Below are 58747 nucleotides of genomic sequence, written 5' to 3'. Positions count from 1 at the left end.
CAAACATAAAACGATCGGAATTCGCCTGTAAATCATAATGTAATATAAAGGCAATATAAATAAAATATTACTGTTTCATCCTGTTCTTTGGAAGCCATTAACATGTTGGGAGTAATATCAGTGTCACACATGCCGTGGATGCATTAATCAAACCAATGATAAGAACTTGAAGCGTGCAAATACGACTGCTGTAAATCACTCTTTGTTGTTATTATTTAAATCAAACGTCAAGAGTTTTAAATACCAAAGTACACACATCTCACCATAATAGACATTTGCTAAGGTCATAAAAGTTTCTCGAATCCAGTCATCTGTAACTAAAAAACATTTCACATTTAGCGGCAAATTAAATTGCAATCGTAAATTACAATACTTACTCATTTATTCTAAACACAAACATTCGGTAGGTACCTACTTAAATTGTTATTATGAATCTAAATTCACGCTGGTCTTGTGTAAAAAGTATCAAGCGATTGCATCGTCATCGTCAAATTATATTAAGTTGCATCATTAATACTGTCGTCTGTCGCTGTTGTCTGTTGTGTGTGTGTGTGTGTATGTCTGCAAATGGAATTTCATAGTCTCTGCTTACCCTGGTGGGAAATAGGCGTGAGTTTATGTATGTATTAATACTGTCGTAGAAATTCGTTTCACGTAAATATTTTATCATAAAACACACCTATTATTTATTCATATTCCAATTTATAGAAATGGGATCGCATTACGATTCGGGCGCTTAAGCGATGCCAATAATCATTAGACTACATTTGGGACACGTTTAAAGCATAGAACACCAACATGCTGTTTGTCAATTTTAATACGAGCTCTGACTTGGAGAGCATTTGTCCCGGTTGGAGACGTATTTGAAACATGAGGACGGGTAGCAGGGTATTAGATGGTTCAACATAAAATAGTAATGTGTGTAAGCAGGGGTGAAGAACCTGCGGGCGGGTCAGCTGATAACGCTGGCATGTTTACTGGGCGGTCATTATAAATCACAGACGTATACTGCAGCCTTTGACCCTCGTTACTGTTTGATGCGTTTACTTTGGTACTGCTGTCAATTAGTACGAATGAAAACAGATATAAACGTTACGTCTGTTTGATCTATCAATAATTATAATATGCGAGCGCACCTTGCTTAGAAACTAGACACTAATAGGTGTTCAGTTGCCAAGAGTGACCGAATTAGAATTACTCAGGGATTTATTTAGACATTGCACAATTATCTTACTATTTAGGTTAGTAGTACGTCGTCACGGATCTTTCAGTCCAACAGTCAAGGACCGTGAACCTAATCAATTAAGGAAGATTGTTTTCGGACTTTTAAATTAGACACTAATTAACAGATTTATCGTAAAATCGGTACTAAAAACCAGATTCAAGTCAAAATGCAATTATGTATTATCATATAATGGTCAGGGGTTGTATTTTGAAAACCAGAGACTAGCAAAGCTACACATTTTTTTGTCTCGTTGAATCGTCACGAATTCGAACATCGCCTGTTGTGAAATAGGTAATGATATATTATAAGTATTTGTACGTGGAGGTGGCCTAGTGGCACGGTGGCGGCTGCCGGCTGGTGGCTGTTGGTTGGCTGCGTTGACCACTGTTTCCTGTGATACCGGCCGCGCGCCCGCGCCGATAAACGCGTCGCTTCCGCCCCCTCCCCCACCTCACTTCTCTGATCCACTACCCCTCACGCTGTTTAGTTTACATGAGTAAGAAACCGATAAACCAGCTAATAGGTGCATAAAAATTCTAGAGGCTGATACATTCGAATTTAAAATACGTAAGTACAATATATTCGAATGTATCATCCCCATTGTCATGCTTTGTTTACAAAAATTAGAACCGTGCCTTATCTTGATAAAACAGCAAAATGAAATGATAAAACGCCGGAGAATTTCTTTGTATTCTAGTAGGTTTTTAAAACAAAACAAAACAAAATCTTTACTACCTAAGCAGAGGTATATTAAAAAAGATACGTGCAACTAAAAATAATATAACATAAACTATAGGTAAGTACATGTATTTCTATGCCAGTCAGGTGACCGATAAGACATGTGCCTATATTAAACTTAGAAAGAGTGGCCGATAAATCACGGATTATGGGATCGAAGATAAACCAAGGTGAACTGATTTTCACAGTAGAATAATAAAAAATGCTTATCAATCATTCACACTTAAAGCATGAGACAAAATATATTTATGTAAGTAATACAATTAATTAACACCACCAATTACGTTGGTCTACCACACGGCACAGAAGGAAAAGGTAGGAAGGGCCTAGTGAAGTGTGAAACGCGCGCAATACAAGTATGAGCAAATAGTTCATACTTCAACTTTGCACTCCACTCGTCCGCAAACTTTACGTCTAATGGACCTCGTCTAACGGAGTCTTGTGCATTATTTACCTGCAGGCCAAAAATCAAATATCGAATATCATCAAGTATATTATCTATCTATCTATCATTCAAGGAGATCCCTCCTTATCACAGGAATGTTTAAAACCTTTAATATCATTGGCTATTTATCAAAAATAATAATTTTGCAGTTTCTTATGATTACATATCACATAAAATATACATTGCCGGTAAAGTGGCTTTGGAATTTGGGAAGCAGCAAAGTTATTGGCGTGAAAATGGCGGGATCACAGTTTAACGTGTATACCTATTGAATGAGAAAACTACTAGATTTATTAGTTTAGGTACCAAATACTACTGGATGGATACTATATCTTACAATAATTATGTCATTTCAACATTAAGCAATTGGTCCTGCCATTTTGACGTTAATGTAGAAGCTATCGGAGTTATCTGTTTTGCAGGAGTAGTAGTAAACGGGAAGCAACTCCTTCTTCTATTCCGTGGTCTAACAACAACTCTACGAGTCGTTGCATGTTTGTTTTTATTTTTGTTCTTTTAAGATTAATATTTATACATCGAAATTTCACGAATTTTAGTAAAATCTATCTTATTCTATCGTGTGGGTTGTGAGGTAGATTACCAACCTCATCAACCCTGGTGTCAGGGTTACTATTGAGCCGCCAAAGGCCCCTGACATGACTCATGTAACGACTATGTACTTACATCAATAAGTAGTAACCGGGACCGACGGCTTAACGTGCCTTTCGAAGCACGGATCGTCTTACTTTCAACTAAAATCTATAACTTTTTGGACGTAGGTACTTATTATCTAAAAAGTAAATCTTTAAATAACGAGCTTACGTTTCGAACGGCATTGGCAAATCTATAAGCAATTGGTTCAATAATGTGAAGTGGCGATAATTCGATGTCATCCGATATTAAGGTCAATTGTCGGCGCTAGCACATACCTACTTATCGCTCTTCAAACATCACTATGGCTAAATAAACTTCCATGTTAAGTTATCATCACTAAACTTACGTACTATCTCTACCAGTGACCCCATTACCGCTTGATACCGATTTGAAAATCACTATTTATTCAAGAAAATGTATTCTAATGTGCTCGTTTAAAAATTGTACTGGATGTCATACAATCAACTATTATCGTGTTACATGTTATATTTTCCTCGTATTTATGTATTTATCCCTAGTATCTGACTAAGCGACGGACAGAGCTCTGAAACATTAAAAACTCGTTTATGTTTATTTTTGTGTAAATACTTTAATGACTAATGGCAGACTACCTACCTTCTTCTATTTCCTATCGTGTGGGTGGTGAGGTGGAGTACCATAACCTCATCAACCCTGGTGTCGGGGTTACTATTGAGCCGCCAAAGGTCCCTGATATGGCTCATATAACGACTACTTACTTACATCGATAAGTAGTAACCGGGACCAACGGCTTAACGTGCCTTCCGAATCACGGATCTTCTTACTTTAGGACAATCTGGTGATCAGCCAGTAATGTCCAAACCAAACTAAGCAAAACACCACAAAGTATTTTTTGTGATATGTCCCCACCGGGAATCGAACCCGGGACCTCCGGATCGTGAGACCAGCACTCAACCACTGGACCACGGAGGTCGTTAACCTAACTATGATTAATATGAACAGTACCCTAGCAATGCGCACGCCATAGCCTATGCAATTTTAAATACGAAGCACAGCTGAGACAAATACAGTTGATTTCAAGATTTTTGATTCATTCACTTATCATTCCCATTTATCATCATCTTAATAATCTAAATGCAGAGAGTGTAAGATATTATCTATGCATATTGAGTTACGCTCTCCCATTTTATACTCATCTACATGGAGTATAAGTACCAACATTATTGCACAAAAAGCCTCAATCGTCAATGATTAATCGCCTTCCGTCATCTTTAATTTATAGACACCCATCACATCACAAGTGTTTGACATTTATTATACATTTCCTTGAACAGTGAATGTAAGTTTATTTCAATTTCAACTTATAATGATGTGTAAGAACCTCTGTTATTGTAATCATCGCAAGTCCGTGACCGAGGCTGCTCTGTGACTTTATACTTCATTTTTTATTTGTATGAGGCTTCCTGCTTCTAAACCAAAGTCATTTGATATAATACAGACAAAAACTGGTCTGTACCGCATCTCAACGAGCAAGGGTATCGATGTCTATAAATTAAGGTTTATTGGTGTAACTCACGATATTATACAACAGTATTATCTAAGTTTATTATTACATTTTAATGACCAGTAGGAAATATTTGGAGTTGATTGAATGGCTGTTATTTATACAAATATCACAAAGTAATAAAATAACAAAATTAGCACGTCATAAAGCTATATTTATACAGATAGGAATGTACATGCAGTCAAAACTTGAAAAACAGAACACAAAACAAATGAAAGTCCGACAAATGTTGTCTTGTAAAAAGAGAGTTCGAAATATGTTCATAGCGGAAGTGACACCCTCTGACTCAGTATTTGGTCGATGGTGTGCTAAACCTAAATTGTCGTCATCCAACACAAGTACTTACGTATTCAAAATTAAGTTTTTGTAGTTTATTATAATTTGCTAAATCAAGGGGAGGCTTTTGCCTAGCAGCAGCAGTGAGTGAGATCCAAGAGGCTAAATAAGATTTATTTATTATTTATTTATTTATTTAAAGATTATGTATATTATATGCTAGGTATACCGATGTGTAGTAAGTGGGTACTCATAGGTACTTCTATATTAATTAATCCTACATGCTTACCTCAAGTTTAAACTTGGTACTTCACAAACTATCAACTTTACGGGTAAACTGTGCAGTTTGAAGGAAGGAAACATGTCGGCTAGAGCGAGGATCCATTTAAAAATGTAAGTTTGCCTTCTACGCCGACGCGTGCAGGGGATAATAATTTGGAATCAGTTTGTGTTTCTATTATAGACAAACAAATTTTATAATAATAGAAAAAATAATAGTAGTCAATACATAAATAAATGAAACGCGTTGAAGTCTTTTCTAAGTGTAAATACAAACTAAATGACACTTGAAAATATTACTTGAATTCTGATACTTATCACTAAATCTAGGGACACAGCATATCCAAGTTTAGTAGAACCAAGGTGATTTGGCGTGTTTTTAATTCGTCTGAAATAATTCAAATTCAAAAAATAATCTAACTTGCCAAATATTTGTGATTGCCTTGGCATCGATATTGCCACGCTCCCACCCAGATGTCTATGGGAATTTCTTATTGCTAAATAAAAAAGTGCTTACTTTTACTCATTACAAAACTATGCGAGCACTTATTCTATCCTGTTTTGCACTTTCCGTATTTCCATTCCATTATTAGCATCAGTATCTCGAATGATTGTTAATAACGATTATCTGTAAACTACAACACATTTAAACTAGTTATAAGTAGTTACCACAATATTATAAATCTGTAAGTAAATAGGTACTAATAAACTGACGTAAGTTGTATTTATATTTTATACTATAACCGCTCATATAATTTCTAATACCGATTGTGTCGAGAATGTTGATGGATTGAAATTTCCTGACTTATATTGTCAATCATTCTCCAGGAATGAGGTAGTGAAGTAAACAATAACAGTTTGATAACCTCAGAAAACCCATAAGCGTAGTGACGTCACACGTCAGTACACAACACTCGTGCACAAGTGTCCGGTCACTCGAGTGTTCGCCACGGAAGCGTCGCGTAATGAACTGAAATGGAAAACGGTGATCCATCACGAATGTCGAGGGCTGGCGCCAGCGGTGTCCACAGACAACGCAATGTCAGATTCCACTGCACCTCGCGCGCCTGGGGAAAGATAGATTACACCGGACGGCGTATTGTTAATTCAGTGTGGTCAGAGAGAAATGAAGTAACCGGTTATAAAGAAGGCTACACGAATTGTAACGAAACCGGAAATTTAATATTTGTGCCGATTCTCACATCAGACACAAACTTAATTTAATTTTAATCTGACAGCTCTAAAAATAGTACCGGTCTTCATCTACGACAAATGAAAGAAAGGGATAGAACTAGTTGTCAAACAAAATAAAATTAAGTTGGTGACAGCCAGAATCGACACCACTGTCGTCTTACTATTAACATTTTGGAAACATCGAAAGTGTCAAAAGGTTACGAGTTACTGAATTTTAATGTTTATGTGTTTAAATGATTACGGATTTTCAATATAGGCATTTTCAATTATGGATTTTAATATAGACCCACTTTAGCGCCCCCCTAGCTAATTACATTGACTTGGTAATTTGTAACACAATGGAAAGTTCGATTGCAATCGTTACATTCGTCTGCTGAAATAAAACGATTATCGATAAACTGTTCCATTTTTATTCTTATCTATCACATAATTGAGCTGTCCAGAAAAGAGCTTGCGTCTCTTTCAGCTCCATGGCCTGGCAGCTGATGACTGATGTCACGGTCACGCGCAGTTGCGTCACAACACAAGTCGTCCGTCGTGTCGGTCGGTGCGCCCGCGCCACTGACTGTGTGTGAGGCTTTACCGCTCGCTCCACAAGCGCGCCTGATCTGCCGAAATCTGGGTTACTAGGACTCTCTCTCTCTCTTTACAGCAAAGTCTTACACCTGATAATGTTCGAGCAATTCATTAAGTAAGTTAATAACCCAACATATGTCTGTAAATCTACATTTTAAAACTAATTATTCTACTCGCACCACCTAGTTCTCTCACCAACAATTAATTGCACGTTTTCCAACTACGGAACCGACAATGTAGTTTGTTCGTGAGTAATAACTTTTATCACGTACAAAATGTTATCACGAGGTATCGAGAACGTCGACGATATCAAAAGTTATGTAATTATGTTTCACCTTGCGGGATATTTTGTTTTATTTATCTCCACGCGAATGACCGTACTACAGCAGCAGTTTTCATATTGCGCACTTCCTTATATCTGTGAGGAGATATTTACACGATAAACTTTTCTCACAGACAGCAAAAATTGCGCTCGAGAGTCCTAAAGAAACTTCTCCGAGAATAAATTAAAGGGGCCATAAGCAAACACGCCAAATATGGAGATACCGAGTTACACGATCGATATACCCCGCAGAACACGATTCATATTCTACGCAATCATAAAACCTAAGTTTATGAATTATTTATATAATTTGTCTTATAATTTATACATAGGTGTAAATGTAGTGAGCAAGTGTTTTGTACACAAAACAGAATTGTTGTTCTTCTAATTAGCGTACGTACTTGTATAATAAAGGATCTACGTGACAAAGTAAACACTGTATTGAGTCACAGCAGCACAAAGGAAAACAGCAGACCAATACCCGGGAAAAGCAGACAATATCGGACCAAAGGAAAACAATGCTTCTAGGCATACGAAAATGTACTAAGGAAAACCAGACAGTTTAATACCACACTTCTTTGTCTTCAACATAAACTTTGATGCGTAGTTTCAAATAGTAATAATGATACTTAGTGACTTGTTTATTCACCTACCCGCACTGAAGGTAGTTTATGCGCCATGTTATAATGAATGATATGTTATATATATAAGGTTAATCTACGTTTTACAAGCTTTTATTTAACTTGTAATTAATTAGGTAAGTACGGATATTCCTAGATTGATATACCTACCCACGAATGTATAGGCCTCATTCGTAATTATATAAATAAATTAATTTAAATAGGGAATGGCAGCAAACTCAATGGAATTAACAGAGTCTGCAGCAAACCCATCAAATGCAATGTGACGGTGTAGCGCACACTAGTTAATCGTATTCAGGACACAGATTTTCCGATAATTGGGTGTGAAACTATACAACGAAGGGGGGTTACAAGGGAGTCCGATGGGCGATTGAACCCCCTGAAATGCCAGCCAGCATCCAATACTAAAATTAATTCTCTCAGCGATTGAATGTGGCGACGGCGACTGTATCATACACATATGTATTATGTTATGTAACATTCAGTTTTACGGGACAGTGGAAATTCTATGTACATGTGTGTGTCGTGAAATTGGTTATAGGATCAGTCTGGAATGTCGAACTATTACAACTTGCACGTAATAAAATACAGTTGGAACTTAGAGAAAAACAAATTTTGTTGTATTATGCTGCTTATTATCTTGGACTTGTCGTAAATGACTCGTGTTGTCGTTGTCTGATGTCTGAAAATGCTCCACCTTTGAAAGGCCGTATGTTAGGTACATTCTGACTACGTAACTGCAGCAACCTACCTAAAGTATTTTAGTTAAGTACATTAGTGTTATTGGATTTTTCATTGTTACAACTAGTACAAATTGTTCACAATTTGCATGAAAATAAAAACGCGCCGACTATTTCCGTATATCTCTAATCCCGGAGATTTCATTCGCTGCGATAACATCACGTAGCGCGAACTACAATGGGATTCGCTCCGCTTTACATCAACACGCGTAAACAGAGATCCGGTGCCACTCGGGCACTCTCCCTATTATTTAAATCCCTTTGGACGCGAGTTCCATTATCCCTCTGGAAGGACGAGCCCTCGAGTGGACAGGACGACACGCGGTAAATACGATTGCTATACAACAAAGAAATAGCCCTCTCAACCTCGCTGGAAGCCCTCACATCCCATAATACGATGTCTGCTCCGCACAGCTTTGAGAAAACTGAACGGTTTACATCGCATTAACATGATGTTGTGGGTGTGAACAAGAGCTTTACCACAGAATAGATTAGGTAATAGAGGCTTTACGGTATCTTCCATGTTACGCTATACTGTAATGAGTGTCTCATAAAAATTGCTACTCCTAACGTCACTTTTACGTTGCTAGACCACTCATAAAAGCAAATGCTACAAAAAGAGGTATAAAGTAACTACTACAGCGGTAAGAGGTAACAAATATACATTAAGACGCCTTTCCACCAAATTCCAATCATCAATTGATCGTTTTCACTTTCATTAACAAATTGCTCCATGACACAGACTTTTTAAATTGTCTTTCCAACCCCAAGTTCTTGCGAAATCATTATTGTAAGTACCTGCGTATATTATAATGCGTCAAGGTAATTGATGGTACACGTATAATTTGGAATAGATTTTGTATTTTATCGACGTTACGAAGAAATGTTTAGCACAACGAGAATAATTAATCAGTTCGCGGAGACAAGTACGACGTTGATGTAGACAAAGTCTATTTACAACTTCCTTCCAGGAATATGAATAGGACAGATAACAAAATGCTCTACAATACAAAGTAAGTACAAATGTTCACAACGTCGTATTCAATACTGCTCCAAATGGGTAAACCACCTAAGGTAGTCAGCAATAAGTAGGTGGATTAAGTCAATTATTGATAAATTATGTTTAATTGTAGGTATTCCGAGTAATAAAGACCGCAGACAGGCTAAACAAACTATTCAGATTGAAATGAAATGATTTCACATTGCACATAATTCTGTGAAATGAGTAATGTAGTTCGCCACCCACCCACCACACGACAGCGGGAAGGAAACGCAGCCCTATTGTGTTAATAATATAGCTCAATTAACAATTATAATGTTCACATTAAAGTTTATATTAATATGATAAACAGAAGAGAGTTGAATCATAAATACATTATCAACTTCACAGGTTGGCACTTCAACGAATTAATTGAGATTTTCTCATAATAAGAAGGTAAGTAAAGTTATAAATAAGTAAAAGTGAGCTCACTGTAAATGTGCCCAACACTTTCCCTTGAGAGATGCAAAGATATTGATGATGGGTAAAAATAAAAGATTAACGGTAGAAGCGTTGGGTCTGTAAACCACCTGCGGGTTGCGGGTAGGCGTTAAATATATCAGGTCCCGAGCATCAATCACCCTCGGGCGCGTGACCGATGAACAGGCGACCGTAGATACGCCACCACAAGCATATGAGTCAGTAAGACGATTGTCCTATAAAAAAATAAAACATAAAGAATGCACGTCACACGTGTCATTTATTCCGGACAAGTCAAGGTCTAGTACCTTCGGTAATAAGTTATATGTACGAACTAGCTTTTGCCCGCGACTTCGTCCGCGTGGCGTGTTATATAAGAGAGAGATCTTTGTGTGTGTGGGAGTGCATATCAAATTTCAAGCATCTAACTTATGCAGTTTAGATTTTTTCATACAATTTTTTTCCCAATAACTCCCATTTTTCAAAATACAGCCAAAAATAAACTTTATATTTACTAAGGTATGCATGCATGCTAGATTGAATCAATTGATTGAATTGATTTTTTTTTTAATTGATTGTTCATTGAGTTTTAATTTTAATACACACTTCCTCTCTTCCCTTCAACGTTGCTGTGCCCTACAGGGTCCATGTTTTAGTTCCTATGCCTATGTAACACCCCATTGTACTACATGGAATGCAATAAATAATTTAATTGAATTGAATTGAAAACATCTATCTTACGCGGTTTCGATTTTTTCATACAAATGTTTTTTTCCCGCTAACTCCCGTTTCCGTGGGAATTTTGCAATATCCTGTTGCAACTAAGCTTTAAGTTAACTAAGGTACCTGCATGCCAAATTTCAAGCGTCTAACTTAAGCGGTTTAGATTTTTCATACAAAAGGATTTTCCCGCTAATTTCCGTTCCCGTGGGAATTCCGGGAATTCCTTTCTTAGTGCACCTCTACGGTACCTAAGCTATGTCCCTTCCAAATTTCAAATGCCTACGTTTAGCCGTTCAGGCTATGCGTTGATATGTCAGTCACTGAGTCAATCAGTTTCTCCTTTTATTTAGATTTGATTTTTTCATACAAATGTTTTTTCCCGCTAACTACCGTTCCAGTGGGAATTTTGTAATATCCTGTTGCAACTAAGCTTTAAGTTTACTAAAGTACCTGCATGCCAAATTTCAAACGTCTAACTTGAGTGGTTTAGATTTTTCATACAAAAGGATTTTCCCGCTAATTCCCGTTCCCGTGGGAATTCCGGGAATTCCTTTCTTAGTACACCTCTACGGTATCTAAGGTACCTGCATGCCAAATTTCAAACATCTAACTTGAATGGTTTAGATTTTTCATACAAAAGGATTTTCCCGTTAATTTCCGTTCCCGTGGGAATTCCGGGAATTCCTTTCTTAGTGCACCTCTACGGTACCTAAGCTATGTCTCTTCCAAATTTCAAAGGCCTACGTTTAGCCGTTCAGGCTATGCGTTGATATATCAGTCACTGAGTCGGTCAGTTTCTCCTTTTATTTAGATTTGATTTTTTCATACAAATGTTTTTTCCCGCTAACTACCGTTCCAGTGGGAATTTTGTAATATCCTGTTGCAACTAAGCTTTAAGTTTACTAAAGTACCTGCATGCCAAATTTCAAACGTCTAACTTGAGTGGTTTAGATTTTTCATACAAAAGGATTTTCCCGCTAATTCCCGTTCCCGTGGGAATTCCGGGAATTCCTTTCTTAGTACACCTCTACGGTATCTAAGGTACCTGCGTGCCAAATTTCAAACATCTAACTTGAATGGTTTAGATTTTTCATACAAAATTATTTTCCCGTTAATTCCCGTTCCCGTGGGAATTTCGGGAATTCCTTTCTTAGTGCACCTCCACGGTACCTAAGGTACCTGCATGACAAATTTCAAACGTCTAACTTGAGTAGTTTAGATTTTTCATACAAAATTATTTTCCCGTTAATTCCCGTTCCCGTGAGAATTTCGGGAATTCCTTTCTTAGTGCACCTCTACGGTATCTAAGGTACCTGCATGCCAAATTTCAAACGTCTAACTTGAGTGGTTTAGATTTTTCATACAAAAGGATTTTCCCGCTAATTTCCGTTCCCGTGGGAATTTCGGAAATTCCTTTCTTAGTACACCTCTACGGTATCTAAGGTACCTGCGTAACAAATTTCAAACGTCTAACTTGAGTGGTTTAGATTTTTCATACAAAATTATTTTCCCGTTAATTCCCGTTCCCGTGAGAATTTCGGGAATTCCTTTCTTAGTGCACCTCTACGGTATCTAAGGTACCTGCATGCCAAATTTCAAACGTCTAACTTGAGTGGTTTAAATTTTTCATACAAAAGGATTTTCCCGCTAATTTCCGTTCCCGTGGGAATTTCGGGAATTCCTTTCTTAGTGCACCTCTACGGTATCTAAGGTACCTGCATGCCAAATTTCAAACGTCTAACTTGAGTGGTTTAAATTTTTCATACAAAAGGATTTCCCTTCACTACTCTGCTCCTATTGATTGTAGCGTGATGAAAAGTATACTATAACCTGTCCAGGAGTGTGAAGAATAATTTTACCAAGTTTCATTAAAATCCGTCCAGTAGTTTTTGTTTCTATAAGGAACATACAGACAGACAGACAGACAGACAGACAGACAGACAGACAGACAGACAGACAGACAAAAATTTTACTGATTGCATTTTTGGCATCAGTATCGATCACTTATCACCCCCTGATAGTTATTTTGAAAAAATATTTAATGTACAGAATTGACCTCTCTACAGATTTATTATAAGTATAGATTATAAAGGTAGAGCCAGTAGAGTCTCTGTTATTTCAAATATATCTACCAATGCTCTTTTTAGCTTCAACTCGTGCTGTACCAATGAAATACTTCCTATCGAATACAGTCTAACGAATCACTGCCAAAGCCAGAAATCAGATTATAGCTGTAAACATCCATTGTTTCTACACGTTTGCATTTGTAAGTGCCGTAACACTCATTGTATCGTTGTTCCCCAGCGTATACTGTGACAAGTTGTCTACTAGAGCATCGTAAAGTGGCCCTCGGAGCGTCTTACGGCCACTCCAGTGTCGCGAACACTGCCCAGGGATCGATCCTCTAAATATTTTATACACACGTAGAACCTTGCACCATACAGGCCAAGCCAGTCACGTAATAGGTATATAGTTGACCTTTAGTGTAGGTATGTGGGCGAAATAAAAATGCGAGTGTACCTATTTAGCAGTTGCGCGGAGACGCTCATTAGGAAGTTTAGCGCATGAGAGCGAGGGTTTGGTGGAAGTGTAGGGCGTAGGTAGGGCTTGGTGGAGCGAGGGTAATTATTGTGGCGTGTCGACGACTCCCGCGCGAGCGTTCACCCGGGCGCGGGGGTCGCGGGGGTCGCCGTCACACTCGCAGTACGCAACTGTCGGGACCGCAGCCGTCATAAATCTGGGACGACTGCACTCGCTCTACACCGAGCGGACGTATTATCTTCATAATTGACCTCAATAGCTGTGTCATTCGGCTGCAATGACTTCTCATACAGACATTTCTAAGCAAAATTAAGCTATGTTGTGTTTGTTATTTGTAATATAATGATGACTTTGCTACCTACTATTCTTTCAACATACAGGAACGCAATATTCCAGATTTGAAAGAACAGAAGAGGTTTTTCCAAGTACTTATCTAATTATTAGCATATTTTATCACATTAATATCGCTTAAGTAAATGTTATGGTAACAGTAATAGGTAATTATTTAGGTATAGTGTCGCAATGAGGCGGGCGAGGCCTGGCTAATCGTGCAAGCTGACTGCTCACGGCCGTCCGCCACCCACTCGCCGCTTAAACCCATATAAAGTATTCGGCGCTCCACTGCACACCAATATTCATATTTTTATACAAGCCAGTGAAGCAATATGCTAATTGGGAAACAATCGAACATTAATCCAGAAACAATCTCGATTTAACCTTGCATTCCAGGCCAAAAACGAACTAGATTAGATACAAAGTTCTCGATAAGACAAATGATACATTTCCTAGACAACATTCTCCAGTAAACTATCCCCCATTAAATCTGAAACTAAAGTTCGCTGGTTAGAACAAAGACGATATCTTAGATCGACTAGTCTATCAACACTTGGCATCGAATGACGGCTTCACGGCTTGTTTTTGGATCGCGCGGTCGTAGGTACCTACTACTTACACGTTATCACCATATAAACTCAGCGCCGATGATCAATAGCGGCAGGAGAGATAGGAGCCTCATTATTGAAGGCGGATTGTGTTCAAACAATGCGTCATTACGCTCCCCGGGCCGGGCTGTTCCCGCGATCTCCACACGGTAATTACCACGCGACACTCGACTCACTCGAGCTAGTGAAAGCTTCCTAGTAGTCACGAAATCGAGACTATTATTTCCCGTTCATCACCTTCTCACCAAATCGCTGCATTAAGTACGTGACCAAACACTGCGACAATCACTATCTAATAAGATGCCGACACGCATTTATCTAGCGGGCCTAACGATGAACAGTCGCTATCATAATAATAATTTACAATTGTTATGCGCCTTGCAACGCAATTCATCCACATTTATTTGAGTCAATAACGCAGAATCATCATCATCGCCTACCTGATGTTATAAACAGCTCTTTGTTTCGTGGGTCGACAACCTTGTTATCTACAGGTGGCCTATTTGTTTGCTTATATGATGCGACGTATTTTGGAGTCTTTACAATTCAACTCGTTATCTTATTATAAGATTACGCCTATTCTTCTCCGAGGTAATGAATGTTGTTTATAGAACTAGGATGCACGGCTAGATGTTATAGACAAGGCGGTCTTCAAACGCAGGAGATGAAAGCGAACATAAAACCAATTAGACACCCACAGTAATCAAAATTAGCGTCCGTACATATTAATAGCGGTAGAGGAGTAAAGTAAGTATGCCTACAGATGTACTTAGTTATAAACGCGTCTATGTATATGTCTGGTAGTATGTTTGTTTGGGCGGCCGCTACCTTCGGGCGCACAGCGGGTGCGGCCCAGCGCGCACGCTTGTCTAATAACACACACGGCTTCATAAATTAGTTAATTAATCATGGGTACCTAAATATCGCAGAACTTTAATATCAGTGATTTTATATATCACTCAGCGTTATAAAACTTCTAAATTAATAAATATTATTCAGGAGCAGTTTTATTTTCTAGGCATCTCATTATATTTCGGTTATGATTGTTTGGGCCTGGATTGTCTAAATATAGCTGATAACGTCAAACATGAGTTCGGCTAATCGCCTTTATCCTGGTCCAAATATGATCGTATTTGTTACCAAAATGAGTCGGCCGCGGGTAGTTTCCGAGGAGCGGAAGGCGCGGGGAGTCAGGGGCGCGGAGTGTAACGCAAATAGCGACGTGACCCGGCCATTGACTCGGTTTATCCTAATCCGTCCCACTACTCCAGTTCAGTCCTCAAGGCGGCGAGAAACTGAACCGACTGAAGTGAACCCGCCACCCGCGGCAAACAACCACTTTAGGTATCGATGCCTGCTACACACATTTGAACTTTCACATGACCTAAAACTGCAGCTGGCACCTAACCACCATCTGCCAACTTTAATAAACGCCAACACTCTACGACTTTATAAACTGTTGTTGGCACTATAATTTGCAAATACAATCCAACAGTCACAAAACAATATTACCTACACACGGTACGGAAACAACGAAACGAAACGTAGAAATAAACACAAATTGAAATGAAACATCTGGGTTATAATATTTTCCCTACCGTTTGAAACAGATGCGGGCACTACAACTGGTGAATCAAAATAAATATCTCTTCATGGTCTTTGCAAACAAACACTCATTCAACCTACTTTTATTTTTAGAAATGAAAGTACTTCCATCATCGTCTATTATAGATCACTACTTGTGATTGATCTGAAGATTAAATGTATTAATCGTATTCTTTCGTTGAGCTCAGAAAGTCAGAACACTGATGAAGAATGTATGCTTTTGAACTAACAATAGGCGAGCTCTACATATATAATCCATATACGCGCATCTCATTGTATGTTCATTCATTCTGCGCTCATTACGACGAGCAAGGAAGGAACTAGCGTAATGAACCATACCTCATTCGTACAATCCTTTTCAGTGCGGGCTCCCTCCCATAAAGCCGGCTTATGCTAATATTCCCGTGGCCCTGGCTGTGACCGCAAGCCCGATGGGACTACTGCTACAGCATAATAATAAAGGATTATACTACTTAAACTGACCCCAAATCTTTACATATTTCATGATTTAAAAAGCCATTTGATGTAGCTTTAGAATTTTACAATTTTATTTCCGGGAATGCAACAACCCATATATTTTTGGAATCTTTTATGGGGAACCAGGTCAAATGTTGCTGAGTAGGTTTACCTATTAGTAGGGATGACGATGTCGACAATAATTCAAAATAGACTCATGTTACCCGCAGAAATAAAACACCCACGTATTTTGAATCAGGTAGTGTAATGTTGATATAGGTAATTAATTTCCATAATGTAGTCAATGGTACGGGTCTGGCCGCCCACGTCACCGCTGGCATACCAGCCCCAACACTAGCAGGCTCCAGCGACGACAGGCCGGAGCCGCTCGGACCATAGAGATAGACAACGCCCTCATAACTCATTTGTCACAATTCCAGCAGGGCAAGTGTCTGGCCATTATGTAGAGCACCGCTGTGTAACACGCCGATCAATAGCACCACGGCTGACATGTTGTTTGTTGTGAAACGTGACTGTTCCAAGATTAACAATCATTAATCACACAGCAAAACAATCCAAGCAGATAGACTGGCATTTAAATTGACCCGCTGATATGATATGAAGCCATGCAAGCAGTCAGCGAGCAATAAGGAAACAGAAATACCTAGCACATAGCTGACGATGCTGTAAGCAAACACTTAAAGATTTTTGTATAATTGTCTTATCTCAGTCTATTTTGTAAGTTCCGATTGCAAATTGTCGACCTACAACTGTTTAGTTTGAACATTGAGGCTCTACCTACTCAGTATTACGGACGTGAGTTTAATGTTTGTTCGTCTTATTATTCGTACAAGGAAACGAAATGAATAGCTGAACGATAAGAGCCACGCTGTAGTACAGCGCAAAGTTCACGTGTGCGAGACGTGTCAATAAATCGTGTTATTCTGTCAGCTGTCGTGACGTTCACCATTTCGAAGTTGTCGTATTGCGCGGCCCTATTAACTCTAAGTTGAGTTGTTACCGCCGAGCTCAGATAATCCTATGTTGCTGTCAGAGGCAAACTTTCAACTCGGGGTTCACACGCTTTGTTCAAACACAATGACTCTCTACGTTCTTTTTGTTTTCATTCAGACGACCTTTGTTGATAATAAACAATATCGCGACTTTAATGTAAGAAATCATGTAGCGTGAGATTTTTATAAGTAACCTTTATTTTGCAATCGACGCATATATAATTCGTAAATTGTGCTTAATAATAAGTAAATTCCTGTTCAGAACCTCCAGTCACATCCAACTGCAACTTGTAATTTGAACCAAATCTAAATTAATCACAATTGCACGTTGTTAAAGGCACGTTCAAAGCGTCATAAAACTATATTGTATTCACTGCCATCGTTGATTTCGCGGAGCTTCCCACGTCCGTCGAATTGGTTTACGTCAGTGCGGCCATTACGACCGAAATACCCGCCACGCGAGCTCTACTGGCTTAAAAAGCGTGTCAATCAATTTACATTAAGCCTGTGATGATGGCGTTAGAAATATTCCAAGCAGCACGAGCTCCTCCGTATCTATTTATATAAAATATTGCACCTACAGTGAATACCTGACTAAAACATTTTAAACGAAGGGCTTGATTTGTGAGTACTGCCGCTAACAAAATATGAGTCTTGATCAAGGGCAGTTATATTCCTACGCATGTTCCATCGCTATACGGAAGATCTTGTTAAACTCATAACAGATAAACCGCTCGTTAGGGTCTTTGTGTGGTCGTTCTTAATGCGTCAGAGACTTTCTTCCGCTGTCCTAAAATATTCTTCCCTGTGCACGTTATGTGCTAGTGAATTTATTGCTTCATTGTTGTGCTTCATTATGTAACGTATTACTGTGTGGGACAATCGAGTGACATTTACGGCCGGGGAGCGAATCGCGCGCAGCCTCCGACTTCGCCCCAAATTGACTTCTGGCCTTCGCTCCGCTGAAGTGGGCCACCCGGTCCACGCATGCGCCGCGCATGATGTTTATAACGTTTTGCGTTTCAGTAGCAAACACAGATAATGTTACTATACATTTGCGATACGCGCTAAACTATAACGGATAGGTAAAAACTAAGATGAAGCGTGGGTGCTCAGTTCATCTTGCGATGGAGTATGTACCTACCTCTGACTTCCCCAATTGGGCATATCGTCGTGAGCTTATGTTATATGAATACAATCATAGAAATATGTATAGGTACCAATATACATCACCTTAGAATTCTTGTCGAAGATTTGAGCACGATGAGAGCTCGCTACCAGCATGTTATGAAAACGACGTCGACCGGTTTCGAAAATATATCAATTGAAAGCACTGGCCGCGCATGTTTAATGTTATTGTGCAGCCCGATGTCTCTTGCAACACCGACGCAGCCGACAGATAGCTGTCTGCGCCGCCCCGACGCCACCCGCCGAGACAGACCGCTCCACACATCAACAGGACACCAGATTATACGGGTACCAACATAGGACGTCTACCTCGAAAAAGGAGAAAGTGCGTGTACATTTACGACTTCGCAAATGCCTTTTCCATACAAGTTAACGAGTCACACGAGTTTTTAAATGTATTAGGTAATTTACATAACATCTTGTGTTACTGGAATTGAATACTATTACATAACTACGCGGAAAAATCAAGAAATCTGATGGGATTTTGTAATGTAATTAATGCAATTTGAATACCCGAATCGTTTGACCTACAAAGTTCATTGACAACACTGTGTTAATTCAGTGGATCTTGTCAATGAACTTACGTGCCGAAAACATGACTTACTTTCCGTGCCAATTCGTTGTTGATGTTTGAAAAGACAGAAGTAAACATAGAGTTCATAGTCAAATGTCGTGGTAGTCGTCGAGCTTTTTTAAAAACTAAACTTAACCTATACGTCTGATCGACGGAGCTCTACAATAGAATCTGAACTTATTACTAACTTAATTAAAAAGGTAGCCTCGTATTGCGTAGGCGCACTATGGAATATGGTAGAACAAACGCGTATCAAAATTCATTTTTTCACTAATTGAAATAGGTCCTTCTATCAATGTAATATAATAGTTCGAAAGTCGAAGATTCATATTCTGTAGCGCAATTCATATTATATTTGGTGAAAGTAGTTGTTTTCATGTGGTAAAGTTAAGGTTCATGAAATTGGGAAATATCAAGTTCCTCATTGACGATTTTCAAAGTCAGATAGTTTTAAAACTTAAAATGAAAGGTATATGGTATTATATATTTTTGAAAAGCTTATCTATCGGAAAATTTAAACAAATTAAATTGATTGTTTTTAATACGAATATATACGTAAAAAAAATTAAAGAAGAAATGGAGGAAAAAAAAGGTTTTCTTCAACTTCGTCGAAGCTTTTAACATTTACCGGCGTTTACCGGTGCTTTGAATTTAATGTTAATTGATAGTTTAGTTACTTATCAACAACATATATAAAAATTAGCTGCGATTTTTTGCGAACTTTGGAGATATGAGATAAAATCGAATCCTAGTCAGGGAACGGAAATTGCTATCAATTGCGGTTTCGTGGTTGACTTGATTTAACAATACTTTGTGGTATAGTTTATCAATTGATTATTTTATATTGTTAAGTTTTTATCATTTTGGTGTCATTTTCCGTGAGAAAATAGATATCTGAATTAATTCACACATTCTGAAACAATATATAAAGGGAGGTAACAAAATATGTTTCCATTACAATTTCAGTGGTATTTTCGTATAGTACGGCTATTTTACTCTTCAAATGTCTACTTTTAACTGTAGTAAACGTGAATTAATAGAATCTTATATAGAAGGCGGTAAAACGACTGCGGCACTTTCGACATATTTGGAGGAAAAACAAGTATCAGAAGACAATATATGTTTTATAATTGGTAAAATCCAACAGACTATCATCCCTGCGTTTAATAGACGCTGAAAAGAAGCAGCACGCAATAAGAATATATTTTTAAAAAATAACACAAATTGGCTGGATTCTGAATATTCCGTGACTATACCTACATCAGAAAACGTGTCAACAGACTCAACACCGTCTACTTCTTCTGGTAAACGAGGAAGACCGTGTGTGACATATGGAGATTCTTCAGAATCAAGCAAAAAAAGAAGAAATATTTTGATGAACGAATATGGTTTGGAGCACATTCTGGGCGGATATCTTCAAGGATTGCGTTCTATGGGAGAAGGAACGGAAGCAAAACTAGTTGAAGAATTAAGGTTGGCTGATGCTGAAAAAAAGCTTTTCGTTTTGAATCACTTTGATAACGCAAAAATAATCAAAACGCTTACAGATGAAGAAGCAATGAACCTAACAAGAAACCCTATTACATAGCTAGTTAAATTAATAATATTAAGAAAATTTTGATTCATTTCTATGTTTAGCATAATGTATAGCTATAGGTACTGTACCATTTTTTATTTTATTTTATCATTAATATGATAAGTTATGTTAATTGAGTAATTAAATATAAATTTTTTTTAGTATTAAATATAAATTTCAATAAATATATAGCATTTTAAACGATTGTGAGTTTTCTTTATTTAATAAAAAAAATTACGCGTAATTTCAATTCACCAAACATTACTTATATGAATTTTTATATATTCCTTTATATTAGTGCAAAATTACATCGCTCTATCTTTAAAATTGACGGAGTTACAGATTTTTGATCCGAAACACGCCCAAATATTCCACAGTGAGGCGGTTCGTTCCCAGAACATCAACCGTTACTGAGTTGCACATCCTGTTTTTGTTATTGTTACAAATTCTTTAGGTATGACAAAGTGCTGACAACAGTCTACGCATTAAGAGGAGACAACAATGTTAGGTCCTCTACCTTGTATGGGGCACATAACTCCTCCCCCGTTAAGATCGAAGCCATCGGAGGGTTGATTACCCGACTGAGGGCTGCGATACCGTAAGTATATAATTTTATAGAGTATATAAATGAAAAGGATTATAACTATGGTTATATAAATGATTACAGTTCCTACACTTATACTATGTGTGTTTATACCACTTTCACTAATGTTCCCAGTTTCATCATATTTACTGGCAAAATGTTCCAACTTTGATAACTCTGTTTCGTCCAAGTTATAAGTTTTTCTTTCAGGTAAAGGGGCAGGAACTGGTATCTCTGGAAATTCGACGATTGGCAGCTTGCTGAAATGCACTGGATCGCCTAAGGTTTCAAATGGCTGCAGGACTATGTTGTTAATCTTAGCTCTGCATTCATCATCCAGGATAAGTATATATGTACCAACATAATCTTTCTATTGTTTCTTCTGAATTACACATTTTTGTTAACAAGATTGTAGTTTTACTGTAGAGAATCCATTGATTATCCTCAATTGGTTCTATTTTTGGTTTTCCCGTTTTTGCTACAACAGGAATACAGGAGCTGATGTTGGTGGAGAGCTTCATCAAGGCGTCGATGCAAGAGTCCTTGATTGTGGACTGCAGTACATCCTTGTTGCACAGGAACATTTCTTTGTCGATCTCCTTGCAGGGTGTAGAGAGCGACACAGTTTTCAACCCTTTCGCTAATAGGTAGGGATTTTTAGGAATTATAAAAACAGTTTGATTAAAGGAATTGGTAACAGGTAAGGGAATTACTTTGTAGTACGTATACATATCTCGGTCGACAAGTGGCACTTCCAATACGAATGTTATCTGATTTTGCTTTGAATAAGCCTTAATTTCTATACATTGTTCTAATTTAGATAAATTTTCTAAGTTAACTTCATACATTAATTTATTTGATTTCGAAACTTTAATTAGTATTTCCAACAATTCCTCAGTCTCTATCAATGATTGATGTAGAGTTCTTAATTTACTGAATGCAATAGCATTTTCAACCTCATCTATTGTGATATAGAGCATCTGAAAATTGTGTAGAAACAAGTTATAAGCATTAATTAATTTCGTATCGGTGAAAGCCTTTTTTGTGTCATTAAATTGTTTACGGATTTCCCAGAGGATCTTATCTATTTGAATTACAGCATTATTTGCAGAAATTGAAACGTTTACAAGTGATTTTACTGTTTCGGCAATTAGGGTGACCCTTTTGTTTAACACACCCTGGTTATTTTGGATATCACTAATCCATTTATCATATTTTACGGCGTCATCATTATCCAGATTACCTGTTAGCATTTTAACTAATGATCCTAGAGGGTTTATGATTCCTCGTTTAATACGTTTAATTGGAACGATTTGTTTAAATTTTTCAATGGTGCAATTCATTATGTGATCGGTTTGAGTTTTTATATTAGATACTTCATGACTTAAGTTTTGATTAGAGAAGTGTAGAGCAACATGTCGATTCAAATTGGCATAACGATTTATATTAAATTCCAAATCTTGATGTATTAAATTTAGATTTAAAACCTTTAAGATGGTCCATTTGTTGTGGCTGATGGCCGCTTGTCCTTGCTTGATAGGGAGTATACCAGGATTCTTTTTAATCTTCTGGAGTTGCAGGCCCTGGATCACGATGGCTTGGGCCAGCAGTAGGGCTACGAACCTGTGGAGGACGTCTAATATCTTTAACTGGAACTGTAGTATCACGACCTTGGGTACTAATGGATACTACATTTCTACTAATTTCACCTGTAATTTTTGCTTTTTGGTATCTATTTTTATCTTTACTTCTTCTGGTATTGGTTCCTTTTATGAAGATTTCATCTCCTTCTTCTAAGGGGAACTCTTTTTCGCCTCCATGTTTAATTTGAATTTTCTTTTTGCCATGAATGATTTTATCGGTTAAGAATTTATAAAGGTATTTAGTTCTTTTGACATGATCTCTAACTAATTTTTGTGTGTATTCTTTACAGAAATCTACATTGAATGTACTGGATGCGGAAGTATGTCCGAATACTACCTCAAATGGTGTTAGACCAGTAGTTGAATGTATACTTTGATTATATGACATCACGGCGTATGTCATAACAGATGCGGCGTCCGTTATCTTATGTTCATACTTAGCGATTCGATATATCTCTAAGATTGTAGAGTGGAATCGCTCTATAAGACCCATAGAGTTAGGATTGTGTGGGGTTCCTATATGAAGTTCAATTTTGTAAAACTGTAACGTTTCCTTGAGAAGGATATTATTAAATTCTGTACCTGGATCTGAACTGATTTTATTTGGAACACCATAAACGGAGAAATATTTAATTAGGGCTCGTGCTACTTCTGGAGTGGATTTACTTGAGATTTCAAGAGCTTGTCCTAATTTACTAAATGCATCGATAATTGTTAAAAAGGTTTTTCCTTCAATTGTGAAAATGTCAATGAACAATTCCTCGAAAGGTTTGTTTTGAGTCTGCGTTAATTGGAGTTCAGGTTTAAAAGGTTTTCTGTCATACTTTGTTTTTTTACAGATTTCGCAGGCGTTGATTATACTAGAGACAGTTACTTCCATGTTTGGCCAATAGTAATTACGTTTTAATTTCATTATGGTTTCTCTAATTCCTCTATGACAGGTTTTTCCATTATGATATCTTATCACAATTTCGCGTTGTTCATTTTCATTCTCTACGTAAACCACTCTTTTTGTACATTCATAGAATTTTACTGTTCCTTTCCGAAATAGTTGTATAACTGCTTTAATGAATTGTGCTCGAAGGGCGTTATTTTCAAAATAGATGTAATATTTCTTTTTCGGGTTAATATATTCTAATAAGAATTTTTTAATTAAGCCAAAATTGTCCGTGGGCAAATGTACTTCCAAAACGTTTTGTTTGTCACGGGAAAGATCTTTGACACAAGTTTGTTGTCTGTTCCAGGTATATATTAATAATTGATTTGGTTTCGTATCTATAGCTTCTTGTAAAATGGGTATACCTTCAGTATCAATATCTCGGGCGGAATGAGCTGTTTCTAAGCTAGAGTTAGCTGTTGCAGTGCTTTCAGATGGAGATATTATTGGAAACTCCGATTCAAGCTCATATCTTCCGATTGAAGGAATACTTGCGGTTTCCTCTGAGTCAGATATCACTATAGGCGTGTCTTCATTATTTCGCTGTCTTTGTTCCCTTTTGTCCAGGTTCACTTTCATAGAGATATCATCATCTAGAGCATTTAATTTTATACGCGATAGAGCATCTGCGTTACTGTTTTGTTTTCCCTTTTTATATATTATGTCAAAATTATATGCCGCTAAACATAATTTCCAACGTGTTAGTTTACTGTTAGGTTCCTTTATTGAGTTTAACCAGGCTAAAGGACGATGGTCGGTATAAATGGTAAACTTTTTACCATATAAGTATGGACGAAAGTGTTTAACTGCCCATACTATTCCCAAAAGCTCTTTTTCTATTGTACTGTAGCGTGTTTCGGCTGCGTTAAGTGTACGGCTGGCATACGCTACTGGCTTTTCGTTTCCAATTGGACCTTGTGATAGGACGGCTCCGAGTGCAACATTCGAGGCGTCCGTTGTTAATATAAACGGTTTTGAAAAGTCGGGAAATTGTAAAAGAGGTGCGTTAATTAGTAATTCTTTACATTTTTCGAAAGCGGTTATATATTCATTGTTTAAGACAATCTTTTTCCCTTTTTTTAAACATTTTGTCATTGGTTGAGTTATTTTGGAGAAGTCTTTAATAAATTTTCTGTAGTAACCTACAAGTCCAAGAAAGCTTTTGATTTCGGTTGCTGTTTTAGGGATAGGAAAATTCATTACGGCTTGAATTTTGTCATCATTTGGTTTTAATCCATTTTTCGTAATTTGATGTCCTAAATATAGCACTTCTTTCTTTAAAAATTCGCATTTGTCTAAGGTTGCTTTTAAATTTGTTTCTCTCAGTCTGTCGAAAACTTTTCGTAAACTATTGATATGTTCTTGCAAACTACTTGAGTATACTATGATGTCATCTAAATACACTAGACAATGGATTCCTTGAAGTCCTTGTAATACATTGTCCATGGTTCTTTGAAAGGTTGCAGGGGCTGTTTTCAGGCCAAAGGGCATTCGTTGAAATTCATAATGTCCAGACGATGTGGTAAAGGCTGTTTTTTGTTGATCCGATTTATCAACTTCAATCTGATGATAACCACTTGCTAAATCTATGGTGCTAAAATATGTGGCTCTTCCTAATTTGTCGAAAAGGTCGGTGATATTTGGTAATGGATACTTGTCATCGGTGGTAATCTCATTGAGTCTTCTATAATCGATTACCATGCGGAATTTTTGTTCTCCCGAAGCATCCATTTTTTTAGGTACCAGATGTACGGGTGCACTCCAAGGCGAGTGTGATTTTCGAATTATATCATCTTTTATCAATTTGGTTACTTGGTTTTCTATTTCATGATTTTCTGTTTGTGAGTGACGATATGGTTTTATATAAATTGGATTTTCATTTTGGGTTCTAATTTTATGTTTTACTTGATTTGTGAATGATAAAGGTAAGTGCTCGGAATAAAAGATGTCACGGTATTGGTAACATAGTTTAGAGATAGCGTCACGTTCCTCTTTATTTGTGTGATCTAATCGAAGTTTGTTAAGATTGTCAATTAACACTTGGTCAATTGTTTGGTGACTGATGTCCGACAATTTGTTGATGTTACATTCATTAATTGGAATTGATTCGGTTTGTAATGGTAATGTAAATGTTATCGCTACTTTGTCAGTAGAAGCGTTTTGGATTACTGTGTAGGCGAAGTGATTATTACACTTAACCATAGCGCTGGGCATTCTCACACCTGAGCCAAAGTCTATAAAGTTTACAATCGCTTCACCGTTTCTAGTATCAGTAGGTATCTTCACTCTTGTTTCCGATCTTGGTTCTAATATAATATCAAACGGTGGAATGTAGATTATAGGAATTTTAGTGGTATCTGTAATTAGGAATTGGTTTTCCATGTCAATTTTTGCATTTAATAGTTTTAATAAATCTACTCCGATAAGTCCGTCATATCGTTTGTCCACTTCATAAACATAAAATTTGTGATTATATTTGTTTTTAAAAGTTTTTAAGGATGGGATACAAATTACTGCATCGTGTTTGCTACGACCGTGTGTGCTGACTACTTCAAAAGGTTCGTAATACACATAATTTGAAAAATATTTATTTACTATTTTGGGACTAATAAAAGATCTTGTACTTCCTGTATCTATTAGGAATCGCGAATTTATCTCTGGGACAGTTATATGAGGTAACTTATGAGCGTTATCACAGTTCAACTCTATTAACTCTTCGTTTTCTGGATCGAGGCAGGTTGACAAAAATTTTCTTCCGAATCAAAATTGTTATCACATGAAAATTCTTCATTATATTCGTAGTCCAAAGGGATGGTTTCATCTACGTAATTTGTGTAGTTTTCTTGCTCTTCATTTTCACAGTAGAGCTCTTCGCTATCTTGCGGGACGTTAAGCATGTTTTGCCTAAGAGGTGGCGCTGTGCGCATCGATACATCAGTGGATTGATTTGCGATTGGTTTCATTTGTTGGTTTGGTACGCCAAATCGAAACTGGTTTTGGTTGGGCATCATTGGTTGATGACGGTATCCTTGTGGGATTCCGAATTTAAAATTTTGCTGGTTTGGTGTGCCATATCTAAACCCTTGTTGGTTGGGTATACCAAATCTAAAACCTTGTTGATGATTTTGTTTAGGAATTTTAAATCCTGTACTTTGTGCAATTGGGGCATTGAATTTTCGTTGCATTTGGTTATTTTGGGGTATTCCAAATTTAAAGTTTTGCGTGGGAATATTTTGAACATTTTGAATTGGGCGGAAATTTTGATTATTTTGGTTATTAAGTGATGGTTTAATTTTATTATTTTTTGCATTGTATTGTCTCATGAAATTTTCTTCTTCCATGACAATACTCAAGGCGTTTTCCAAAATTGTGCAATTTTTAAGCCTAACGATACGTATAAGTTCTTCAGGCAAATTATATAAAAAGACATTTAATGACAAGTTATTATATATGATGTATTTGGCTGCTTTAATGCCTTCGTCGGTTAATAAATTTACTTTGGCAATAAGTGCACTACGCACGGATTGTATTCTATTGCAAAATTCTGAAAAAGATTCTCCATTTTTAATTTTTAGTTGCTCCAGTTCGATTGCTATGCATTCTTCTGAACGCGGGTCTCCGAAATGTTGGATAAGTAATTCTTTTAATTCTGTCCATGTATTAATATCGTCGCGTTCGCTTAGAAGTGACGCGGCTTTTCCAGACAGCTTGCTAGATATTGAATGAAAATTGTATAGATCCTGAGGCAAATTGTTAGGCCTATTGAAACTTCTTAATACATATTCGCATTTTTTTATAAAAATGTTTAATAAACTTCCCTCTCCTTCAAATCGTGGGATGAGGCAAAGCATTTCCTTGGGTATCAATTGGATTTGTTCCATTTTTAATTTTTTTTTTTTTTTTTTTTTTTTACACAAAACACACAATATAAAAATAATACACAATAAAACACAATGTAAAATACACAGGATAATATAAAAATGATTTTCAATAATTATAAAATGTCGATTTCAATAATCAGGCAATAATTGATTGCGATAATCAGGTAAGATTCGGCGATTTTGACCGAAAATAATTGATTGCGATAATCAGAACTTAAAATTAAATGATTGCAATAATCAGATAAGATTCGGCGATTTTGACCGAAAATATGTTGATTGCGATAATCAGAACTTAAAATTAATTGATTGCAATAATCAGATAAGATTCGGCGATTTTGACCGAAAATATGTTACAGCCACAAGGAATAGAAGGGACAACACAGGAAAGCGAAAAGGTTTACTCACCGTCCGGCTGCACCCATTCCTCCTCTTTAAAGCTGCGGCGGCGCTGCGACGACTAACATGCGAGCGTTGACAAATTTATAGGTTCGCTGGATCCCGTCGGCCTGTACACGTTGAACTGAGTTTGGAATTCTTTGTGTCAAGCCTATTGACAGAATCCAACCCGACTGCGCCAGTCAAATGTCGTGGTAGTCGTCGAGCTTTTTTAAAAACTAAACTTAACCTATACGTCTGATCGACGGAGCTCTACAATAGAATCTGAACTTATTACTAACTTAATTAAAAAGGTAGCCTCGTATTGCGTAGGCGGTTCGTTCCCAGAACATCAACCGTTACTGAGTTGCACATCCTGTTTTTGTTATTGTTACAAATTCTTTAGGTATGACAAAGTGCTGACAACAGTCTACGCATTAAGAGGAGACAACAATGTTAGGTCCTCTACCTTGTATGGGGCACATAACTTCATAGTGTCTGTTTATGGTTTTCCTTTCGGGCACCGCATCACCTGCGCGCGCGCATAGCCCGTGTAAAAATCGAATTACCGTTAGACATGTGTCATCGCGTCCTCGTTACGGCTGCCAGCGCCCCGGGGCCGCCAAACCTGTTCTTATGTTCATACCCTTATTAAGCCGAAGTAAAACTTAACCAAATTCGCAATACTGACTGTCTTACAACATTCAATTCTTATGACAGTGTTAATAATTTTGGCAAGCAGTGCATTTAATTAACATTATTATTGAGTTTTAAATACCGCATGTTCACCTCACCTGTTTTGACCGAGAAACCTATTTAATGGGGGATTTTATTTATTCGTATGAGATGGTAACATTCGTAATGATGGTGGTTATCGGTGATGGGTGGGTGGTGTTATCCGGGCAGATGTAACTCTCATCTGTCTCTCCAGGGGTCGGACACGAAGCAGATGTTCGTGGAGATCGTGCCAACTACACAGCATCCACACTCCCATAGCTATTGTCGGCTAGCGCTGAACACTATTTGTAATTTACATGTAGGTATATGCTCATCTCCCAGTTTAGTTTCATACGTCAGCCATCACGCTTATTCGGGGCAGGAGGTGGCAGATCGTATGCATATTTTAGTATTGGGTAGCTATTTCATATTCTATTTGCAATATGTGTATTTTCTGCGTCTTAGGTATACCTAGATATCTTATATGGGGCATAGATAGTCATTAATTTTCGACCTACTCCGTAGATAAAAGTAATATACCTATGTACCTACATAGGTATAGCATGCGTAGATACCTACCAGACTAGCTGGTTATACAGTTATCGCATTTCCTCAGCAATAATCGCAAAATAAATCTCCATACAATACGACAATACTTTCATGTGCCTCATTTATTCACATACCTACCTACTTCATTTATTCAGGTATCTTATGATTGCGTCAATGACGTTTTATATGACTTTTTATCGAATACTTTCTAGAACTCGATGGAAATCAGCGCTGTGAGATACTGTAGTCTCAGATAAAAGGAAATCCAATAAACGGGGAAACATTCGTAATTGACTTGTCCAAGGCGACGTTCCAATTAAAGGTGATAATAATTAACTCGGCTTCCGCAAGCTATTGGAACTGCAGCCGCTGACGTTACTCACTGACACTTCTAAGAAACTCGTATTCAACTATTCATTTTCTTGTAAGTGCATAAAAATCCGAGCCGTGAGTCAATACGGCGGTAATGACGTTAGATCGGTAATGGAGTAGCAAGGTAAATAGCCACGATCAATACGCTACCGATTAACGTATGAATAAACCATGTATGTACCTACAAAACGATCAACAGCACTTCTCTAGTCATGCTTACTAGTTGCAAGGACGCTGAGTTACAACGTGATTCCGACTAAACTGACTCATGTGTTATCTAATCTAGGCGTTTCCTCTTTAGCTGTTTTAGTCCTGCTATCGAGCACCGAACTGATCAATTCAAATGTAAACGGAACTGTCGTACTGACTCATTGCAACATTCCTCCGCAAAATATAAAAAAAACATTTCGTTATAAGTTGGTACTTATTATTATTTAACATATTGGAAATATCCAGCACCGTTGGCTATTATTGTCGGTGTACGTAGGTATCGGCCGTCAAAGGTACAAAGCTCATATAAAATGTGTGACATGTGGATACATGTACGAGATTTGTATGTAGTTGTGTAATAATGTATTGTGTGGTGTGATGTACGGTGTGTGTGAAGCGCTTATCGGCTGGCAGGAAGTGGCTTGGTTTATTATTCGTGTCGCGCATCATACGGCTGCGTGCGCGGCGCGCGGTGCGGCCGGCCTGCGCCCGCGCCCTCCGCCGCCGCACCAGGATAATTGCTACGCCTCTCCAGATACGACACTAACGGGACACGCCGATATAATCTCTAATTAACGAAGAAACTCATACATGTCAACGGTCCCCATAAATATTCCAAAGCTAACAAGCTGGTTCTTTCCAGCCAGGTTTCCTATTTATTGCTATCTCGCCAGTAAATAATCAGACAAGTTCCATTTACAGAACGTAGTTCGTAAATCCCAGGGGAATAGTAAATAAAAACAAACAATAAAGTATAAGAGGTAACGGAACCCAGCACGGTTTGTGGGTAAAGTGAAATGAAATGATTGTCTATCTGGTTTATTGTTTTATTGGCGAGCGGCGCGCGAGCGCAGCGGTGCGGTGGCGCGCGAACCGGCCTCCTGGGGGAACTGGTTTGACTGCAGGGTGCAACTGCAGGTCAACAACTCACCTTACTGATCCAAACACGTAGGCTGATCTGCGAAAATCCAGCGCCCACGCACGTTACTTTCTGATTAGTATCAAGAAAGGCGCGCTCGCTACCTCAACTTTATTACAATGCGCGCGGCTCGTATTACTTACTTAATAAGAGCAAAAGTAAATATTCATTGCAAAGTCGTATAATCAATCACTATGATAATAAAAGTAGGCAGCTACAATGATTCATTATACAAGATAACTACTATAATTTATTAAGTATACTTATCTACAGGTAGAATCCTTAGAAAGCGACAATTTTAGGAACAGAGAAGACAACCGTACGTAGGAGTCAAAATTTGTAGCCATTTACAAAAACAAGTTGCAAGACATAACAGCATTTTATGGAATTGAAATAAAGTTCGGCTTACGAAGTAAATACATTTAAGTAGTTATTCCGGCTGGTTTTAATTTTCTTCGCGTTTTCTCAGAAGCTGTAATAATGGTACTTCAATAAATAGCCAGTCGGCCGGATAAAAACATCTTTGTAAACGAGACGAAGACCATTTGCATTTGCACTTAGTAGGGATGCGAAGAGCAAAAAACGTAAAAATAAATAAGTGAAGCAGTTAGTTCGCCCGCGTTTGGATGCGCCAGCGCACAACGCAGACATGCAAATTGTCTAGACACGCTGGAGTTGACTGCCTACACGTACCCTGGATTTATGAACAGTTACGGATTATCTAGACGTTCATTGTCTGCTAACCACCATCATAAAACGTAAAAATAAAGCCGACTTCCATCTCCTTGCGTAAGCTGGCGTAAAATTAAAAGAAACAATTTATTAAGCTATCGTCATTTGATCTCGGAGCCGACCGACCGTCTAAAATGTTACGTTTTCTCAGTAGCAGATAAAAATAATGTAAGATGAGTCTAGTTAAAGAGTTAAGATGTCTACAGAGAGAGCCGGATGGGCCAATCAGCGTAATGTGAGTCACACACATGCAGGCGCCGCGCTCGCTCCCGGTCCATACGAGCCTCTATGCCGTGACCATTATGGATGTTACGATCTCCCACTCGCACTCACAAAGGAGAGCTTAATTATGTTAGCGACAGAAATAGGGGATCAAGTTTACGATACTGGTGCAAGCGACCAAAGTCGTATCTTGTCTTGTTGAGGCGAATGTGGTATTATGACGTTGCTCGGCGGTGCTGCGGCGGCTAATCCGACGCGCACAACTGGAAAGGGAAACACTTGACGTTAGACCTTGCTTTGTTTTCATACATAAGTACATATCTTTAAATAGATAGGCACCTAAATAATTAAGTCGCACGTTCTTGCATTGTCAAGCAATGAATGTGAATCGAAAACTCAAAATTTTTCATCAAGTTAATGAATTTCTGATGACAGCAACGATTTTTTTAATCACTTAACCACGTCCCTTAATCAAAAACAAATTAAAAGCAATTAATCTATATTTAACACAGCTTTGAAATCGTTTAAATTGAAATTTTCAGGCCCAGTGCGACAAAAAGTAATTTTAAATAGTTATTGAAGTTAATTGAGTGAAAACCAATTACTGGCTGGTCGTTCTCTATTATTTTTTGCGAGTGGAAGCGATGACAATTGTATTTGAAGAGCTACCACGCATGGACATTGTTTGACTGCTTAGGTTTATATAAATAAACCTTCGGCACACCAAAAGCAGCAACAGTAAACTGTATGAAGTGTGTCACACCAATTCCAAAAGCAGTAACAGCACTGGCATGGCACGGCGCGGCGCACGGTGGGCTGAAAATCAACTTTCATAGACTTAGGGATTTAAATTTTCAAGTGTAGGTTTTTTCGCCGGATATTGCTTCAATTAACTATTACTATACACAAATAGAAGCAATATCCGGCAAGAAAACCTACACTTGAAAATTGAAATCCCGAAGTATATGAAAGCCGATTTTCAGCCCACCGTGCGGCGGCAGTATGAGCGAGGACCTGTGCGGTAACAGCGCTATTCAGCATAAAAAATTGACCAATTTGTTTTCAAAAACAAATACTTACTACAAAAACATAACGTTGTGGGAGAATATTGCACGGTTGTAACACGGACCTGCTTTGAAACTGTCCCGCGCTGCTTCCCACCTGCTCCTGGTTTCGGTCTGCCGAACCCTAACGAGGATGTCCAGGCCAATGAAGGGCTAAACTTTTATTTAGATGAACAATTGCTTTTTCAAATGATTTATAATTGTCCCAGCTACACGTTTTTACATAAATGAAACCGCGGTACCGTGGTTGCGCAAATCGTTCTTGAAATCGCTTTCTCGCTCGCGTCACGTCGAACTGTGATAAGCGGCCTTATCTTACGTAAATCTCCGACTGGGTGCATACCTACTATTATAGTAGCTGCGATCTGCGTCAGCGCATGTAACACAAGTTACATTGTTATAAATCCCATGGTGTAAACTAAATCAATCGATCTGTGATCTCTCTTTACGACAGTAAATTTCTGCAACAGAGCAGAGAAGGCGTAGTGACTATGTTTTATAATTTATTACAAATAACATTTAACAGCATAATTGACCCACTGTTGAGCACAGGCCTCCCCTCAATAACCGGAGAGGGTATGGAGCATACTCCACCACGCTGCTCTACTGTGGGTTGGTGGAGATTTTTCGGCTAATAGCCGGGATTAACAGCTTAATGCACCCTTCGAAACACGGAATCATCTTACTTTTTCGGACAATCAGATGATTCAAGCCTTCAGTGCCCTTACCAAACAAAGGACAGTCTCACACAGTGATTTCGACAATGTTCCCATCGGGAATCGAACCCGGACCGGTTTATAAAAATTATTAACTAATATCTAATACCTACATTATTGTGCTTTTCTAATAATCTTGAGGTTACGAAGGGTTCCTGACGCCTGACGAGTTTTTATTTTTTCTTGACCGCGCGTACATCTACCAGTTCTGAGCAGCTTTGAAAAAACAACAAAAGAGCGTGAATCATCGCTACAGAAATCGTGATACCTCTAAATTACTGGTTTGTAGTGTTCCCAATTCTATAACAAGAGAGTTTATTTAATGGTTTAGTTAATGGTCGTCCGTGGCCGTGACTAGCTCAGCGCCTGTTGACCGCATCATCGCGCCCTCTCAAATTGGTTGTAATTATGATCCAAATTGCTGGTCTTCCGACTATTAGTGCGCCTGTCACGCTATGCCGATCTTAGACAACCCTGTCTATGGCTGTCAGAGTACTGGGATTCTACACTCTTGTCAGTACTATTTGAAATAATGCTCTCGTACACTATTATTATATGCAACTCCACCTAGGTACTTCAACCGCCAATTACTTGTATCGTAAATGAGTAAGTACTGAACCAAGCAACTATAAAAAAAAGCAAATTTGTGTAAAATATTAAAATCATGATTAAAAACTTCCCCATTCACATGTCTTGAATTGAAATTTAAATCATACCAAGCGCATTGTTTTATAAAGTAAAGTGGCAGAGTACCTATCTACCTGTTGTATAAACTTCATTAATAAAAAGGTAAGATTACGGAACAGGTCGGCCGACATCGGGGGCAGAACACGCGAAGGGAGATTTTGATGACGTCAACAACTGCGCCCGCGCCGGAGCACCCGACACAGCTCCCACGTTCACTTTCTACCAAGTTATCAGCAATCTTCAAGCCATACTTGCAACTTGTTATGCCGAATTAAATCTCGAACAAACTGCCACTAAAACACTCTAAATTGACGCTAATACCACTCGTAAACTAAGCAATTAATACAAATGAATTCTTAGAACATCATGACGCCGTCGTCATTAATATTATCTACATCATACAATACTTAAATAAAAAATAAATACGTATTAATGAACTTACGATAACGGTTCCAGCTTTGTTGTAAACAATGGATGGGAAAGGACATCGTTAGTAAAGGATTTTAAATGAACACTTCTGTCTCTATCAAAGAACTTGAATACGGGGAGGTACTGTTAGAAATGATTTTTCATGATTTTCGCGAAATGGTCTTGGAGCGGGGAAGCGATTTCAGCTATCCAAACAACATTTACATACAAATCGAATTATTTTCCGGCAACTATCTATATATAAATAGTATACGCTTAGTCTTTACGGTTAGTCTCAAACATCGGGAACATTGGCGGCTTGCCATCGCAGTTACTGTGACTCAACCGTACTCCTGATTCTCGGGTACGCGGTTGTGAGACGCGAGACGCATATTTCAATACAATTAACAACTTGTAACAGTGTAGGTACGAGCGTTTTTTGTCGGTGCCGTGTGAGAATACGCGATTTCTCCGGGACAGCGCAACGATGATACCTTTCGCTCGATCCGGTGCTAGATAAAAGAGTTAGAAACAGCTGTTCCACTTCCCAATGACCTTTGTTACAAAGTGGCTGCTATAGATACACGGTCGTGCTACGCTTCAAGAGAAAATTAAAAAAAAATCGTCGCTAGACACGTAGCTTGTGTAATATCTTAAACATTTTACTTGCTAGATGAAACAAGACATTTCAAAAAATCACGGCGACATTGAACTTTCTATAGAGTGTAACCCCACGCTAAGAAATTGGCAAAGAACCAAATGCTAGAACTCTACGCGACGAAACAAAGAATAGTACCTATTAATGTACCGAAGTTATTAACAGTGGAGTTGTATAATTTCAAATGTAAGATACAAGTTTATCAAAGAAGAAGTATAACAATGGCCTCACCCCTGCGGCCACGTGCGACCCGCTACATGTTTTATGAATGAGCCAAGCAATTCCTATAACTTCCCTTCCTTCCTTCATTACTTTCTGAACACAACAGGCAAATTATTAAAATTTGTGCCTTGGAATATTGATGAAATTCCATCCATATTTTGTGATCTTTTCTTCGTAGTTTGTTTTATAGGACCAGGGCCACTCAAAGCTCCCACTGTCACAGGTCTTACATACACTTAACGAACTAAGTTGGAACCTTCATCTCGTAGTGTAGACAGTACTAGTTTATAGACAGTCTAGTTGTTTAATAGAGTTCGTAATGTACCAGCAAAAATAGAAGCTCACTACAGAAACAAATAACAACCAATCCATAGGTGCCAGTGAAACAATGCAGATTTCTCAAAACTTGGTAATAGCTGCGGTGAGACTTTACTTACCGAAAACTAGTACAATTTCTTTGTAGGGCAGCATATTACAAGTGGTTGTCGATTGTTAAAATTTCACTTTACTTCAAGTAAGTACCATCTGTTGGTAGTCAGTGATCGACATCGCATGCTACAAATAGTACCGCACGCACGCAAAAACTCTTGTAATAACTAGACACGTACAAACGACTGCTTTCGTGATATGCGATTCGATATGGTTTCACTTCTGATGAGTAGGTACGATTTGTTGTAGTACAACGAGACTTTTACTCGAGTGGCTGTTACGTAACAGATTAATGGTACCTAGGTACGTCTATTCTCACCTTGTCGTCCCAGAACTCAGAACTATAACGAAGGAGGAACATTTATTATTTCCAGAATTAATACCTCTATGTAAAGTGGTAACATAAATAAATGTATACGAGTTCAAAATCGTTTTGTTTTTTAATTTAATCGTCATTTAAGTGATTCGGGCGCGGCCAGTAGCGGAAACCAACGTCAATGTATACGACTACACCCATAAAGTACACCTAAACACAAACGACATTATTCCATCCACTGAGGTCAGGGTTACTGATTAAATGAAGGATATAGAATGTAGACCCCACAGTGACATGGGCATATTATGGAAATTCGAGTAACTTAAACACTATTACACTCACATGTCTTGAAAATAATCATGCGTGGCGCGACTGTATCATTTATAACCGTAGAGCAAAAATGTCTGAGTGAGACAGCATATTCCCCTGAAATTATGGCAGCTATAAACAAAGTAGCTTCTTTATTTATGTTTCTTTATATAAAAAGGGTGTTCAATTCAAAGGATGCAGCATCAAAACGGAAGTTTCCAATATTGAAACCTGTTAAACACGTGGCGAGCGAGGCGCGAGGGCCACTGAGCCCGGCGCGCACAATGCACGTCTCTCATTTTGTTATTGTGACGACCGCTGCGGCTCTGGGCTCGGAAACCCAGCACGTGTTGCTCATCCCACCCGCCAACCAAAACAACATCTACGCTAAAATATCTCTTAAATCTTCACTTGTAAGATACATAACGTCTTTCACAACAAAATGCGACGACAGACATCTTGATAGTGGAATACACGAACTTAAACGTTAGCACGGAAAGTTCTTTTTAGTTTAATAGTTTCTGTACGGAAAAAAATGTGTGTCCATTGTAGAAGAAGACACAATCCCGGGAACTACCAAAAGAGCAAAGTCCTTCGTTGAATAGCTATGAATACGGTATTTAGTTACACACCATGCTTTATTGTAGTCATTCCCTTCAAATTCTCTTTGGCTTTTGATTTTATTATACCCAAGTAATTTTATACAGAATATTCGGGACACTTGACTGATGCGTTTAACCCCGAGACAAAGCGACGTGTAAAATGATAAATAGATAACACAACAAATTTCAAATGTGGCTAGGTCTGTCATAAGACAACTTTTGCTTCTGCCTACTCAAATAAGGATTTCGGGTTTATATGTATCGACAGCGGAGTATGTATTCAATATGACATCTGTATAACTTGTTAACTGTAGAAAACTGAGAAGGACAAATTATCATACCTTACAAGAGATGCGTGTCATCGTTTCCAGAAGGTAATGGCAAGGCACGCAGTTCACCCGCGCCATGTTGGGTGCAAGCAATGCAAGTCAAGGTGGCGGTGGGCGGTTGCGCAAGCCAGCCGGCTGCGTCCGCGCATACAGCCGCACAACAAGCGCAGCGACAATCTGGTATTTGAACTGTGCATACGATTTCAACTTACCGATGCTAAGTCATAGCTTGAACATCGTTTTCATTTGAGTGATATCAATAAAACCCTGATCATTTATGGCGTGATGTCCGACGTAAACAGCGCCTCGTCGTCTGGGTGAATTGAAGTACGCAACTGGTGATCCACGTTAGGAACTCGGCCCACGCTTCGTCGTGATTGCACAACGAAACAATTGGCAAGTCAGTTGCTTGACTTGATGTCATCTGACCCAGAACAATAAAAAAACGATTGCGGCTATATAGACAAATATTTGATGAATCATTTCAAGAATCATTTTAAGTACAGCAACACAAATTGTTAGTATCAAATTAGGAAACCTGGTAAAAACCTTACCTTTTTTAACTGTTCCGTTCCCTAATAATTGAATGTGGATACATTCACATGTGAGTAGTTATTTGATGTAAAGTTAGAGCTATTCAATTTAATAACGTTGCTGTGCCCGCATTGATTGTTTCCATGAGAACTCAAGCCATGAGAACCGAGGAGAGCACCCAACCATTCACGTCGTATGAACTGTGTAAACAACTGAACCATTGCTACAGTACGCACCTTAACGTTCCTGGTATATAAAATGGATACTTGATTATAGAACTACAGTTAACTTATGTTAATAATAAAATTAAATTTAATGTACCTACTTACATAGGTACACGCTACACGCCTAACACATAACTCGTATTTCATAAACAACAATATTTTATGAGTTCTAAATCCTTAATTGAAGAAACTTTTTTATTTATCTATTCTATATTATAAAGAAAATATAGAACGGACATGCAGCGTATGTTATGGTGTATTTATAGCCGCCCCACACGCAGCACGCGAAGGAGATGCGCGGGAGACGGCCGTCGACGCCTCTATGTAATGTATTTTCCTACTGTATCACGCGCCGATAGAAACATAACAAGCGCCCGACTCAGCACCTTGGTCTGATATTTGCTCACTTTATAATTTCAAAATGTGTTGAACAAAACTTACACAACTAAGAAACAACTTATTCATTATTTACCTACTTGTACTTGAATTTGTTAAACTGCTATAAAATCTTTAACCTACTTTAAATTCAGTAAAAATCTTATCAAATGACGTATTCTGAATTTATAGCTTAATTAGTCAGCTAATTTCAAATAATATATCGCTCATGGGTCCCACAATATCCTCTGGACAGACATCATTAATCACGCTTCATCATATCCTTACGTCAGTGTTCGAGACCTTGTAGTGACGGTATTAAAATGTAAATTTGTTTCGAAACTATTGTTCAACATTTCATGCTTCACTGTCATTTTAATGGAGATTAAAATTTCATTGAGGGCATTTTACATAATTCCTTTAAACGGAAGCCTATTTGACATCGGTATAAATCTAACTTCTCACACATTACGCTTAAGAATGTGTCACAACTTCACAGATACGTAAGTGTTACTTTCGATTTATTCGTTCCTGCAAAGATTAGTTTCGATGGGTTTAGTGTAAAGGACAACCGGGCGAGCGACCGCATACAAATGTGAGGGCACAATGTGACTTCATTACCTCTGAATGAATAAACAAGTTACTGGCTCAAGTGCATTCTATTATTATGCATATTGAAGACTGTGCGCTAGACTGCAGCCTGCAATGGAGTGCTGATGTGATGATTAACCAAAACATCTATTCAAAAGTTCGGTATGTTGTCTCTACACGGATATAGAGCGGTTTAGAAATACCATTTACCTTTGAATGGTTTTGACAACAAAATTCCTTTCCTAGCTATTCAATTTAGAATGAATACAAAAGGTAATAATAACACGATATCCTTAAGAAAATCTCTCAGGTGGTCAAAGAATGAATATTACAGATACATACGTACAATATAAAAGCACTGCAACTTTTGGAGAAACACTAAGAAACAGGAATCCATCATTCCTCACTTCATACACCGGTTTGTCATTAAACATTCAGGTGTTTGAGAGGCGTACAGTCTATACCTACACGCAGGGAGGGGAAACTCTATTTCCCTTTGTGTAATCAATACAGGGACCGGGAGTTTTGCATTCCGCTACTGACGCTGGGCCAAAAGCTTTCAGATTTTACGATACACTACAAATTAAATCTCAGAATACAATGCAATTATATTAGTAAATGCATAGCGTTTATCGTGTTATATTAACTACAATTAACCTATGGCAGATACCTCGATAGATACCTACGGTAAATTAAGATACCTACTCTACAACATAGTAGTTACGTTAACTTTCGACAGATCCAATAATAATATTATTTTGAACAGAGGGGAAAGATTTTAGGATTATGGTTTCTGGCGTTATTTCAGAGCACGAACTACAAATATAAGTTAAATAGCAATTAGAAACAGAGTCACCTACGTGCCCTACGTAGCATCAAGTATGTGCGTCATAAAACGATAACTCCTACCTACACTGCATAACACACATCATCTTTCTGTAATCGTATTACGAGCTCGGAAAACAGTCAATCTAATTGCAAATAGGTAGCTACAAATTTCATCCTAAAGACTAAATGGAAGTCTAACTGTTAGTAGGTTTAAACAGGTCCATCTTCCGTGTGTAGTTCAGACATAGTAAGTAGTCGTTACATGAGCCATGTCACGCCTTTGGCGGCTCAATTGTAACCCTGACACCAGGGTTGATGAGGTTGGTACTCCACCTCACAACCCACACGACAGAAGAAGTTCAGACATAAAGCGAATAGTTGTTGTCTATCAAAAACACATGAGGCTATGGTGTAATAAACGATGTGCCGTACCCGGTAATGTTCCGAAAGTGGGAATGTTTCCCTTGTATGAACTCTTTAATAGTAAGGATAATGGCTGCTTTTCTTTTTAAAATTGTTCTTTACTTGTTTAGTACAAACTCTGAACTTATCGCCCTAAAAGTTAGGTAATAAAGCTCTTTTTACATAAGTTTTGCGCCTGTTTTACTGTCGGGAACATTCCCAAAGTGGGAACGGGACATCACTGGGTGTAATACTGTTACAAGTACTTGGACAACATAATTCATGTCTTTTGTAAGGCCGGTCGGCTTGTCAATGCCACTCGATACCACCGGCTAAACCGATACACGAGGAAGTAAACATGGTGTTACAAAATTGCCTGCTGCCGTCAATGTCCGGGCGAATTAGCTCTATCTGGGCCGGTAACGGCACCTAAACAGTAGTAGCGCACAACCGCACTGCTGCCACTAAGCAATCGAAGCAAGGCCTTCAACTCGACTATATGTGCCTCTTACTAGGAATTATTGTTCTATTCAGACAGAACAAAATGCAAGTCTTCGCTTAAGGAAAACACACTTCAGTTTCAAATAAATTTGCCAATAACCAAAACAGACTATCATCCATGATTAAGTTACGAAACAAGCATTTACATTGTCCCGAGCACGTTGTAGAAGTAAGCCAAGGAATAGCATTATGAGGAGGATACACCTCGTTAAAATAAAACGTTTATTTGTATCTGTCAAGAGATACGTTTCACTTGCATGCATTGATACGTGTGCCGAGACTTGATTGTTTGCATAGAGCAAAAAAATGCGATTCGTGAGTTTGTGAGGGACAGAGAAATCAAGTTCTGCATGAGAAGATAATCGCAATAAAGTACTGGATGAGCGTTGTAGAAACCGAGGATGGTTGCGCACTACGTCACGGTCCAACAGCTGCTACCGTTTACCAGCACGCGCCCGGTCGGTACTTGTGCCACGGAGCGATTGCTTTAAACGTAAGTGCCGTTATATTAAACAATATTCGCCCTAATAAACTGCTATAGCCAATTGACCCGTAATTAGAGTTGATTTGTAAGCACCTAATACGACGCCTATATTTATCTGCCATTAGCAAATTAGAAAGAAATACACCACGGCAGTATTGAGCAAGATTTTGATAGAGTGAGGAAGAAACAAATATCTAATTATGCCACTCGAAGGCAACATGCAATGTGATACCCTCTTGATGATAGTACACTCTGCACAGCCCACTGCCGACATGGTATGTGACAATAAACAAAAACATTTTGCTGATACCTACCTTAAGATACCTCAGCGCATAAATAATATGCCATGCTTGATTATATCAGGGAATCAATTCTCCGTTGATAGATGATATCAGATTGTCATGGTCTGTTTATTACATACTGCTTTCTATTGTTATAATTTGCAGTAAATCTTCATAATTCATTAACTATTATTGTATATATAGTCCGTTCAAGAATGATCTTCATAAAAGGTAAACAAATATGGCTGCCGATATTTTTTATCTGTGTCAAACTGCATACTAGTGAAGTGCTGAATTGATTTTAGCTCAAGTTATTTTATCAAAATGAACTGACTCTCTTGGGTTGTTTGAATATTTTGTATGATAATATTAAAATATATATTGTACGTTTCTTTGTGGTTACACTAACTCACTTTGTAAGTCATTTTTTCTGCGCATTTCGGCTTATTAAGTACAGTACACTCACTTAAGTTATTCACGGAACTGACTCGTTTTCCTGACCTGAATGAAATGTCTCATCACTAATCGTCAAATTGACAGCTAGCCACAGATTAACAAATCAACTTTTTTGTGTGAAGTTTTGTTTGATTTTTGTTTTTACATGAAAAAATGTGTTTTTAATAATTATTTTACGTTAATTTCACATTGAGCTAAGAAATCATACATCTATTGAGTGCTACGGATGTTATTAGAAGAATACGTTGCGTAGTTTAGGTGAAATTCGAACATTCTTTGTGGTAACAGGTTTGTTTACCTTTTATGAAGATCATTTTTGAATGGACTATACAAATAAACATTTTATTGAGATTTACAATCAAGATCAAGTAGTAGTAATCTAATCTAATAATATAAGTAAAGATCAGGTGGAAGACCCTCAAGATATTGAATAAAAATAATTTCTTTTGAGAAAGAATAAAGTAGGTACCTATTCCAAAGATGCTCTCATGGCTACTTAAAACAGTTAAGTCATTTAAAGGATTACTCTTTTAATGACTTCCAGCTTTAGGCATGGCTTCACCACTTACTGATATACTGTGACAGCCTATCTATCCTCCAGTTATGTGTCTGCTAGCAATACTACTAATGCCAGGTAAGTTTTGGATAGGCTTTGAAACAGTAACCAGCAAGAGGTGAAACAAGCCTTAAATTATATTAAATAAATGATGGTTTACCTTTGTTTCTGATGAATAAAACTTCTTAGTAATCTCCCACTTAAAACTTTTATTATAGATACTTTGTTATATGTATTATCACAAATCCTGGTAGACTTTTAAAACACAATCACGCAACTGACAATTCTTACTGTATTTCCTTGATTACTGATTTCTCATATAAACATAATTTACACAATAAAACACAATCTGCGACATGACTTAGGTGTAAACACTTACTCATCGCACTCCACTCTACACAATCATAAGTTTATTGCATATTTGGATGGCTTTTTAACACTCTAGACCGTCCATGTCATTTGACACCATTAATCTCATGAAATTATATACAAAGTTGACTAATATTAATTTATAATACATGTTTGTTTAGACCGATGCAGCATCCACATACTACATTCTTGCTTTTGATGAACAAAACCAAGGTCTTTGTGATGTTGATGTTGGCTCACAGTATGTTTGCTCCAATGTATACTTTGTTCAATTGTATGATAACGGTTACTGCGGGAGTATCTACCAGTACTAAAGTATGAAAATATAAGATAAAGCACCTCGATTGGACAATGGTATGTATCAAAGATATTAACAACGTGATATGACGCGCGCCGCGGCCGGCAGGGGCCCGCCGCAGCGCCGGCGGCGCCAGGCCCGGCCGCTCTCCCGCCTCACCCTTGCAGTCTTACGAGAAATAAATGCCACATTACACTCTAAATATTAAAGCACTGTACAACAATAAGTTTTCTTTTCCTTCTCAGGACTAACGTTCATTTCGCGCACGATCTCGGCAAACATTTCGTTGACGTTGGTACGGCTCTTGGCGGAGGCCTCGACGAAAGGGCAGCCCCACATCTGCGCGAGTGCGGCGCCCTCAGTCTCTGCCACCTCACGCTGGTGGTCCAGGTCCGCCTTATTGCCCACCAGCAGGATGGGAACGCGCTCTGATCCCTTCACGCGCGTTATCAATTCCTTCATTGGCTTAATATCTTGGAACGTTTGGTGATTCGTTAATGAGTATACTACTACGAACCCTTGGCCATTTTTTATGTACAGGTCCCGCATTGAGGCGAATTGTTCCGTGCCAGCGGTATCCAATATTTCTAAAACACATGGTGAATTGTCCACTTCTATTTCTTTCCTATAGAAATCCTCTATTGTGGGGTCATATTTTTCCATAAAACATCCAGACACGAACCGCACAGTCAAAGCACTCTTCCCGACCCCACCCGAGCCCAGCACGACTACTTTGAATTCGCGCATTATTGTGCTCTAAATTACACTTGCCAGTCTTCCACACAACGTTTTAGAAACGAATCTCACTGTGCTATAAAAATGTCATTGCTATGTTGGTTTATGAGTCACTCGGATGCGATCACTGACGAACGTTCACGTTCACATAAAGCAAGTTACTAATTGATAAACAGCGACGCCATTTTAGTTTTAACGAGTGGCAAACAACTTCAATTGCATCGCGATGGAAGTCACTTCAAATATACAAACGCGGAAGCAACCATCTATCCACTGATGGAGTGACTGACTAGCTCCCTGCTGGAATTGGTAGCAGCAGCAGGTTGGTCAATGCACTTTGTTGCAATGGTTTGATTGGTGAATGGAAAATAGTTCGAACCGGATGTTAGTGTTGCTAGTAAAATAAATTATTGTCCCCGAACAGTTCAAGTATTTTTTTTAAATCATACGGCCTTACAAATAAAAAAGCCTAAGTATAAGCATTGAATGAGGATGTATTTTCTTGTAAATATATTATACAAGAAAATAATTACATTCATTAATAGAACTACTTGACAAATAGATCAATATGATTCATTATTATTAAGTATTTGAGTTTTATGTACTTGTGGCTGAGTCATGGTTTGTATTAAACTACAAAATTTTACGATTCAGTGATTTAAGCCAGTTTCTATTTCTGTTACAAAAGTTGTTATTATTAACTAAAATACTTATATTTAACCCTCGTTATCGCTGTGGCTATTTTAATCCCCCTTAAAACAAGGAATTCTGTTGCACAGCAACACTAAACCGGAAACAGTGACAAATTGAAAGTTGGCAGCATTGGTGTGCGTTCAAAATATAGTTTTCATCACCATAGAATTAAAATACTTACATACTAAATAAATGTAATTTTGAATTGATGTTGAGGAATCATTTTGTTCACCATTTTGTTTAGGTTAAATAATAATAAGTAGGAATAAGAATAATTAGTCAACCTCATTTTGATTACAGTTTTATTTCTTATTTCAAATTACACTAATAGGAGGTTTCGAACGTTTCGTGTACTGTCAACTGATGCGCTTTCTGCGTTCAGTATTGTTGCTTGCAAACTTTTAAATAAGGATGGTATGATACCATATTTTATATTTTATGTTTGTTCTTTCATTCCGCTTATTACATGCTTTGTATATTTATATATTTTTTGACATATTTGATTTTTTTTAAGAACTCAAGGGACTCCTTAAACTCCCTTGAATTCCTGTGCAATTTTTTTGATTTAACGCATTACTGATATATTAAACAAGTGAGGAGTCCGTTTATTTGCTTCATGAATTTATAACAGTAAGTTTATATATAATTTCATACATTTTGATACATAGCGTACTGCTATTATTTATTTATACTATGTGTAGAACTTATTTATAACAAATACCTTGCCTTTTCACTTACAAGAATTCCGATCAAGACAACTTTATTCAAATAAAAAGCAATGGATACGTGCTAAATTGGGGCGCGGTCGAAACCCAATTCAAATTTTCTTACAGGAATTTATAGATAGTCAAGGTTACATGAGACATCCAGAGCAAAAATTATTTCGTGCAACACTTATCCGGTAGACAGACGTTTTATTAGAAACAATTTTATGAATTAATAAACAGTTAATATAATTAAGTATTACCTGCTTTCTAGAGTTTACAAATAATTAAAACTTTTTCAGATTTCATAATGTCGCACAAACCTACGCCATATTCGCCAAACTTTCCAGCCAGTCAGGGCTATGCCCCACCACTCGAAGAAGGGAAATCAAATGAGACTTATCCAATGCAGCCGCAGGGGGGCTACCCAGGTCCTCCACCTGCAATGGGTCATGGCAGTCCCATGCCGATGCCGGGAGCGCAACCGTTGCCCGGCATGCAACCTGGGTTCCAACCGGGATTTCAGCCTGGTTATCAGCCAGGGTACCAACCGGGATACCAGCCAGGGTTCGTCCCAGCATACCCACAACCTCAAACTGGGTATCCTCACCCACAACAAGGATACCCTCAACCTGGATATGGACCAATTGTCCAACAACCAGGACCTATGCCACAAGGCCCTCCAGGTGAGTCACATCACTATAATAATATGTTTTTTTAATATTTAATGTAATATATACAGTAGGCATAAAACTCTTAAGTTTTTTTCACATATTTTAGTTGTCTAAACATAAATAGCATTTATTATATAAGCAACATTAATAAAATATAATCATCTGTTAAGGCATATTATAACACACAGTAAAAGTTGCAATTAACTAAATTACTTTTTGTGTTAATGAGATAAGAAATATTTGTTATTCTCTACAAAGAGTTATGTCCTTGCTTTGCTTGTATGTATCTGTAAATAGTGTGCCAACGACTCCTTTAGTCTGATAAGAGTATTTACTGCTGGTTAGGGCAATATGTACAAACATTGATATGTGCTGTAATAACTATCATACTCAAAGCACACTTAGTCACAAACTCACAATCCATTGTTTTAAAATATTGCTCGTTTTAAATTCACAAAAAACTTGAAGTGAAAATGTTAAATGACATAAATAACTTACAATCTATAACTGACGGCCAATTTATACAAAAGAAATCTAAGACTACCTCTACAAAATGGCGTAAATTCAAATATTATTTTACAAAAAAATCGGTTAATTTAAATGAAATTAAAGACAAACGTGTTTATATTGATTCATTAAGTGCAGCAAGTGTTAAACGGACAGTAGTAAGGTTTTACAAAAATATCTTCAAATCCCGTAACAGTGGCTATGAAAAACTATTAAGTGATGAAGAAAAAAGGTTTTTTTTAGTTATTGATAAACACTGTATTGTGGAAGGTTTTTAAACAGATATCTATATTTTTATGTATTTATCTCCTTGTTTTCAACAATTATTGTGTCTATTCTGTACAAATATACCCACTATTAGTTCTCTAAAAGTTAACATACTACTTTAGTACTCTAGTAGTTAACAATACTTTAGTAATATTCTAGCAAGATCAGGCCTTTTATCTATAACTAGCAGAATTAATATGTATAATATTATCTTGACTTATGACTCCTATGTGTGCTCTGTTTGTCGTCTTGTCCTCAATGTTATGTGTGTTGCCTTATGTAAGTATGTTTATTTGTAAATAAATCTATTACGATATCTAAAAGGATAAATAACAGATTACTGATAAAGATGCAAGTTGCATAGCACTTGTTTCCACCTACTAAACTCTAGAATTTATTTATTTATAGCCTTTTATAGAAGTTACATTTTTAAAGTTTTTCCTTAATCTATGATAACCAATCTGTGTGCCTTTGAGCAAAGTCCTCCCCAAACTCTAGAATAAATTACTTTAAATACTTAATGCTGCATTAATCTGTTATTTTGTTATTATAATAGTTATATTTCTTATTATTATAATATTTATATTTTGCAGCATTATTTCGTTGGCCCTACAAACATTGCCTAACTTTTTAATTTTTAGTCTTTGTAGGTGTAACATGATATTTGTATTTAAAAGTATAAAACCTTTCTATTCATCTATATCACCTGCAAATACTTCTAACTGGATACTAAGCATTTGTTTCAAAAACACAATTTCCTATGATTTCAGGTGGTTGGATGACTATTCCGCAAGGCCTCACCAACTGCCCGCCTGGGTTGGAATACCTGTCCATGATTGATCAGCTCCTGGTTCATCAGAAAGTGGAACTCCTCGAAGCATTTGTTGGGTTTGAAACTAATAACAAGTACACAGTGAAGAACAGCATGGGGCAGAAAGTGTACTATGCAGTGGAAGATAACGATTGCTGTACAAGAAACTGCTGTGGGCCCATGCGTCCTTTTGATATGAAGATTATGGATAATTTCCGTAATGAGGTGAACTTATGTTTTATTTCAAACTAAGTCTTACTCAAATTAAAGAAACCTATGTTAGCTATGTCTTTCCAGGCTACATTCCCCAAAAACTATATAGCTGGTGCTGTTGATATTTAACGTGATAATTACCAAAATCTCCTCTTCAATATTCTGCACAATCCCTGTTCTCCTAGATACCTCCTTGACCATTTTAAATTTGCACGGCCACACAATCAGCCATGTCGTCCTCTGGTAACATTGTTGTTGTCTATTCCTCCCACAAGTCTGATTTCTATTCTTATTCCTTTACCTACAATGTAATGGCAGAATCATATATGGGTCGTTCTTCTTTTTTATCGACAATGATCTGTCCTTCGTTCTGCTTCTGATAAGTTATGTGTTAGAATTTTGTTTCATGTTTCCATTGTCCAAAAATATAGTTATCTTATTATACTCAAAATACAAGCAAAATACTAATCGGTTCCTCAATTAGCCTTTAAAGAAGCTTGATTGTTTTTCACAAAATTCTGTGACAGAGTGGTAAATTAAAATGCTGTCTCCGATGAAAAGGACCACTCTGTCACAATATTTTTTGGAATGTGTCTACAAAGAAAAGTATGTTACCAAGATAAAGAGAACCTCTAAATGGTCCTCTACAGACACATCTTTATATGATGTTTTAAAATATTTAATGCCGTTATAATTTTAAAGATGTTAAATCCGATAAATTGAGAAAATGTCTTTTTATTGTCGATAAAAAAGAAGAACGACCCATATAATAAAAATAGCTGTTGCTTTATATTTGAATCATGTTATTTATAGAATTATGTTGCTACCTATATTGCTTCTCTTTATTTAAATCAGAATAATAATAGGTGGAAGATGTAATTGAGCTGTATGTGGGTATAATAAAAAGGGCATCATTTATACCCAAAAACGATGATATAAGAAGAGCAGAGAGAGAGAGATATTATGCCTGTTATCCATGAAATTAGTAGGTTAACCGAAGGAAAATCTTTACAGCGCCATCTATATTATTTTTGAGTCCCTCATTATATTTTAGTAGGTACATTGATCTTAAATTTGTAGAAAACGTAATGAATGATAGGGCTATAACGAAAGCGAAAACCGGCGGTTAGCGAAACTACGATCCTGACAAACCTTGTCAGGATCGTAGTATGTGGAGCTCCATGGTCTCTGCCTACCCCAACACGAAATAGGCGTGATCTTATGTATAGGCTTATAAAACTTAATGTTTTATTTCTTTCTGAAACAGCATGCCTATAACACGTAATGGGATACAAAAACGAACTCTCTATTTGTTTTTATTGCATGCATTTCACTGTATGCTATTAACTCAATTTCTCATTACCATTCAATGCCACATATGAATGGACCACTTTGTATGCGCGTGATCGACGATAATGTCTTGATGCTTGAAAAAGAAACGGCATGCTTCAGTGACTGTCGCGGGTTTGTCCGAGACAATGACCTTAGAAGTGAAAAAAGTTAGTTGTCATTGAATTGTGTTAAGTATTGTTCTATTTTTAGGTGATCCACCTTCACCGTCCGCTGGCGTGCGATTCCTGTTGGTGCCCTTGCTGGCTGCAGAGCATGGAGGTAACGGCACCTCCGGGCACTGTCATCGGCTCCATAGAACAGGACTGGTCCATCTGCAAGCCTTGCTACTCCATTAAAAACGCAACTGGCGACGTTGTGCTCAAAATCAAGGGTCCAATCTGCACATTTTCTATTTGTGGAGACGTTGAGTTTAATGTGAGTTTATCATTTAACAAATAAATATAATGTCTTATTGAACCTACATGGTTGCACTGCTGAGCAAAGGGCTTCCACTGTTCTTTTTTAATGTATTTAAAAGGTAAGTTAGATAATAAAATATTAATCTGGTTCACTGTGTAAGTAACCCTACTAGATAGATAATAATGCCTTCCGTATTGATTTACGCCTTTAAATTTCTGGTCGACTAAATGGATCACCTATCTATATTCTTGTGGATACCTAGTCATTGGAGCTCAATATAAAAAGTCTGGCACAGTTCCAAACGAGCAGAGCAGCCACTACTCAATGAATAATTGCATGTACGTACATTGTCTAATATTGCGAAGGAGCCATTGCTCCTAGCAAAATATTTAGGTGGTGCAAGACCTCAAAGTGGCACCCCCTTATAATAAATTTTTTTTAGATTAATTTACGGCCTCGAAATTTACCTATTTTAATCCCGCGTGATGGTTTATGGCCCGATCTCCCTATCCATCCATAGGGTGGAGACGTTAATGGGCTGATGATGATGAAATTTTTAAAAAATGGTGTTTCCGGCGACCCGGTATGAGTTTTATGTGGCCGCAATTCAAATTCAAAATATTTATTTCGGAAACTAGTCCATATTTAGTTAGTAACAAAAAGCTTAACCTAGTATTAGTAACAGATTCGAAAGACGAACAACATAAAAATAAACTACATGAGACCGGCCCAAATCACCGAACCCGCGGGCAGCTATGTAACAGCGTGCAATCGCACCCAGCGATGTAACCCGATGAAGTTTTAGTTTGCGGCCAGGGTGAACCAGTTTTAGTTGATTTTGGCGCCCCCTATTAGTGCGGTGGCACACCTCGCACCGCCCTAGGGCTGCCACTGCAAAGGAGTAAAATGTATCAGCTTATTGGTCATTATATTGGTACCTACACAATGACAACGATATGTAGCCAAACTTCATTTAATATTGATAAATCATGATTATGACTTGTGTTAAGGGTGTTGCTCTGCTCACTATTTAAACAAATATTTTTCTAGAACAGTCGAAATATAAAAGTCGAACAAATTTCAGGTGTACTCCAGCGACGGCGAGACTAAAGTGGGCAAAATAACGAAACAGTGGTCAGGTTTGGCGCGTGAGGCGTTCACAGACTCAGATTACTTCGGTATCACCTTCCCTATGGACCTGGATGTCAGGATAAAAGCTGTGCTTCTCGGCGCTTGCTTCTTGATTGTGAGTTCCAATGTGTAAATATGTTTCATTAAAATTAGTTCGCGACCACAATCTCTCACCTTATGCTAAGTAATAAAGTCCCTAAAAGGACTTACCCATTTATTCTAGTTTTGAAGATTCCAAAATTGTAATGTTGGGGAAACAAACCGCGGCAGGTTATTCCATTCCTTTACCGTCAGTTATTATTTTTAACCTACTCAACTCCACTGCTGGGCAAAGGCATCCCCCTCTCCCGTCTCTCTCTACATAACGCGGTCATCACGGTACTGAGTGCTGTGTGATGGAGACTGTAGTTGTAGTACACGCCGGAAAATATTAGATTTAAATAAATAAAAATCTAACTTGTTTTAAGACAAGTTCCTTTCCTTCAATATACTCGTAACAGAACATGTTGGAGGATGTATCAATGGACAGGCCATTGCTATTATGATCAATAGTATTCGTAGAAAATAGACATGTTAAGAAATATTTTACTTCAGGAATATAATGTTTTTACCTATTGAAAATACCAACCCCTTAGACGCCAAGGCTACGTCGCCAGAGACGGACGCCTTTGAAATGTATGGCAGGTAACTCGTTGTTTGTCGCTCGAGTTGCTTGCCGACGACGTGGCTGACACCAAGAATATAAGAATTTTGAAGTTACCTCGATATCTTACGATTTAGCCAGACGCTCATCGACATAATAATAATCTGCCGCACTGCTTTTTATACAAAGCAGTCAAACAGATTCACCTGCCCCGGTCATGCATGTTTGACCTTAAGTCTTATTATCATAACATAAACAGCCTCAAAACCTCCCAATGCTGGGCACGCCCTGGTACAAACACTTACACTTATTAAAACTGATAAATTAAAATACTGGACTATATATTTGATATGCTGTCGAAACGGTAAGAGATTAAAAGTGGCGATTTCTATATTTCAGGATTTCATGTTCTTCGAGAAACAAGGAAATTCGGAACGAGATCGGCCTGGAATGCTGTAACTTTGCGTACGAAATCTTATGATCTTTTTATGGTATGAATACTTATATATGGTAGGGAATATCCAATTAAATCTCTTTTGATCTGTCATATTATACATGTTTAAGTGAGTAAGGCATTACTTGTAGGACTATTCTCTGAAACCCACTATTCTCTATATTTTTGCAGCTCTAGTTTGTTAAAAGAGTAGGCAAATATAATTATGATCATATAAACAACATTTGGCTTGATAGCAAGTTCGAGGTCTTGAGGCCAAATGTTTTTAAACTATTACCTATAAGAAAATAGTTTTGTTTGCCCTGTGTATCTTTTATACAATGTTTTTTAAGAGTTTATAATAATGTTTAAATAATTATCTGTCACGTATATGTTTTGAGCTTTTTTGCCAAGATAAGCACATTATGAAAGCACAGTTGTTATGATGACTTTATAATCTTTTGTTTTTATTGAATTTACATTAGTGGACATCTAAGCTCAGAGCACAGAATAAATAATAGTACTACATACTGCTTAGAGTTTCAAAGTGTATTTTGTAATGTCTAGTAACAAGGATCTTAAAATATGATTATATAATGTTTCATGTGGAATTATTATTACTTGTGAATGTTTCCTAATAATGTTACATTAGCTATATTACCTACTTACTAGTCATTTAATTGTGAATTAGCACAAAAATACGTTGAAATATTGCAGGTACTTAGTTCATAATTACAGATTACAGACATTTAGCAAATCGTTAATTAACAAAAGCTTAGCAGCCAATGGTAAACCATTAAGAACTTTTGATATTATATACAATTTATTAAATAATGTAAGTATAAATGTCAAAAGTTGCTAAGAAATTGAGGCCTTATCCTGCAAAATGGTTATTTTTTCTTGTCATAAAAGAGACTGGTACAATGAGAAAATGTCTGAATGTCTATTGTGAAGAGTGACTCACAATTAAATTATAAATACAGTCACACATGCATTTATTATAGATATTTTGTACCATTTCCTGTTGTCTAGAGTCCTATTTACAGTTTATTGATAGCTATTTTATGTCAGATTTTAATCTAGGTGCTACGTAAATAAGTCTTAAGTGTTTGAATTAGCATTCTTGTTTTTTGACTATATTGATTGAAACTAGAAAATATGCTGCCTTCTAATGCAGTCATTTTTGATCCATTGCTATATTGTATGATTAAAAATACCTCTTGAACAATAACGTAAAATTCTGAGTAAATATTAATAAGTATAAGATTTTTTTATATGAACTATATTATACTGTAGGCTTCATAGTTATATAATGTGATTTAGAATGGCTTAAATTGTATTCAACAAAACTATACAAATAAATAATTTTCGAAACTTTTAAAATATTTTTTTTTAGAAACTAGAAGGTCCAAAAAAAGTTAACACTACATTACTGATAAAGAAATATTTTCATGTACAGGTACTACCGAAACATAATTAACTAAGAAAATTATGTAATGAAATTTAAAATAAATTATCTATCCAAACTGATTAAAGGTCAAGTTTTTTTGAAGTAAAAATCTCATTAAAATATTACGGTTTATTACTACTTACTAATTCTCGTAGTCTAGTCAGGGTATATATCATAATTGAAAACACAATTCAATAACAGACTGGAAGGAAATTACAATATCTTCCTAGATTTATTAAAGGCAGACTTTTTAGTGCAAACTGATAAGTCAGCTTGTTGTAAGGACAGGTCGGCAAAGCTATCCTCTGGTTTGTGCTGGAATGCCTTGGTTGCCGATTTGACCTCCCTGCTGTTATGTTTGATTACAAAAGCCCGTGGTATAGATGATGCCACTTGCTTTGCCCACTGACTTTGTGGTAATTTGCCTTCATCAGGAATGTTAATCTGAAAGAACATTTAAAAGTCAAATATCAAACCAAATCAATATTGGCAACCATATTATTAAACAAATTCCTTACCACTTGAGTTTCCTTAGCATTCCTGTATGCAACTGAAGGCAGCTTCATGCTCCCTTGCTTCACAACTTCTGGTTTACAATGTTCAAGCTTTACATTTTCTTTGTCATTTTTTGAACATGGAGTATGCTTTATAAGTTTAGGAATAGATGAATGTCCTGGTAATGGTTTTTTTGGACAAACATCTTTTACCAATGGAACCATTGGACATTTTTTTATGTAAGTTGCAACTGGACTGACTACATGTTGAAACTTCCTTGGTGTGACAGATAATTTCTTGTGGGAGACAGGGATTCCTGGAGTCTTAAATGTTGATGTCTTATTTCTTGATTCATTAGATGGTGTAGCAAAAATATCTCCTCGTGGTGTACAAGGTGTGCAAGTTAATTTAGGATTTGTATAATTATTCTTCAATGGAGTCTTAAATTCTAAGTCTTGGTCATGTTCAACACATGCAGTCTCTTTTTTATCAACACATACATTATTATTCTCAATAGATTCAACCAAGTTCAAGGCATCTTCTAAATCCTTTAGTTCACAGCTTAAATCATTCTCAGACTGCTCCTTGAAAAAATAGTTTTGTGCCCCTGTTACCTTCCTCTCATATACTTTATTCACGTCGTTCTTCGGCGAGACACATAATTCAGAAACCATCTTCTCAATTTTTAAAAAGCTGTCATCAGGCTTTATGTCCCAGTCAGATACCACTACTTCAGGAGACAGACCTGGATTGGACGTTGATTTCACAATTCTGGGAGAGAGCACTTCAGCTTTAGGTGCGATATCAGGTGCAGAATGACTTTCTATAATTTTCAAGCTGGCATTATGGTCGTCGTGCTCCCCCGTGCTCACACATCTGAAGTATAAAAGCAGGAAGAAAGTTATAAGCAGGAAATACAGTTGTTCACTGTTATATGAAAGATGCACACCCAGGAACACGTACCCGATAGTTTGGCGATAGTTTTCAGGGAACACACGTTTCTTTACTTCTTTTAAAGTAAGTTCTCCAATGAAAATTTCATCATCACTCAATCTTTCTTCGATGTGCTGGAGAGCCATATTTGCAATATTTTTACAGGCAGCAATCAAGCTAATCTAGTTAATTGTTCACTACGCACACAGTAAACAAATATTGAAATACTGTACTTTTTGTGCAAATGTGCATTTTTTTTTTTTTTTTGGTTTGGTTTTCCCCGAAGGGTAAGGCAAAGGGAACTATGCCCATACAGCCATGTCTGACGTATTTTTTTTCTTGATGATTAATGAAATGATGAAAGGTGATGATGATGAAACCTAAGCCCCCACCCTCGGAGTAGACTCCTACTCCGAACCCCAAACGAATTAACTCAAAAGTCCGCATAAACTTTTGAGTTATGAAGCGGCTTCCTGACACGAAGCGAAAATAGGCAGATACACTTTGTTTATTGAATACTCCAATATAATAACACTCGCGAATGTCTTCCGACTAACTTAATGCGATCATTAACCACAAAACACCACTTCGTATTAATTATTTAGATTATTCAATGAAGAAAGCAACTGTCCCGTTCCCGCCTCCCGCCAAAAAGCCGTGCAAATGTGCAACTGAAAATAAAATTCAAAACAACGAACTCGCCGGCTGACAGTGACAGTTTTTGTTTTTTATGTAGGTAGTTCAATTTACCTGAACTAAGTCTCGCTCATTCTTACGACTCCATTGATTCGAGTCAGCTCATTGCATCCCTATAGGGGCTATTACACGATAAGTTATCCGTCAATCACTTAATCAAAATAAAATGTTCTCTCGTGTGGCTTGCATCAGATCAATCATTGACCTCGTAGGTATGTGCTTGTTAGTTACTATTGCGCCCCTCATGACATGGCTTGTGCTGCTGAACGTGCCCTCCGAAGCACGAACCTTTTACTTTCTTTTGTTTAATAAATAGATTGACATCATAAAAAAGCTTTATTGTAAAATTACAAAAATACTATATACTATAACATTGCTCTTTAGATTTTTCATTAAAAACATGAATGTAAACATTTTTTATAAAAAATGTGGAATATAATCGATATTTTACAGATAGGTATAAAATTTCTTATCTATTTAATTTTTCAATTTCTTCAACAATTCTGCGGCTTCTTTGTTTGCCAAATGATCATCATTAGACTTGGCTGGGTAGCTAGCAGCGAGGGCGAGATAATATTTAGCCTGATCTTCTTTTTGGAGTTTCATATAACAACTGCCAAGTCTAAGTAGATTTAAGCTGTAAAACCGTGGTTGAACAGTTTCTGCTCTGAGAAAATATTCAAGTGCATCTTCATAGGTAGAGCGAGGTGGCGAAGCAAACAGAACCTCTGCTATTTTCCTCTGATGCCAAGGCATATCAGCCACCTGATAGCACCACTCTCCCAACATATAGAGTGTTGTTGCATCATTTGGATTTATTGTGACAGCAAGCTAAAACACAAAAACTCAAAATATAAATAGTAATAAATACTTACAATATTTCTTAGTAGAGGCTTTATTTTTGTGTTTCAAAACACATACAGCTCATTCTGGTAGTAGCAAACAAGGGAACTATATTATATATCTACATAATAATAAATAGTAGGTAACAAGAAAATCATTTAAAATAAATGGATAGATATACGTACATCCATATGTTTCTTAACATTTTCCAACTGTTTTATCCTTTCCTTGATTCCATTATAGTTACTTTTAGCATCTAACAACAAAGCATACCACTTCTGTACTGCAAAATGTTGCCAATTTCGCTCCAGTTGCTCAGATATGAGTTCAAATGCTTCTGATACATAATCTTTCCTCAATGCTTCATCATATTTAGGCTCCTTAGACATGTTATACAAAGCACGGCAGATACGCCACTGTACTTCTACATTATCATTCTGTAAAGGACAATTTTTTATTTGCTTTCAAATGGAAAAAATAATAATGGTCAAACTGCCTCAAATACAAATCCTGTATTAATCTCAACTATTCAGTTTATTCTCAACAACCAGAAGGATAAGGCTCAGACTATACCAATGTGGTGGGTGATGTGTGATGCAGAGAGGACTGGAGAGCGCTGGAGAAGAATTGTGAATAACTAAGAATACTAGTGGTTAATTAAAACATGTTATTTAAGGCCTTAATAATAATAAATAATGTCTCCTGTTCACATTATACATCTCCACTTTGGTGGAGTCTTGGCCTTAGGTAGTGGATTACATAAGTCTTATCTAAGTAGGTACCTCTTCGCTATGAAGAAGAATCCTATAACATTCTTCATAGTGGCCATTTTCAAATAATTCGTCAGCTGTTTCTACTATCGATGGAGCTTTCTCAACCTTATCTTCAACTTTAGTTTCACTCTTTTTCTTCATTGGCCATATAAAAGCTAACCCCATTCCCAAGCTGATGTTTAACTTAACATAGCTAACAAAATTAATCTGAAAAGAAAATAGTATAGTTTTAAAGTACTGTTTCCTTGTTTTGGTGCAATAAAGTGTTACAAATTACCTATAATTATTCGTATTTTTTGGTAATAGAAAATGCTAGATGTGGATTTTACTACATATTAGCCAAGTTGAGTTACCTCAGACGATAGTTTTCTTACGCTGTACACCTTTCTACACTCTTTAAATAAATTAAAAAGTTTTAATCCGACAGGACTCAATCTGTTAATGTTCATGGTTACAGATTAAAAGCAAATTTAAGTAAAGTAATCTTGAGGTTTATAAAATAAATTACATTGAATAATAAATGAAAAATAACTTATTTTAGAATTATAAACAATTAAATTGAATGATCTTTTCCTGAATGACAGACACCAGACACACGTAGGTATACAAGCCAATTCAGCCAATATTGAGGCCAATATACAAGCAAATACAAGTGTGTGTCACTGACATTCTAGGGATGCCAGACAGGACACACTGCAGTAAGTAAAGCATGTACAAAATGACTGAGTGAGCTAATTAAACCATTTAATCAATATAATAATCATCAAAATAACAGTGTTTTGATCGAATATAAAACCATATTGTAATACTGACGGGCGAGGGCGTCATCATCTGCATGAAATTATTATGACTTGGAAACTCGCGAGACTTGGAAAAAAGTATAGAAGTCTTGGTGGAAAGCGGAAATTTTATCGCGACGCGAACTTTAGATAGAGTGACTTGACTCGGATCCTGATCTGTATCTTTTTTTCGTTTTTTTTTTAAATTAATTCGGCTCTAGCGGTTCTAGACAGACGTTCATAATATTATAATCCTTTCTGTAAGAATGCTAATACACGCTCAATGCGGCTCAATCTCGATCGCAATTATGGATGGGTATTCTATCTAGGTGTTTGGGTAAATTCCCTTATATACCTATTTAATTACCTCCCTGGCACTTCTGTATCAGATGGGACCTAAATATTTTTATTTCGAAATTGTCTCGAAATACCGGGCAGATTGCCCATATCTGCTTCACACGCAATTTACCCGGTATTTTGGGAAAATTTCTAAAATTTGATCTATAAGATCTATTACCCACCTAATAGAGAAATGGGCAGAGAATATCCATCTATAGTATGGATTGATCCGATTGATTGATTGATAGATTTCAATAATTTTGAAATAGTGATCCCGCATCGTGGTCGCGAATCAAGAACTTTGCTTTTTAAGTTACAAAAACAGATATCAAAGTGGGTTTCAACATTTTTGTATATTTCATGATGAAAAATGAAAACGTCAATGCAA

At 37.2% G+C, this 58747-nt stretch overlaps 5 protein-coding genes across 7 annotated transcripts; 1 reads left to right on the top strand and 4 right to left on the bottom strand.

The window, feature by feature from the left end:
- Nucleotides 1-21624: 21624 nt before the first annotated feature.
- Nucleotides 21625-28610, bottom strand: LOC126375429 (uncharacterized). Its single transcript, XM_050022350.1, has 2 exons — nt 28159-28610; nt 21625-22915 (listed from the first exon to the last, which is right to left on the bottom strand). The coding sequence occupies exons 1-2, from the start codon at nt 28173-28175 to the stop codon at nt 21625-21627; spliced, it is 1308 nt and encodes a 435-aa protein (XP_049878307.1). The 5' UTR covers nt 28176-28610.
- Nucleotides 28611-43003: 14393 nt separating this feature from the next.
- On the bottom strand, nt 43004-44577 carry LOC126374675 (ras-related protein Rap-2c). Its single transcript, XM_050021391.1, has one exon. It carries the CDS (start codon nt 44233-44235, stop codon nt 43693-43695), a length of 543 nt encoding a protein of 180 aa, XP_049877348.1. The 5' UTR covers nt 44236-44577; the 3' UTR covers nt 43004-43692.
- Nucleotides 44578-45399: 822 nt separating this feature from the next.
- On the top strand, nt 45400-53434 carry LOC126374626 (phospholipid scramblase 1). Of its 3 annotated transcripts, XM_050021319.1 has the most exons (6): nt 45400-45546; nt 45923-46306; nt 47839-48104; nt 49635-49859; nt 50929-51090; nt 52018-53434. In XM_050021319.1, exons 2-6 carry the CDS (start codon nt 45931-45933, stop codon nt 52075-52077), a joined length of 1089 nt encoding a protein of 362 aa, XP_049877276.1. In that variant the 5' UTR covers nt 45400-45546; nt 45923-45930; the 3' UTR covers nt 52078-53434. The 3 variants fall into 3 exon arrangements, with proteins under 3 accessions (XP_049877276.1, XP_049877291.1, XP_049877283.1); XM_050021334.1 differs by lacking the exons at nt 45400-45546; nt 45923-46306 and adding an exon at nt 46470-47033; XM_050021326.1 differs by lacking the exons at nt 45400-45546; nt 45923-46306 and adding an exon at nt 47072-47347.
- Nucleotides 53435-53615: 181 nt separating this feature from the next.
- LOC126374607 (uncharacterized) lies at nt 53616-55618 on the bottom strand. The gene is made up of 4 exons (XM_050021300.1): nt 55600-55618; nt 54960-55180; nt 54020-54872; nt 53616-53945 (listed from the first exon to the last, which is right to left on the bottom strand). Exons 2-4 carry the CDS (start codon nt 55073-55075, stop codon nt 53715-53717), a joined length of 1200 nt encoding a protein of 399 aa, XP_049877257.1. The 5' UTR covers nt 55076-55180; nt 55600-55618; the 3' UTR covers nt 53616-53714.
- Nucleotides 55619-55942: 324 nt separating this feature from the next.
- On the bottom strand, nt 55943-57885 carry LOC126374653 (regulator of microtubule dynamics protein 1-like). The gene is made up of 4 exons (XM_050021345.1): nt 57595-57885; nt 57251-57448; nt 56654-56905; nt 55943-56456 (listed from the first exon to the last, which is right to left on the bottom strand). The coding sequence occupies exons 1-4, from the start codon at nt 57688-57690 to the stop codon at nt 56103-56105; spliced, it is 900 nt and encodes a 299-aa protein (XP_049877302.1). The 5' UTR covers nt 57691-57885; the 3' UTR covers nt 55943-56102.
- Nucleotides 57886-58747: the final 862 nt, after the last annotated feature.

The sequence above is a fragment of the Pectinophora gossypiella genome, chromosome 2 (genome assembly GCF_024362695.1).
Source record: "Pectinophora gossypiella chromosome 2, ilPecGoss1.1, whole genome shotgun sequence".
Lineage (NCBI taxonomy): Eukaryota > Metazoa > Arthropoda > Insecta > Lepidoptera > Gelechiidae > Pectinophora > Pectinophora gossypiella.
Note: the sequence above shows the minus strand (reverse complement) of the source record. Positions and strands in the feature narration are given on the sequence as shown.

Coding starts and splice junctions, on each gene's coding strand:
- LOC126374675 (XM_050021391.1), bottom strand. CDS start 44,235: ATGCGCGAATTCAAAGTAGTCGTGCTGGGCTCGGGTGGGGTCGGGAAG.
- LOC126374626 (XM_050021319.1), top strand. CDS start 45,931: ATGTCGCACAAACCTACGCCATATTCGCCAAACTTTCCAGCCAGTCAG. Junction 46,307..47,838: donor TATGCCACAAGGCCCTCCAG/GTGAGTCACATC, acceptor CTATGATTTCAG/GTGGTTGGATGACTATTCCG. Junction 51,091..52,017: donor TCGGCGCTTGCTTCTTGATT/GTGAGTTCCAAT, acceptor TCTATATTTCAG/GATTTCATGTTCTTCGAGAA.
- LOC126374607 (XM_050021300.1), bottom strand. CDS start 55,075: ATGGCTCTCCAGCACATCGAAGAAAGATTGAGTGATGATGAAATTTTC. Junction 54,873..54,959: donor AACTATCGCCAAACTATCGG/GTACGTGTTCCT, acceptor TTTATACTTCAG/ATGTGTGAGCACGGGGGAGC. Junction 53,946..54,019: donor ATGCTAAGGAAACTCAAGTG/GTAAGGAATTTG, acceptor ATGTTCTTTCAG/ATTAACATTCCTGATGAAGG.
- LOC126374653 (XM_050021345.1), bottom strand. CDS start 57,690: ATGAACATTAACAGATTGAGTCCTGTCGGATTAAAACTTTTTAATTTA. Junction 57,449..57,594: donor TAAGAAAACTATCGTCTGAG/GTAACTCAACTT, acceptor TTTTCTTTTCAG/ATTAATTTTGTTAGCTATGT. Junction 56,457..56,653: donor ATGTTAAGAAACATATGGAT/GTACGTATATCT, acceptor TTTGTGTTTTAG/CTTGCTGTCACAATAAATCC.